Source organism: Lactuca saligna, chromosome 2, assembly GCF_052625555.1.
Source record: "Lactuca saligna cultivar CGN05327 chromosome 2, ASM5262555v1, whole genome shotgun sequence".
NCBI lineage: Eukaryota > Viridiplantae > Streptophyta > Magnoliopsida > Asterales > Asteraceae > Lactuca > Lactuca saligna.
The window spans coordinates 150,581,213-150,653,301 of NC_136418.1; the positions used below are offsets into that span (position 1 = coordinate 150,581,213).

Genomic DNA, 72,089 nt, shown 5'->3' on the forward strand with positions numbered 1-72,089 from the left:
AACCAGCAAATGAAGGAGGGATCAACATTCACACTCTCCCTGTCTCCTTAAATGATATCAGCCAAGAAATACCCTCAAGAGTTCAATGCGATCATCCAATCGAAAACGTCATCGAGCAGCTAGAGGATGGGGTTAAAACTAGAAGCCAAAGTGGAGACATTAATACATGTCTGTATTCTTGTTTCATCTCACAAATTAAGCCCAAGAATGTAGAAATGGCTCTAAATGAACCTAGCTGGGTGGATACAATGCATGAGGAATTGCATCAATTTGAAAAACTCGGTGTTTGGAAGTTAGTTGAGTTACCAAAGGGCAAAAAGTCTCTTGACACACGGTGGATCTATCGTAATAAGCAGGACGATTCAGGGGTTATTGTGCAAAATAAAGCTAGACTGGTAGTTCGTGGGTTTCGACAAGTCGAGGGTCTTGACTACACTAAAGTATATGCTCCCGTAGCTCGCGTGGAAGCAATATGTATCTTCCTAGCATATGCTTCATATATGAACTTCACTATTTTTCAAATGGATGTCAAGACTGCCTTCTTGTATGACAAGGTGAAGGAATAAATCTACGTTAATCAACCTCCAGGGTTTGTCGACCCGAAGCTTCCCAATCATGTTTACAAGTTGGACAAAGCGTTGTATGGGCTGCATCAAGCTCCTAGAGCATGGTATGCAACTCTAACAAAGCATTTGCTCGAACATGGTTACACTCGCGGTACTATCGATCAAACATTGTTCATAAAGCATGTCGACAAGGACCAGATACTTGTTCAAATATACGCCGATGACATAATCTTTGGATCAACTAGCCAACAGCTTTGCAAGGAGTTCGAAAGTGTAATGAAGAAAAGATTTGAAATGATTTCTTTGGGAGAAATGACCAAGTTTTTGGGGCTTCATGTTAAACAAAATTCAACCGGAATTCTACTACATCAGGCCAAATATGTGGAGGATATTCTTGACAAGTTAGCACTTCATGATGCTAAATCTGCTTCTACACCGATGGCTGAACGACCTCTCCTGACTCTAGATCCAGAAGGCGAACCCGTAGATCAAACTCTCTATCGTTCGATGATCGGATCCCTGATGTATCTTACTGCAAGTCGACCAGACATTATGTTTGTAGTTTGTCAATGCGCACGTTATCAGGCTAATCCTAAACTCTCTCATCTTATTGCTGTTAAAAGAATTTTTCGGTATATCAAAGGAAGCCCTAAATTGGGTCTTTGGTATCCGAAGAATTCTGAATTTGATCTTTATGACTTTACTGACAGCAATTATGGAGGTTGTGAGCTTGACAGGAAATCAATTTCAGGAGGATGTCAATACCTAGGTGACAGATTAGTTTCATGGCAATGCAAGAAGCACCACACTGTCTCGACTTCGACAGCAGAGGCGGAATATGTAGCTGCATCAGCTTGCTGTTCTCAAGTTATCTGGATCCAACATCAGCTGTTGGACTACGGTTTGAATTATTTAGAAACCCCTATCTATTGTGATAATGAAGCTGTCATACAAATTGCTAAGAACCCAGTCCAACATTCTAAAACCAAGCACATCGATATTAAAATTCACTTTATCAGAGATTGTTATGAACGTTCCTTAATTCGAATAGAACAGGTCCACACTGATAAGAATGTAGCGGAAATGTTCACAATACCTTTTAACAAAGCTCGCTTCGATGTGCTTGTGGGATTTCTGAAAATGATGCGTTTTGAGGATTAACATTTTATTTTATTTTTAACTTTATTTTTTTTGGTTTCATTAGTCTATTTTTTGTTAGGTTAGTTTAAATTTGTGCATTGTTTTATTTCGTATTCTCACCAATGCACAAATTTAGGGGGAGAAATAAAAAAAATTTAAAAATTGATAAATCCAAAAATAGTGTCATTTTTGTTTAGCATTTCAGTTGACAACTTCGGTTGTAAGTATTGTGATTGGAAATGAAATTAACAAGTGATAACGGGCAACCTGAATCGGCGTAACGTACCTAAGTTAAATCATCTATGATCTGTACTCGATGTGCTGGTAGGCATGAAAGTTCTTAAATGAACTTGACTAGGAAAAGTTGAACCTAAATGAATTGAAGGACTTGACAAACTTTGACCTAGTTAGATCCATTTAACCTAATGTCACGACGCTCGGATAGGTTGAGCAGGGAGATATACATGAGAATCTATCGGTCACACTAAATAACCGTACTTGGAACCGTGGCTTAACTTTTCCTCGATGTGCGGATTCTGTCCTTAATTCCGGTTGGATGGGGCGACTGGTAAATTCCAATAAATTAGGTCTGTAGAATATCATTTTCTTTCTTTCCGTCTGTTAGTCATATGTTGCACCCTTTGCGTGATTGGAAGAGATCCGAGCTGGATTGAAACATATGCAACTCTATTTCTCTGCAAGTTATATATATGAAATTCTTCTTATCTGTTAGCCCTATGCTATCTCCTTTGCGTGACTTCTAATCCGACCTGGTACACAGCATATGCAACTTTCTACTTCTCAACCCCTATAAAGTGATAAGTTATTAAATTCTGAATCTATCTTCTCTCTGAATGGTTGTCTGCTCACCCGATGTAAGGAGTACTCTGGAAGTTCTTGATGGCTGGGGCATATCAGGAAGCGGAAAACACGTTCTAGTACACTTAAAATTGAACACATACAGATTGTCTGTAGATCTCGCTGCTCAATTTAGGTGGACAACAATATCACTGGTTGTAGTCAGTTAAATGGTCATGAGGTGAATTTATTTAAGATTTAGGGGGTATCATAATTACAAAATTTTACAATTAGATATATGTCTAAATCACGTCGTTGGTAAAATGTTCAAAATTGTCACAAATCTTTCGTGTTTAAGTGGACCACAATACTGGCAATCGGTTAGACGAAGATGTGAAGATAAGGGTACCGACAAGTGGAATAAGATTGTCCAATAACTTTGATCCAAGCATCACAAAAGAAATAGTAGTTAAATATTCTCTTAAGAAAATTTTATTTTTATTTTTATTTTTTTTTATTTTTGTGCAACTTAAAATTTATTTTATTTTTATTTTTTTGCTGGTTTGTTTTTAACTTAGTTTTATTATATTTTATTTTGCTTTGTTTTTATTTTTCTAGCGTTTAAACTGTGGTGTGTTAGTTTTATTTTTTGTTGTTTTGTTTTATTTTATTTTCGAAATTAAATTAATCCTCAAAAGTTTTTTTTAATTAATTTAATTGGTGGAAGTTGGAGATACTGGGTACTTATCAGGTAAAAAGGTAAGGGAATGTAAATAAGGTAAAAAGGGAGTTCACTGCCGGAAACTCCTCATTCACGAGTTTCCGGACGCAAACTCACTCTAAGAATTCTCTGGAATTTTTTTTCGATTTTCGGAAAAAGCGAATACATCATCTTAAAGGTAATATCTTGTAGATCACAAATACGTATTTTGTTTCACATTTCACCGTATCATTGTGTGTTAAAAATTAAAAAATTGATTCGGTGGTGTTTACGGCCGTAAGCATTGGCCGTAAACTCCGAAACATGAAGTTTTCGACTCGATTTTATTTTATTGTGGTGCTACTTGTCTTTACGTTCACGAATATGTAAATATTAGTTGTTAACTCAAAGCAAATAGTCAGTTTTTGGGAATTAATTGTAACCTATATTCATAGACCGTAAACTCCATGTTTACAGCCCATGAATTCACGTTTTTAGTGACCACGTGTGATTAAAATAATTCGGGAATCATCGTGTATAAGTTTTTTTTTAAGGATCCTTAGGCCATAAACTAGAGTTTACGGCCCAAGAACCGATTTTGATTTGTTTTCCTAAAAATTAAATATTGAGTCACGTTTTTTTTGGTTTGATTGCAGTAAATTCTCAAAGTGCTGACAAATAAATTTTTATTTTGATTATATTTTTATTATAATATTTTTTGGGTCAAAATAAATTTTAATTTTGGTGTTGGTTTCTTACATTTGTGTTTGAGTGCAGACAATGGCGAATCTCAAATTTGCAGAAATGCACAACTTGGCGATTGCTCTTGCGGATCCACCGGTCATACATTCAGACATGCGGTCAATGATTCACAGACTACGTGAATGTTGTATAGCATCAACAATAACCGTCAATCCGGTGATCTATCAGAATCATATACGTGCATTTTGGGCGACTTCTAGGTCGCATATGGATAACGACAGCAATTTCACAGTTACGGCAAATGTGCAAGGTCGAGACATTGTGATTAATGAAAGCTTTGTTCGTGAGGCATTATTAATTGACGATCAACCTAACTATCCGACGGAAATTGGTATTGAAGATGTTCAAAGGATACTACGAAGGAGGAGTTACGAGGGAACATATCCACCGACTTTGAAAAAGCTGCTCCATCCATATTGGAGATTTCTAGCTCATGTATTCGTAAGCTGCGTCTCAGGTAGAAGATCTGGAGCAGATGAAATTTCTCAACGCACAACTGGTGCGTTGGTATTTCTGGCTGCAGGATTTCATTTCAATTTCTCGAAGTTTATTCTTGAGGAATTCGTAATAAACATTAGAGCCTCTACAAGGGATACTTTTCTACAATATCCCCGTTTCATACAGATGTTCATCAACATACAGTTTCTGGAGGTGAGAAAGACGGGTGATACACTGGATATGAAGTCTTTGGGTCCACACACCATGGGACTCATAAAACAAAACAGAAGAGGAAAATTTACTTTTCAAGGGCTTTATCCATTGGAAAAGTTTGGCAAGTTTACGGAATTAGATGAGACGCCAGTGTCGTATGAATCGTATGAACAGACTTCTTCTGAGAAGACATCTACTGAAGGGTCAACTCCAGCAAATATTATAATAGATGTGTCTGAAGACGAAGAAACAGAAGAGGAAGATTCACCGACTCCAAAAGCCCAAGATGCTTCTGATCGTGAACAAGAGTTGAGTGAGAGACAAGCTGGAGGTGAAATGGTTACTGGTGATGAGAGAAATGATTCTTTTGAGGATCTTGACCTGACAGGTTTTGATAATGATGATATAGCGGCTTCCTTGGCCAGTAGTTCCAACATTGTGTCTAATGAAAATCTTGACACAATATTTCAAAATGTCGATGTTGTTGTTTTGCCAACAACTGAGACAGGGAAGTCAAGCGAAAATCTTGAGACGCAAACTCCAACTTCTGAACAGATGGTGTCAACTTCAATTCCTATGGAGATAGTTGTGGGATGTTCCCCTCCCGTGTCTATTTCTCCTACTACAGAACCATTTGTAAGTATGTTTCCTCCACAAGCTGACCAACCTTTGTCAAAAAGATGAAGACTTGAAACAAGACAGTCCGAACAAATTGCGAGTTTGGTTAGTGGTCTTCCTACCCCGCCAATTACTGCTACCACTACGCGACTTTCTGCCACAAAGATGTTTTCAACTGGACCTAGTTCAGTTTTCGATGTCGCCGGTCCTTCAGCACCGCCTGGTTTTTCAGTTCCACGATTTAATATGGATGCTGCTTCTGAGAGGCTGGCCTTACACATGGCAGAAGAACAACTCTTTTCACCCAGTCCTCAAGGAAAGGGCATTTCTATGGATGAAGGGGGTGCTCAAGATGAAAATCCTTCGCTTGCTAGTTTACAAAAGGAGGTTTCAGTGCTCAGCCAGAAGAATATCAAACTTGATATACAAGTAGCAGAGCTCCGTGCTCAGAATATTGGTCTTCGTATTCAAGTGTCCAAGCTTCAATCTGATAAAACTTATCTTGGTGGACAACTGGCAGAATTCAAAAGGGATAAGAAATTGAAGAGTAAGCAGATTTCAGATTTACAGGAACATTTCAATCTGTTGACTTCTAGTTACTTTGAATTGAAAAAGAAATTGGAAGCGGATTTTGGTGATAAATATAAGGCAACTGCAGAAGAACAGAGAATTAATTTACACATGCAGGCATTTCCATTAGACGTATCGATCGGTCAGTCTTCTGGCACTGCTGAACGTATCACAGTTAATCCTCCAGTGCCTCCTCATATTCAGGAAATAATTCGAAAAGGTCAAGAAGATGATATGGAAAGGGGACAATTGTTGTTCAAAAGGAATGATACTTGGAGTGCTTCTAAGGGTGGATCTATGGTAACTATAACTGATCTTGAGCTTGTTCGATTTCGAGACACGTTTGGGGATCGATCTGGTGTGGCTGCTTGGGGATTTGACGATGTACTACGACTTTGGATTATCATTCGTAAAAGTGGTAATTCAGAGTTATATAAAGATATTCATGCCTTTAGTTCATTGACGAAAGTTGATCTTGCGGAGTTATTACATGCTCCGTTTATAAATCTTCTGAATAATTCTCAAGTTTCACAGTTCAAGTTCTTTTTGGATGAACAAGTCAAGAAGGGTTTTCCAACAATGCCAACCGCTGAATCAATTATCTTGGAGCATCCTGATGTTTTCGAAGCGTCTTCTGATAAACCTCTGCAGGTAGTCATGTAGCCACCCACGAAGCAATTGAAACAATTTCCTATTGCTCAAAGTTATCAAGATGGATCGCTCTGTTCTCTGGAGTGTTGGGTTTATGACGAGAATACTTCTGGTGCAGTCATTAAACTTAAGAATGGATGTATCCGATTGTATGATCGTAGAGACCTATTGCAATTCCGAAAGTGGGATATTCATTATCTAAGCAACTTTCAAATCAAAGTTGTTGAAGATGTTTATGAGGAGGGAGCTAAGGCATATACAAGGATGGTTGCTGAGATTTTGAGCAAGAAGATGTGGAACGGCGCGATGGGCCAGATGGATGTCATGCTGGTGAAGAAAGAAATGGGTCCGAGCTAGTCCAAACCAAGGGGGAGATTGAAAGACCTTGAATAATGGGTTGGTCTAGGCATAGTAGTTAGTGGTAGTGGGTGTGTAGGATAATCGTATTTGTTTTAAGTTTACGGTCGGTGTGTGTTTACGGTCGTAAACACTTTGCGGCTGTAAATTCGAGTCTTTAAATAGGGGTTGTGTCAGACTTTAAAGGTTGTTGATGCCTTCGTATTTTCCCAAGTTGTATCTAACGTTTTATTGCTTTAAAGTGTAGGCAAGCTTGGTTTCATTCGATTTTGCTTATTGATTCGCATTGTGCATCTTTTATTCGTCTTGATCATTGGTAGATCCGTTTTCGGGCTTTACATTTAGCCTCTTTGCAATCCATTGAGAAACCCTAATTCGTGTGGTGTTCATCCTTGTGTGTCTTAAGTTTTAGAAAGAATTTTTGGAAAGGAAGAGCTTGGAGGACAAGAGATTAGGAGCAAGGAAGGTGTGGGAATTAGAAATCTACCTCAGTTGGCATCATTTGAAGGTATCAAGTCGCCACTTTTAATTCATTTTCCTCCTAGACCTCATTTGGTTGAGATTTAGGGCTTTTATGGCATGTTTGAGATAATAATGTGGGATATGAGCTAGATCTGAAGTTATAACTTCAAATCTGGACACTTCTTGGGTTTTAGAGTCAGAAAGCTATGAACCTAGTCATGTATGACACCTTGCTTAAGTATGAAACCCCATTGTAAGCTTGGATTTGACATTTAGAGCCTTTGTAGCCATGCATGCACGTAAAGTTTTCAACTTTACGTGAAATGCATGCCTTAGAAGCTTGGATCTGTAATTTGGAGCCACTGCATGGCTTAAAGAGAGTTTGTATGGCTTATGGACTGAAGGAACTCGGCGAGTCATATGAAGGTAGGATTGGACTCGACGAGTTGGATGAACAGCTCAACGAGTCCGATAAAGATTGCCAAGGAACTCGACGAGTGGTATGAACTACTCGGCGAGTCAAATGAGTTTTCCCCAATTTAGTTATGTGTGTGTAACCGTCGAGTTGCAAGAAAGAAACCCGACGAGTGGTCTTACATTTCAATCGTAAACCAAAGGAACTCAATAAGTCACTCCGTGACTCGTCGAGTGGGCAAGTACTTCAAGGAACTCGGCGAGTAGCTGAGGGTACTCGACGAGTTAGGGTCAACATGGATTGTTGACCTTGACTGATGACTTTGATTTTGAACAGGCTTTGGTTAGTGGCTTTTGGGTTACCTTGAAAGGTTAGGAACTTATGGGTATAATTATATGATGGTAATAGTTGGTGGAGTTTTGTCGGTGATCCAAGATTTGGAGTTCATCTACCGAGTTGACATCTACAAGGTGAGTTATCCTCACTGTATCAGTAGGGTCTACGGCACCAAGGCCAGACCTTAAGTTGTTATTGTTATGATGTGCTACATATGGTTATGATCTGTTAGATCGAAATCAGGATAGACAGTATATTATGCTTTTATGATCTGTAAGGATTGGTATGTTAGTGACCTTCTAGGTCGGTACTCTAGTTACGAGAGATTTCTATGATTGATGAATAGTGAGATAGATGATTGTATATGCCAGTATATGATATTTACGCGCACATGGTTATTTGCATGTTGGTTGGGTTGAGGCGGTCCTGCTTTGTGCTGAAAGCGAACATACCTTATGAGTTGTCTGAGGAGACTGTAGGCCAACGAGGCGGTCCAGTCATGTTGAAGGCTCGGGATAGGATCAGATAGACTTAAGGCCCCGCAGGACGGTCCATTCAGGCCGATGGCAAAGTATGCATGTTATTGATTGTTTGTTACTGATACGGTATTATCAGCGTGATAATGGTATTTTGGGGGTAGCTCACCAAGCTCTCAGTCTTACAGTTTTTAGTTTATTCTTTCAGGTACTTCAGGAGATCATGGCAAGGCACAGACATGACTGTACCGCTCCTCATCCTTCCAATCTAGTTATTGGGACACTCTAATGAATAATGATTTGAAAACATTTTGTAAACAAATACTATTTGGTTTTATTAATGATTGAAAATGTTTAAATTTGGCATGATATTTTTGGATGTGACACAAACCATCTCGATACTACAGATTTTAGAATGAGTAATGTGATCATAATGCAAGGAATTCGCTTATCTTCGGGTTTTAGAACCCGGAGAGGGATAGTTTTTGTTGCCTTGGAAAGGTTAGGTTATGATCGGGATTATGGCCATGTCATTCAAGTTGTCTGGCATGTAAGGAATGATAAGGTTTGATTTCGAGAATGAAATTCAATTTAAGTAGGGGAGAGTTGTAACACCCCGTTTAATTAAAAATAAATAAATTAATAAATGTAATTTGTGGACTATTTTGTGAAGAATTTTGATAGTTGAGGGTTGTTTAGTAAACTACGGAGTTGATTTGAGAAGAATTTTACAAGCGGGGGTGTGTTTGGTAATTATTAGGACATATTATGAAAGGACTTTTGGAGTCAGGGCTAAAGGGGTAAATTCCGGAGTTAAATTGAAAAAGATTATGGGAGGAAGGACTAGTATTGTCAAAATGGTCTAATGTTTGAATGAGACCCGAGTTAAGACCCGGTGCTCATTTTTCCTGCTTCATGAAAAGAAGCCGAGTAACCCTAACCCTAAGGACACGTTTCAGTAGCCTCCATCCTCATGAGAGGTTCACAGCCTCCACCTCCTTCTCGTTCATTTTCCAATCAGATGAGGCCACCAAGCGGCTATCTTGCTAGTGGAACGCCACCCCAACAACCCTGTTGTTACCGACGATGTGTGCAGCCTTGGAGCCGTTGAAGACCGGTGGGTGAATCCGTGAACAGGGTCGCACGGCAGGTGTGCAAGCGGGAGACTCTCTGTAATATCAGTCGCACCTCACACTCTCGATCCTTTCCTAAGGGTGTGGCGTCAGGTAAGTCCTTGCTATCGCAGATGGTTCTTTCTTGGCCGCTGTTTTCACTTCCCCGACGACGTCAACCGCTTAGAAGGTGGCTAGACATTTGCATGCTTAAGTATTTATGCTAGTTAATGTATCCTTGGGGTTGGATGAGCAATATTTTGGACGGAAAGCAACTGCCACCACCGTGACGTGGTGGCTGCCATCTCTTTTTCCACCACCAGCCACCGTGGGAGGGTGGCTGTGTACGTGATTTAGTGTGTGTGTAGGCCTAGTTCGTGATTTAATATTGTATTGATATTCTTGGACAGGAAAAATGAAGAAAACTCATCACCACTACCTTCTGCCGCCATTCCACCACCGTTAGCCACCATCTCTGGTGGTTGTGGGCTTTCGAGTACGTTTAGATTGAAGATTGAAGTGTTTTGGGTGTTGCGTTGGTCCAAGATCATAACCACCACCACTGGCCAACACTTTAGTGGCTATGTTTGTGGTTAGCTTAGGTGTTGTTTGATTTTCTGAAGCAAAAATTCATGAAGTCTGCAGACCACCTCTGCAACCCTCTGCAGTAGAAGAGGTGGACCAAATGGCTGCAGACTATAATAAGAAGCGTGTTTGTTTTTTTAACATCTGCATACTGCTGCAGATATTAAAAAATTAAAATAAACTAATTTTATAAACCGAAAATAGCTTTTTAATACGTAAAATTTAATAATGTATAACATTTCTGTAAAAATTAAAGATATTTCAGTAAAAAGGAATGATATTTCAACAAAAAATAAAGATATTTTAGTAAAAAATAATGATATTTCATCAAGAAATTATCATTATTGAATATAAAAAAAAATGAAAAATAAATTCAATAAGAAAAAACGAAAAAAAAAAACTGTGAAATAAAATTTCAATAACATATAATCAAAATTTCAGCAATAAAAAAAGAAGAAGAAGATGTTGGAAGAGGCAGTACAAGTGTTGCGCCAAACAGAGCACGCGCAAAGGTTTTTGACTCAGAAGACTTCTAAAAAACAAACAGCTGCGAGATCAAAAGTGTTGCGCGTGTGTTGCGCAGCGCAGCAGTAAGAGGTTTGAAGAGGTTTTTTTTTCCAAAAAACAAACAACACCTTAGTGTGTGTGTGTATGTTTAGCTTAGTGTGGTGTGTGTTATTTAAGATTAAGCATTGTAATTGTAATTAGCAAAAAGAATAATGAAAAGAACCATAACCACCACCGTGAGGTGGTGGCTGCCGTCGTGAACCGCCGATGACCACCACTGGTGGTAGTGGGTGGTGCCTGACTAGCAAAACCCTAATGGGCCTGAAGACCTAGTTTTGGGCCTAATGGACTATGATTGGGTGGAAACCCTAATTAGGGTTTAGAAAACCCTAATTTTGGAATCATGGGCTTGGACTTATTAGGACCCACATTTTGGGCCATTAGAATTGGACTATGTATTAAGCCCGATTACACCATATGATTTATCTAGTAGAGTAGTGGACTTAATGGATTAAGTCCTTAATTGGTTAAGTGAGAAACACTTAACCCTAATTGTCTTTTTATGTGAAACCCTAATTTCACTTGGGCCTTAAGTTGGGCCTTTATATTGGGATTTGGTGATTAGGCTGATAATGGGCCATTTAAGGACAATCAAAAGGACTAGAAAATCTAATGGGCTTAAGGGTAAGGCCCATGTAAGGGTTTTGGGCCTAACTTGGAAAATTAGGCCTTAGTTTGGGCATTGATGATTATGAGATATTGGACCATCAGAATGTCAAGTATTGGACCAAGAATAAGTGGTTGGGCCTTAAGGCAAGACCATGTAGAGACTTGGGCCCAATTGGGAAAATTGGGCCATAGATGAACCATAGTTGGGCCTTGGTTCATTATTAGACTTTTGGGCCTTTTATTGGGCCTTGAGCTTGAATGGGGTAAAGCAGTCTTTTACCCAAAGCATGGACTTATAGGTATAAGTGTTGGAACCCAATTATTAATTGGGTGTAATTTTGATGACTGATAGATTCGGGAATCTGTCATCCAGCAGCTAGGGTTTTGTTAGCAGGACTTCAACAGTGAGAGGTGAGTTTTCCTCCAGTAGGAACCGATCTAAGGCACCAATACGCGCCTGTTTAAGTAGTAGAGTATGTCGAGGTGAGCCTGATGCCTGGGTTAGCCCGATGCAGTTTATATATTTCCGGACTTTGGTCCGATGCTGAGGAAGTCCCGAGAAGTAGTTATGTATGTTTGATGTCTTTGTGATTCATGCATGATTATGTGTTATGTGTTATATGTTCCGGACTCCGGTCTGATGCCGGGTAAGCCCGATGCAATATATGTGATTATGTTATATGTTATGTGTTAAGTGTTCCGGGGTAAGCCCGATGTATGTTAGTCATTATGTCATGTATTGTGTATTTCGGGGCAAGTCCGATGTATGTTAGTTTATGTGTTATATGTTATTTGTTCCGGGATGCGGTCCGATGTCGGGGCAAGCCCAATGAAGATTATGTGATTATGTTATGTATATGTCGGGGTAAGCCCGATGCCAGGGTGAGCCTGATGCCTAATGCAGTCGGATGTCGGGGTGAGCCCGATGCCGGACAGGAGTCTGATGTCCGGTAACTCGATGTCGGGATTTGTCCCGATGCAGTGGGAGTAGTCACAGAGTTATGTTATTTGTTATATGTGCTTTGTATGGTATGTGGTAGTTTGGGGGATCTCATTAAGCTTCGTGCTTATGGTTTCAGGTACTTCTACTAGCAAAAGGAAGGGTTCGGGATGATCACATGACACACACCACAACTTTCAGCTTGGGATTGATTGAGACTCTCATATATTTTCTCATTTGTTTTGATACAGTATTTGATATAAGATTTTGAGATACATGACACTTGGTTTTCTTATTGATTATGGATGATTATAGTTTTTTTAATATTTTCAAAACGAAATTTTTGGTTTGTATTTTTGGGATGTTTCAATCATATGTACACTATTCAAGAAAACATATTGATATCTTTAAAATTATATTTATAATTTTAAAATTGTATGAATATATATTTATTTTTGTTATTATATGCATTTATTATTGTTATTATATATATATATATATATATATATATATATATATATATATATATATATATATATAAACATATTTATGCATTTAAAAAATAAATTTGTTTTTATACGTATAAAATATATAAAAAACATATAAAAATGCTATACATTAGAATATTTAAAAACGAATAAAAATGTTATATATGTATTTTATCATTTGAATATATATTTTGTCAAATATAAATGTTATAAGAATAAAAAACGTTATTTATATTTATAAAGAGAACATACTAAAATGTATACATATATAGAAATACATATTATATGTATAAATACATATAAATACATTTTTAAAATATATAAGTACATAAAAATGCATATAAATATGTGTACATTTTTATAAAAATTAATCAATATGTTCACTTATATTTATATACTTTTACAAACTTATTTATACATTATGAAGCATCTTTATATATTTTAATGGTATAAATACGATTTAAAGATATAAATAAATAAATAAATAAATAAATAAATAATATATATATATATATATATATATATATATATATATATATATATATATATATATATATATATTATTTAATTTTTCCAAAATAATACATATAATGTAAAAAAAATTTAGGCTTTAAGACACCTATATTTAATGTTTTAAAACCCGGGTTTTTAGTTGACTCGGTGTGATGATCGGTTCACGGGTCAACCGGTCGAACCGCCGGGTCAACCCGGTTTATGGTCTTTTTCTATTTTTATATCTTTTTACTTTCCACTATAATGCATAAACATATAGAACCAATAATTTTATGTTCACAAAGTTTAAATATTGAAAATCATTGAAGAAACCGTAAACAACTCGTTGTTTTGGTGTTCGCTACTTGTATCTAACTATCCAAACTCTATCAAAACGGGTCAATCCGGTTTTAACCGGTTCAACATAAGCGGTCCAACCGCGGTTCAGGGGAAACCCGACCGGTTCAATCCGGTCCGTTTTTTTTTTACAGAAAACCGTTCTCAATTGACCCGCCTTCTACCCCGGGTCACGGTCCAACCGGTTGAACCGGCCGGGTCGACCCGGGTTTTAAAACATTGCCTAAATTAGTTTAGTTTAGTTGTTAATGCTTTGTATTGGAGAATTAAAGGTCCCGCGTTCAAAACCCACCAACCCCCTTTCTTCTCCTTATTGTTGTATTTTTGCTAATATATAAGATATGGTGCAACAGTCTATACACAAGTAAATGTCGATCATCGTGGATTCAATTCTCCCAACCTACTTCTCTTTCCATTTGATGTTTCTTTTTAGTAAAGAAGGAATGTTGTCATGACAGCTAAGTCAATACGAAGACCCAATTGTAGTGGCGACCTACTGTAGGAGGTTAAATGATAAAAATGAACACGTTTTTTTAAATATTAGACATTAACACATCTAAAATTATTGTAGGGATAAAAACGACTGAGTGTGGTTGAACTTTTTCCTTAACAACAAGTCTATATTTTACATTTTCTACCTTGACATTTCTTATTTATAACATTACAGTGTAAATCAAAGAACCAATGTAAATAGATTTGGGAAAATGACACATACGCCCTATGAAGTTTCTAGGGTTTACTTTTTTAGTCGCTTAACTTTTTAAGGGAACAAATTTGGTTTTGTCGGGTCCAATATGTCCTTTTTGAGAAAACGAAGGGGTAACCCGGTTACCCCTACGCCAACTCACTTATTTTTATATTTTAATAGATTAAACAAATTAAAAGGTCCCACAACATCTAAATCTCTCTCTCTCTCTCTCTCTCTCTCTCTCTCTCTCTCTCTTTTTATATATTCTTATTTTAACCAAAAAACCAAATTGAGTTCTCGGTCACTTTCTCATCCCTCGCCACCGCTCTTTGCCAAAGAAACCAATTTCCGGTGAATTTCAAGCGACTTTGATCGGTTTAAGAACACTCAAAAGTGAGTTAGTGGTGATTTCCTAGTACCCTATGATAATCAAACACATTCTACCTATACCATTTTCAAGAAACCCATTTATTAAATGGCTACACGAAGAAGAACTGATCCTAAATCAAATCACTCTCAAAGAAACCCAGATCAATGTTGTTCAAAAGGAAATCACTAACATCTACTGTTTCATCTTCTCGTTTCACTCGATTTCATAACGCTTCTCTTCAACAACTTATCTTCGTCTTCATCTGGATCCTGCAACCAATCATGTATCCATTCTCCATGTTTGTTCCTCTGTCTCTGGGAATAATCTGGGTCGTTCGTTCCAAGACAAACACAAAATTGTATATGGAGAAATTAGAAATTACTAGAAAGGGAGAATGAAGATGGGAAGTTATTGGGGAAGTCTGTGGAAGAGTTAAAGAAGAAAGGTTTGGAGTTTGATTTGTTAAAGGAAGTTGATGCACATCGAAGGGCTAAAAGTTTGAAGGTTGAAGGTACAGCTGTGAAGAAATTACTCTGTTTTTCCCCATTGTTTCTTATTTGGTTCTTGCACTTACTAGGGTCATTCTCTGCAATTGATCTGAAAATGGTGATATGGGTTTTAATTTTTTTGATTACTTATGGGGATTTGGGTTCCTTTTCAGTAAATAGGGGATTATAGATGTTTGATTTTTTAATGGTGGTGCAAACGGAAACTTTTGGTTTCTGGTTTGACAGTGCATAATTCTCTATGAATCGCAAAACACTAAAGATCGGATTTAGGCATAATAATAATGTAATGTTTTGATTTTAGATGTTTTTGTAGTCCAAGTTTAATTGTGTTGATTTCAGGAAGAGATTGTTTGGACGTTTGTTACTATGTTTTCAAAATGATTGATACTTTTCAAGAATCCAAATAAAGATTTCTAGTTTTGACCAATATGTTCTTTTGAGAGAGAGAGAGAGAGAGAGAGAGAGAGAGAGGTTCCAAGTTTTGTCTAATGTCCCTAAAACCGGTTAAAACAAGTAAAGGGGGCTAAAATAACAAGTTGCTCACAACTTGATTCCTCGTAAAGCTACGAAAAAACTTAATTGACTAAAAGGTCAACCCTAAAAAATTCGTAGGCTATACATGCCATTTTCCTTCTATCTTGGAATAATGTAACACTCTAAAATCCAAATAATGGACCAACACCTTCGATAAAAACATTAAGGGATAATGACTTGAAAGGGTAACGAACTTTTGACTTTTGTCACATTTAGTCACTAAACTTTTTTTCGTTATCTATTTGCCATTGAACTATTGAAACTGTTCACATTTTACCCTTATGACCGGCTGTTACCGGTCATAAGGGTAAAATATGAACAGTTTCAATAGTTTAGTGGCAAATAGATAATGAAAAAAAGCTTAGTGACTAAATGTGAACAAAATCGAAAGTTCGTTTCCGTCTAAAAAGTTCAATGACTAAATGTGAACAAACTTCCTATTGTATTATGTTTTAGCAAAATTATTTATTTTTGTTTAATTGTAGCAACATTTGTTGATGAAGAAATGTAGGAAAATAAAAAAACAAAATGTAACATCCGGATTTCCAGGTATCATAATTTAAGTATTTTTCTTTTGAGTTAAGAAGAGAGACTCGACAAGTTGACGCCTCAACTCGTCGAGTAAGGTCGCGACTGATGACTCGGATTAATGAATGGACTCGACGAGTCGGTGAGGCGACTCGACGAGTCCGCGCTGTTGGCAGAAACCCTAAATCTTTGGGCCCAAGCCATATTTAAAGGCACTTATGGCCTTCAATTGCGACTACCTTTCCCATAAGTAAGAACCCTAGCAAGCTTGAGTGTGTAGAGTGAGAGGAAGAGCTATCTTGAGCTTTTTGGTGTGATACATCTGGACCCTTCTAGGTCTAGAGAGCCGAGAATATTAAGTTTTAGTAGAGTAAACCTTGGGGTTCGAAGTTAGGAAGCATTTATTGGATTTTTATGGTATATATAGTTAATTTCATCTTACACATAGATATGAAGTATTTTATATAAATTACGTGCTACGTGTGCATATTATTTGAATACTTGTTGTCTATGCTGGATGAACGATTTTATACATGTTTTAAAAGATTTAAACCGTATATTTATTTTATATCTACAAATATGTTGCGAATGAAACATGGGTAGATGAAATAGTTGGTGTGTGATGAAATAAAATGATGAGAGATAGGTGATGATAGAAAGGTGATGATAATTCGGTAAATAGATGATGATGAATATGTGATGTAGGATGAAAGAAGATACCATAACCTTAACCAGCAATGTGGCGATGTAGTCATCTACCAGAGTATAGATGGCGACCACGTACCATTCTAGACAACCCAGTGGAAACACCAACAGACCCATAACCTGTAGGTGATGAATTACGAGTTCAAGCGATGTTGTAACTACGTATTCATGCGATGATACTCTAACCCCTTACTATGAATTACGAGTTCAGACGATGTTGTAACTACATATTCATAGGATGTCACAAATTTCGCATGCCAAACCAATGGTCATAATTCACATTAGTGAGAATGGTTCATTTTTTTGTAAAACCAAAATCAGATTGGAAATTTTGATTTTTTATTTTGGAAAACGTCAAACCATTGGTTTTTTATTTCGGTTTTGTTTTTTTTAAATATATTTTCAGGGTTTTGTTTTTTTTTTTCATAGATTTCTTCATCAACAAATGTTGCTACAATTTAACAAAAATAAATAATTTGCTAAAACATAATACAAGAGGAAGTTTGTTCACATTTAGTCATTGAACTTTATAGAGGGAAACGAACTTTCGATTTTGTTCATATTTAGTCACTAAACTTTTTTTCGTTATCTATTTGTCATTGAACTATTGAAACTGTTCACATTTTACCCTTATGACCGACAACAGCCGGTCATAAGGGTAAAATGTGAACAGTTTCAATAGTTCAATGGCAAATAGATAACGAAAAAAAGTTTAATGACTAAATGTGACAAATATCGAAAGTTCGTTACCCTTTCAAGTCATTATCCCAAACATTAATTAAACTATCATAGACGGGATAGGTTTTGCGTGGGGGTATGTTGGGCCATTCCTATTTAATCAAAACATATAAACTAAAATAGAAGATAAAACCATTTCGCATCGTTTACTCAAAATTACATATATGATGTTGGGTTCGGGCATTTACACCCCTAGATGCGACAACCCAACCCACCATCCAAAATTCGGGCTTGGTTTCTTTTCGAAACCAATACAAAACGTTGTACAGAGAGTACAGACTACAGGGTCTTTCTTCTCTGATCTAGACACCATCGGTTTGGCCGAGATTGCAATACGAAATCATGAGATTGACGAGAGGCCATTTTCAAGCTTTCATTGGCTGTAGCGAACGAGCTATATCCACTTCTTCTGAAACCTTTTTGAAAACCCCTAATCTTGAAAAAACTTTCTTCAAATCCCAAAACAGTGAAGATAATCTCGTTAAAAGACTATGCCGAGAAAACAAACATGAAGAAGCTATAATTAATCTATGTGAACGACACCGTTTAACAGAAGCAATTCAAGTACTTGATCATATGAAACCTCCTTCTCCATTAGTGTATTCTAACCTTCTTAAGCTTTGTCTTCAACAGAGAGCCGTCGAAGCCACCAAAAGAGTCTACTCCCACATAAAAAGATCCGGTTTTTTCCCGGGGGCATCGAATTTAAATCGAATTATAGACTGCTACTGTAAATGTGGTAGTCTTGTGGATGCACGTATAGTGTTCGACGAAATGCAAGAGAAGGATGTGTGTTCTTGGAATACTATGGTATCAGGGTATGCAAAAGCTGGACGGCTAAAAGATGCTCGTAACCTGTTCGATGAAATGCCTGAAAGAGACAATTTTTCTTGGAATGCAATAATTTCAGGATATGTTCGCCATGATCTTCCCAACGATGCATTACAGCTGTGTAGAACAATGCTGCAAGACTATAATGTCAAGCTCAACAAGTTCACAGTTTGTAGTGCGCTTGCAGCTTCGTCAGCAACTCAAAGCTTAATCATTGGAAAGGAAATCCATGGTCATATTATGCGTACAGGTATAGATTCTGATGCAGCTGTTTGGAGTGCTTTATCAGATATGTATGGGAATTGTGGGAGTTTGGATGAAGCTAGACACATATTTGACAAAACTTCAGATAGAGACGTTGTTACATGGACATCAATGATTGATCGGTATTTCAAACATGGGAAAAGGGAACAAGGGTTCCTCTTGTTTTCAGATTTGTTAAAATCTGGGAACAAACCTAACGACTTCACATTTGCAGGGATATTAGATGCTTGTGCACATCATAACACAGAAAGTTTAGGCAAACAAATACATGGGTATATGACACGCATTGGTTTTAACCAATCTTCTTTTGCAGCAAGTGCCCTTGTTCATATGTACTGCAAATGTGGGAACATGGAGGTTGCAGATAAGGTCTTTAAGTGGATACCAAAACCAGATTTAGCTTCATGGACTTCTTTGATCAACGGGTATGCCCAAAATGGGAAACCTCAAGAAGCTTTGAAGCTATTCGATTCATTACTTGATACTGGAATTAAACCTGATCACATCACCTTTGTTGGGGTTCTTTCGGCTTGTACGCATTCAGGTTTGGTTGATAAAGGGGTTGAATACTTTAATTCCATAAAACAAAAACATGGGTTGGATTATACCATTGATCATTATGCTTGTGTTGTTGATTTGCTTAGTCGATCTGGGAGGTTTATAGAAGCTGAAGAGATAATCAAGAAAATGCCCATGAAACCGGATAAGTTTTTATGGGGTTCTGTTCTTGCTGGATGTGGGATTCATGGGAATCTTGATTTGGCTAAACAAGCAGCAAAAGTATTGTTCAAAATAGAGCCTGAAAATGCAGCCACTTATGTCACACTCTCCAACATCTATGCTGCTGCTGGAAAATGGGGTGAAGTTGCAGAAATTAGAAAGATGATGGATGTAAATCGGGTTGTGAAGAAACCTGGAAGAAGTTGGACTGAAATTAAGAGAAAGGTGTATACTTTTTTGATGGGAGATACATCAAATCCAAGATTGAAGGAGATTCATGGGTTGTTAGGGGAGTTGCAGAAGAAGATGAGGGAAGAAGGATATGTTCCTAAGATAGATCATGTGCTTCATGATGTAGAAGAGGAACAAAAGGAGGAAAATTTATCGTATCATAGTGAGAAATTGGCTATTGCATTTGCGATTCTTGTTACTCCACCAGGAACAATGATAAAAGTGTTTAAGAATTTGAGGACTTGTGTTGATTGTCATACTGCTATTCAATACATCTCTAAAATTGAAAGTAGGAAAATTGTTGTTAGGGATTCGAGTAGATTTCATTGTTTTGAGGGTGGGAGTTGTTCATGTAAAGACTATTGGTGACTGGTGATGTCACTTAATTTATCTTATTGTGTCATGGATGTGTCATATGGGAGAATATGATCCGAGGCTCGGAAATTTTTTATGCTAAAAGAACATCATCCGCCAAACTATGTCTTAAAACATTCAAGAACCTGCGTTTTCTTTGGTTGTTGAATACTTGAATAGGAAACAAAGGCTAAAAGCTAATGGATCTTGGATCTAAACAGATTTATATTCCAGAGATGTTCCACATGGGTCTACAAAGATAAAACTCGATCATGTCTTGTTGCTAGAGGATTTAGCTAGGTTTATAGAATCGACTATGAGGAGACTTTTGTTGTGGTTTCTTGTATTACTTTGATTCATAGTTTACTATCTATTGTTGTTGCTCATTGTTGGTCCTTGTATCAAATGGACTTCAAAATGTTTTTCTCAACAGGAGTCTTCCTAAGAAAATTTACATGCGATCTCCAAAAGAGTTGATCATCCATTGAAAAGCCATGTATGGTCTTAAAAAGGCTGCTCAAGGTTATTTGAAAAATTATTATCTCTCAGGAGGTTTCATCTAGTCCCAACGAGTTGCAATTCTTCAATCGATCATAAAATTTTGTACTATACTCATTCTACCGTATGAATAGTCTGTAAACGAACTGAACAAACACGAACAAGAGTTTTTTCATGTTCGTTCGTTTAAGTTAAAACCAAACAAACAAAAGAACACAAACAACTAAAAAACGAATTCTCTTGTCCTTTCGTTCGTTTAACAAATAACGTTTTTTGTATTCATTTTTTTATGTTCGTTAACATACTAAACGGACATATATGAACATAAATGAATATAAATGAACATAAACATCTAAATCAAACCCTCAAACTCTGACAGACTCAAAATATTGTTAGTGTTTTGCATTTGACCACCTACGTTGACCTTAGGACAGGTTGATATGGGCCATCAGATGGTGCGGATTACAGTTTTTTTAAGTCAGTCTTGGAAACTCTAATTTCACTCCCATCATTTTAATAATGTTATATGTAAGACAATATAATAACTGAACATAAATGAATGTAGATGAACGAACTTAAACGATCGGACATAAACGAACGAGTAGTAACGAACGTAAATGAACAAATGAGACCATTGTTCGTGTTCATTTGTTTAATTAAACAAATAAAAAATATTGGTCACTTTAATAAATAAATAAACATAAATAAATGAAAGTGATTCGTACACAACAATTTTTTCCTTACACAACTATTTATGTTTTATAGAGTTGTACAGTATAACACTTTAATGCACAAATGTTGTGTATGAAAAAAAAATGGTGTGTATAAATAAGCTCCCATAAACAAACTTTTTGTTTAACGATTCGCTAAACATTTGGTTATAGCCTTAATGCTCTGCTTCCGAGTTCACCAAAGAAAGAAAAAACGAGAGAAAAGAAAAGAAAGATAATGAACTTCCTTTCCTATCTCTCTGATTCCTCCCGATTTGGGAGGACAATTTCTATGGAAGATTAGTATAAATCTTATTATCATTCCAATTATTAGACATAATTACAGTAATATAGACTAGAGGGTACTAATATGTAATTGTTAGTATTATATATAGATGTCAATGTAACCCTAATACATTTGATCAACACAATATTAAATTCTCGGCTCTTTATGGTATCAGAGTCGAAGGTATCTTGCTCCCCATTCAATCCAAAAAAAGTTAGGTTTTTGCTTCTACAGCTAGGGTTAGCATCGATCTTCTTCAACATCCTTCTCAGCGATCATGGCTCTCACTTCCTTCTCAGCCGATGAAAATAAATCCCACTACTCCCACAAGTTTGCCTTCAACCTCACACCAACCAACTATGTCTACTGGAAGAATATGATACATCGTTTTCTTCTTGCACACAAGTTGTTCGATTATGTGGATGGCACAATTCCATGCCCACCCAAACAACTCCTACATGTTGTTGCCACTGCTACTAATCCCAATCTCGAACAACGAGACAATCCAAATTACTCGATTTGGATCACCAATGATGCACACATCCGCATGCTGATTATCACTACCATATCTGAATCAACCTTCCGTCAAGTACAAGGTGACACTTCTTATGATCTGAGGCCCTCTCTAGAACGTGCCTTTACACCACATTCATCTTCTAGAGAATACACTTTAAAAAGTCAACTCTTGCGGATTGAGATGAAAGGAGATGAGACTCCTGATGCCTACCTTAACCGAGCACAAGAATATGTTGAAACCCTAACCGCCATTGGTGAACCAATCAAGGATAAAGACCTTGTCATGCTTGCAGTTTCTGGTCTTCGAGATGAATACAACGGTCTCGAGTCCGCCATCACCGCCCGCCAATATCCCACTACCTTCACTGAACTTCATGCATTATTAAGTGATCATGACTTTATGATTGCAAAATTTTGGCACCCTTCTATTCAATCCTTTCATGCCATTCAAGCACCAACCAAACACACCAATGATTTGATGGCTTCTCTCACTGCTTACTAGTATCTATAGCTTATGCTCTTGGTCTCCAAATTAACCAATATCACCCTCAAGCACACTATCAGCCACCTCTCAAGCTTTATATGGTTCTCGAACCCCCCTACAACCGTGGAAACAACCGAGGGAGATGTAGCTCTTACCGTGGCAACAACAACAGTCGTAGTAACAACAATTTTGGTGATAGTACTCACTCCTTTAGCTGGGCCTCCAACCAGAATACTGTTTTTGGCACATGCAACCGTTGTGGTATTGGTCACTTACCATCTCAGTGCCCCAACCGTGATCCCTCCACAATCCTCAACAAGCCCACAACCAACTTTGTTGAAAGCTCCGCCTTCATACCATCCACATCATCCACTTGGTATCCCGACACCGGTGCCAACAACCATATCACACCGAATCTAGCAAGCATGGATGACAATCACACATATCATGGCCATGACAACCTTCATGTTGGTGATGGTAAAGGACTCCTTATTCTTCATATTGGTTCATCACACTTTCACTCACCAAATAAAACGTTTCATCTCTCAAAAATTCTTCATGTACCCAACATCACAAAGCATCTAATTTTTGTCCAACAATTTTTCATTGACAATAATATTTTCTTTGAATTTCACTCTACTTTTTTTGTTGTTAAGTACGGGCTTACACACACTATACTTCTAATAGGCCCCAGTGAGGAAGGTCTCCATACCCTCCGTCTGATACAACTTCAATCCACTCCTCACCAAGTTTTCTCTGCAACTCGTGCATCTTCCACAACTTGGCATAGACAACTTGGGAATCCACACCAACGTCTCTTTCATTTATGCTTTCTATTTTTCGCTTCCTGTTACAAATAAAATTTACCAAGTTTTTTTTCTTCATGTCAACTAGGCAAATCATCAAATTGTCTTTAAATGTCTCTTCTTTTCGAAGCAATAACATATTAGATCTTGTTTATTGTGATGTTTGGGGTCCTTCTCCCGTTCTTTCATCAGATGGCCATCGTTACTTTTTATTGTGCGTTGGTCATCATACTAGATATATGATGCTTATGATGTTTACAGTCTTTTCAAAACATTTGTCACCACAGCTGAACGGTAATTTTCTACAAAATTAAAGAAAGTTCAAACTGATTGGGGTGCTGAATTTCGCAACACCTCATCTTTCCTTGCGTCACTCGACAGTGTTCATCAACGATCATGCCCCCATACTAGTGCTCAAAATGGCTTTGTTAAGCGACGACACTGACATGTCTTCGAGATAGGTCTTACATTAATGTCACAATCCAACATTCCTCAACGCTTTTGGCATTTTTCCTTTGAAACAACCGTTTACCTCATCAATCGGATGCCTTCCCTCACCTCCCACAACGAGTCTCCATTCCAACATGTTGTTAAACGCCCACCTTATTACTCGATCCTTCGAGTCTTTGGTTGTGTAACATCCATAAAATTCAAGCCAATTTAAAACTTTTTAAAACATTAAAAACCATTACACTAGTACAATTTGTTTTTAAAATAGTTTAAGCATCAGAGTATCCCCATAATCAATTCATGAAAATATGAGGAGGTGCACGATCATGCATTCGCCTTCCCACGATCATCAGAAGTACCAAAAACATAATCAATAACTCTAAGCCCGAAGCTTAGTGAGTTCCCCAAAATACTAACGTCATACAAATATAACCATATCATATAACAAATACAGAACAACATGTATACTGAGCCTTCAGCCTGACCGGACCGCCTCACAGGGCCTACAACCTATATGTATCGCTCCCGAGCCTTCGGCATGACTGGACCACCTCACAGGGCCTACAATCTATCCGGACCGCTCGTCGGGTATGTTGGCCTACATCACAAAGAAGGACCGCCTCAACCCAACCCCCAATCAAACAAAAATGTGAACATAATATCATACGCTAGCTCATATCATGTTACAGTCAAATCGATCTAATAGATCACTAATCATAGCAACATCCCAAAAATCGAGATACATACCTTACCGGTCACTAGCATAACATCATCCTATAACCAGGACATTGACCTAACCAGGTCACTAAGCATAAACATATCACCATCCCAACTACCAGGAAGTAATCAATAAACATATCATGCCATAACCAGATACAATCCATAAGGGTCAGCCTTGGTGCCTTAGACCCTATTGATATAGTGAGGATAACTCACCTCAAAATACTAAAGTCCCGTAGTCACACTCCCAACTGTTGGATGTCAGATTCCCGAACTATCAATATCAAAACATCACCCAATTAATAATTGGTTCCCAACACATAACCACAAATTCTTGGAGTAAGAGGCTACATTACCCCATCTTGGCTTGATTCAAGCATAAGGCCCAATCCAAAGAACCAAAAGTCAAACTAGGAATCAAAGCCCAACATATGGCCCAATTTTCCCATTTGGGCCCAAATCTTTACATGGTCATAATCAAAGGCCCAACTACTTAGTCTAGTCCAAACATTTGGCATTTCCAATGGCCCAATATCATATAATCACTAAAGCCAAAACCTATGGCCCATCCACAACCCAATTTTCCAAATTGGGCCCACACTCTCATATGGACCTTACCCTAAGTTGATCAACATATTCTAGTCCATATGATTATTCTTGGATGACCCATTAATAATCCAATTACCAAAGCCCAAAGGAAAGGCCCAACTCAAGGCCCAAGTGAAATAGGGTTTTCACATGAAATGACGATTAGGGTTAAGTGTTCCTCACTTAACCCATTAAGGACTTAATCCATTTAGTCCATTACTCTACTAGATAAATCATAAGGTGTGATTGGGTGTAATTCACAATTCCATTCTAATGGCCCAAATGTGGGTTTCTTTCATGAAATGATGATTAGGGTTAAGTGCCACTACTTAACCCATTAAGGACTTAATTCATTAATTCCAATATTGCTTTAGGTTAATTTCAAATGATTATTAATTAACATTTTAAGTTTATAAAATAATTCTCGTGTGTGTCCCGATTAAGTCCCAAAATTAGGGTTTCATGGCATTAGGGTTTTCCAAACCCTTTTTAGGGTTTCCAACCCAATACTAGCCTATTAGTCAACTGGTTGGACTTTTAGGTCAATTGGGCTTCATTAGGCCCATTACGGTTTCATTGGGGCTAACACGGCGGTCGGTGGTGGTTTGAGCTTTTCTTTTCATTATTCCTACTCTATTACAGTTTTACAATGCAATATCAATTACACACACACAAAGCTACACACATGCAACAATAAATTACACGTACACACACAACCACCCTTGTGGTGGCCGGTGGTGGTATATGGCGGCAGCCACCACCTCACGGTGGTGGCAACGACTTTTTTGTGAACTCCGTCCAAACAGTACACCATACACGACCAGCACAAAAGCTGAAGAGCCTTACACTTAAGTCTTGCTCGAAAAGCGAACCCATACCCTCCTGTGGTGGGCGGCGATGTGGTAAGTGAAACAACCAACAACAGTATCAACTAATGGCGGTAATGGCTAGATCCTCCTCACTCTCGACGTCCCACTGTCGATCTTCCTCATCAGCCACAACAAAAGTAGCGACAATCGATGGCAGCGGCGACTTCTTTTGGTTCCTGGTCCAGCGGCCACGATAGGAAGGGCAACGGCGCATCCCGATGGTGTTTTGATGGCAGAATAGTGACACAACGGCGAACTTCCTATGGTCACTTCAGTCCATTCACTGATCAGAACAAGGTGTAGTTGGGTGACGATGGTGTCGGAGATGAACGGGGTATAAGGTGATGGCCGCTGGACGTGTTTAAGGTTAGGGTTTGAGGGTGATGGGAATAGCACAGTTATATACCCCGAGCCCCAAATAAATGTATCCCATAATGATCAAAATGGCCCCTCCTTCCCATACTTTTAAAATAAATCCAATATTTACCATTTAACCCCTCCTTCAGAAAATCCTCACAATTCAAGTCCAAAATGTTACCAATCAGCCCTTCCTCTACAAAATCTTCTCATCTTAGGTCCAGAACTTACTCTTTAGTCCCTGCTTCCATAAATCCTTACATATTAAGTCCAAATAATACCAAACACCCCTTGCCTTATGAAAATCTTTACAAATTGACTCCCAAAGTTACACTTTAACCCCTAGAGATTCAAATATTGTCATTTGGTTTCCCGAAACCAACTCCCAGCTAATTGGTATTTGATTTTGGGCTATAATAACATATAATAATAATAATAATTGCTTCTCAGGTTCCAAGTTTATTATTTAATTAGCTTATTTTAATCAGGATGTTACAACTCTCCCCTACTTAAATTTGATTTCGTTCTCGAAATCGCTTCTTATCATTCCTTACACGCCAAACAGTCTTGAACTACGTGGTCACAATCTCGTGCATAACCTCAGCCTTCCCAAGGCAAACAAACTAACCCTAACAGGGTTTTAAGACCCGAAAATAGATGAATTCCTCGTATTATGATCACATTACACAATTTGAAATTTGTAGTCTCGGGATGGTCTGGCTCCCGGGAAGACTGATCATACCAAATCATTATTGTTGAGCCCAATCTGCTTGTATCTCATCTAACTATTCAACTTCTGAAAGATGGGGGTTCCATTATCTAGATACTTTTCATACACCTGAAGACCCAATTTGTCAATACCGCCCTAAACACGGAAACTAGGGCTGTAAACGAACCAAACGAACACGAACAAGGTCTTGTTCATGTTCGTTCGTTTAAGTTAGCCGAACAACAAACGAACACGAACGAATAAACGAACGAGATTTTCTTGTTCATGTTCATTCATTTATGTTCGCGAACATGCTAAACGAACATAAACGAACAAACATAAAAAAACACAATTGAACATATATGAACATAAACGAACATATAATATAGCAATATAATAAAAAATAATTGAATATAGATGAATATAAATAAACTTAAACGAACGAACATAAACGAACGTAAACGAACATCATAAACGAACGTGCACGAACATAAATGAACGAACGAGACCATTGTTCATGTTCGTTCATTTAACTAAACGAACGATAATTTTTGTTCATGTTCGTTCATTTATTAAATAAACGAACATAAACAAACTTCCCGCCGAACAATTCACGAACGGTTCGCCGAACGTTCAGTTCGTTTACAGCCCTAACGGAAACTGTCTGAACACTGATTTGCCTGAAGTAGTATGCTGCCACATGGTGGCTTTCCAAGATCTACTAAGACCTCCCTGGTCTCAATTCATTCACTAATCATATAACATACCGGGTTCCGACTTGGTCGTGGAGCTAAAGGACTCCCACATAGTTGCCTCACACGACTTCCGAACGAAATCCTTCCCTGGAATTAGTTGCCACTAGTTATCATGCCACTGCGACTCTAACAACCTCCTTATCCAACCGATCGGATCCATGCATCGAATCCGGTCGTTACCAAATCCACGGCTAAAAATGATTGTGACCTGACCAATGGTAGCCTTATATCACAAGCAATCTTAAGCAATCAATTGCTTCCTTGATCTCATAACTCTAGTGACGTTCCTACGGTCTTATCACTGGCTTAACCAGGTCTAATCCCTCTGGGGAAACCCATAAACCAATCCGTAGATTTTCATATCCTCACTGCTACACCTGAGCTGGTGGTTACTACTGTCCCTTCCGCGTCCTAGTAACACGCTCATACTATCTACCAACCTAGCGAATGATGTAGCTACACCCACAGACTTACATCACTCTAGAACTATTTGCTAACCTTGTGAATGATACGACTACCCCCGCAGTCTTACAACACTTTCCATACTACCTGATCGCTAGTGAATGCTACGACTACCCCCGTAGTCTTACAACACTTCCCAAACTAACTGATCGCTAGTGAATGCTATGGCTACCCCCGCAGCCTTACAAGACTTTCCATACTAACTGATCGCTAGTGAATCCTACGGCTACCCCCACAGTCTTACAACACTTCCATACTAACTGATCGCTACTGAATGCTACAACTACCCTCGCAGTCTTACAACACTTTCCATACTAACTAATCGCTAGTGAATGTTATGGCTACCCACACAGTCTTACGACACTTCCATACTAACTGATCGCTAGTCAATGCTACGGCTACCTCCGCAGTCTTACAAAACTTTCCATACTAGTCAAACACACGCTCGACCTAACACACCACTGAACTCAATTCATGGCTAGAATTCCCACCTGATTTCCGTAAGTTCTACTATCAAGCGCTGAGAAGATGCGATTCACATGCTGGGGAGTTTTACCAAACTCCCAACTCACACAACAATCAAACCAAGCAGCCACTAGGGTTGTCTTCCTTCCTGAAAACAAATCGAAACTTATCCAGTTTCAAAACAGATCTCACTTCTGCATTCCGGAATGATTCTCCCCCACTTAAATTCAACTAAGTCTTCACAATACATGAAAATTTGAGAATTCCCAGTCCTTCTTACTTTCCAACGATCGATTTGATGACAACAAGACCTTTCCAATTAGTACTCCTTTACTAGCCAACCCCAAATGATCACACACTTCTAATAACCAAATGAACAATTCCTGAATCCCCTGGAAACCAACAGTCCCTAAATCTCGAATGATCCCACTCCCAAATCTTGAAGTCCAAAAATAGATGCTCTAACTAATGTCTCAACAACGAGCTACTTCCCTTGGCGCTTTCCCCCGCCAGTAAATAACAGTTACTAAAACCACTGAATCCTGACAATGTTGAATAACCATCCTGTGGGACCCTGTCCACAGACCTCCCATATAATACCCTTCTTCCCAAAATGCTCCAACAAATCTCACGCTCTCATCTCTAGAAATCATATCATTCAGTGTCTCGCACCCTGACTCACTCACCAGCTCGATCATTCGTAGATGAACTACAATATTTGAAACAATCTCTGCCCTAAACCGAGCTACAATCCCAAAGTGCAATAGATCGTACAATCAATCCTTACCACCCGATATAAGAGATCCAATGTGAACTGGACCTCCAAAATACCTATGCCACATCGACCCACCCGTGCTTACCAGCGCTAAACTATTGTTGCCAATCCCAGAAACCAACTAACCCCGAGCTAGAATACAACCCGATCCTTGGGTCACAAGCTTGCTCAATCCTTCGAGCTCGTAAAATGAAAAGGCACATTCCTTGCCCTAGAAAACAACATTCCAATCATATCATTTAACCATTCTAATTCCAGCTGCATAACACCAGCTGAACATAATCATTACTCCTTTTGGAGTCTCCGCAGCTCACATTCTAGCCTCAAGCAAAACTTCTGAAGCCTCAAATCTAGAAACACATGTGTTATACTCTCTCGCTTAACCCGTGGAATGTAACAAGTACATAACATCTTCTTGATCCCAAGTAACTGCATCCCTCTGCTCATCAAAATATTTCCCAGTAACAAGTCCCAATACTAGAAAGCTCGGCCAACTCCTCCCCCTGTCGTTGTTACAACTATTATAGCTGCCACGACAACCGTCTCGGCAATAGCTGCATAGCGCTCATTGAAATACTCAACCATGGAAGTCTTACTATCCCCGGACAATCTCGATCACCTACTCTAGGATGATCTCACTGATACGATCCTCTGAAAATGATGGCCTATCATGGTTGCCAGCTCCCGATCCTAACCCGGATCTGGTCTCAAGACGTCTCATAACCACCATTCTGGTGATACACCAGAAAGATCTCTGATAATCCATATAATGATAGAGAACCAACTCCCAACTAAACCCTAAAGTTTGTGACTTCCTTGATACGCGTATAGGTCCTGTTCTTTCAGTAGTACGGGCCCATACTACCTTCCACACCTGCCATATTTGTGTCAGGTATCACCACAACACCCTAACAATATACATAAACATAGCGAGCGATCGATCCTCACTCCTAGAGGAATGCTAAATATCTCGTAATCAGCCTACCATCCTTACACAACCCACCTATCCATGAAATTCCCACCAACCCTGTAGCACTAATGTATGCTAGCCATACATAACGCTGGACCCTATAGACTTTCGAATATCCAATCCTACCCTAAGCCCTAATCAATAAGAACAGAACATAAGGCCAAATCAAACATTCCCAGGCTATAAGATTTTAATTATATACAGGCGTGATGCATACATAAGCAACTACAGTAATGATGTCAATCTCATATAAGGAAAACCCTAGGCTAGCAGACATCATGTAATCAGGCAATTCTATTATGCAATTCTTGAAGATCCCTAGCCTAGTACTAGCATGTTGTTCTAACATATCGCATAATCAAATAATTGCATGATATTTTGGGGTCTACTTACTGGCTCCGGCTGATTGTACACTTCGCATCATCTTTTACTTATTTTGAAAACCGTTTAAATTTATTTTGAAAATCTTTCCTTGATTTGAGACTAGATTCACACGAGTGTTCCTCCAATTCACTCAAACCAAGGCTCTTATACCAACATGTAACACCCATAAAATTCAAGCCAATTTATAACTTTTTAAAACATTTAAAACCATTAAGTTAGTACAATTTGTTTTCAAAATAGTTTAAGCATCAGATTAAACCCAAAATCAATTCATGAAAATATGAGGAGGTGCACGATCATGCCTTTGCCTTCCCCAAAATACCAACGCCATACAAATATAACCATATCATATAAAAAATACAGAACAACATGCATACTAAGCCTTCAGCCTGACTGGACTGCCTCGTAAGGCCTACCGCCTATCTGGACTGCCTCGCAAGGCCTACAGCCTATCCAGACCGCTCGTCGGGTATGTTGGCCTACAACACAAAGCAGGACCGCCTCAACCCAATCCCCAATAAAACAAACAGTGCACATAATATCATACGCTAGCTCATATCATATAACAGTCAAATCGATCTAACAGATCACTAATCATAACAACATCCCAAAAATCTTGATACAGACCCTACCGATCACTAGCATAACATCATCCTATAACCATGACACTGACCAAACCAGGTCACTAAGCATAAGCATATCACTATCCCAACTACCAGGATGTAATCAATAAACATATCATACCATAACCAAATACAATCCATAAGGGCCGGCCTTGGTGCCTTAGACCCTAATTATATAATGAGGATAATTCACCTCAAAATGCTGAAGTCCCATAGACACAATCCCATCTGCTGGAAGACAGATTTCCAAACTATCAATATCAAAACATCACCCAATTAATAATTAGGTCCCAACACAAAACCACAAATACTTGGAGTAACAAGCTACATTACCCCCATCTTGGCTTGATTTATGCCCAAGGCCCAATCCAAAGACCCAAAAGTCAAACTAGGAATCAAAGCCCAACATATGGCCCAATTTTCGTAATTAGGCCCAAAACTTTACATGGTCATAATCAAAGGCCCAACTACTTAGTCTAGTCCAAACATTTGGGATTTCCAATGGCCCAATATCATATAATCACTAAAGCCCAAACCTATGGCCCATCCACAACCCAATTTTCCAAATTGGGCCCACACTCTCATATGGGCCTTACCCTAAGCCCATCAACATATTCTAGTCCATATGATTATTCTTGGATGGCCTTTTAATAATTCAATTACCAAAGCCCAAGGGAAAGGCCCAACTCAAGGCCCAAGTGAAATAGAATTTTCACATGAAATGACGATTAAGGTTAAGTCTTTCTCACTTAAACCATTAAGGACTTAATCCATTAAGTCCATTACTCTACTAGATATATCATATGGTGTGATTGGGTGTAATTCACAATTCCATTCTAATGGCCCAAATGTGGGTTTCTTTCATGAAATGATGATTAGGGTTAAGTGTCCCTACTTAACCCATTAAGGACTTATTTCATTAATTCCAATATTGCCTTAGATTAATTGCAAATGATTATTAATTAACATTTTAAGTTTATAAAATAATTCTCGTGTGTGTGTCCCAATCAAGTCCCAAAATACACGCACACACACACATAACCACCTTTGTGGTGGCTGGTGGTGGTATATGGTGGCAGCGGATTTTCACTAAACTATGGCCAAACAGTACAATATAAATGACCATCACAAAATCCAAATAGCCTTACACTTGTGTCTTGCTCAAAAAGCGAACCCATACCTTCCTGTGGTAGGCGGCGATTGCGGTGAGTGAAACAGCCGGCAACAACATCAGCTAACGGCGTCAATGGCTAGCCCCTCCTCATTCTCGAAATCCGACTGACGATCTTCCTCATCTGCCACGACAAAAGCAAATATGATCGATGTCAGCGGCGGCTTCTTTCGGTTCCTAGTCGAGCGGCCACGATAGGAAGGGCGACAGTGCATCCCGATGGAGTTTTGGTGGCAGAATAGCGACACAACGGTGCTACCGGCGGTGATTGATCTCAACAAAGCAGCTGGAGAAAGAGAAAGAGAAGAAGGCGACCTTCCTGTGGTCGCTTGAGGCAGCTCGCTGATCGGAACAAGGTGGAGTTGGGTGACGAAGGTACCGGAGACGAAGGGGTTATAAGGTGGTGGCGGGTGGATGTGTTTAAGGTTAGGGTTTGAGGGTGACAGGAATAGCATAGTTAAATACCCCGAGCCCCAAACGAATGTATCCCATAATGACCAAAATGTCCCTTCCCATAGTTCTTTCAAAATAAATCCAATATTTACCATTTAACCCCTCCTTCAGAAAAAAATTTACAATTCAAGTCCGAAATGTTATCAACCAGCCCTTCCTCTACAAAATCTTCTCATCTTAGGTCCAAAACATACTCTTTAGTCCAAATAATACCAAACACCCCTTGCCTTATGAAAATCTTTACAAATTGAGTCCCAAAGTAGCACTTTAACCCGTAGAGATTCAAATCTTGTCATTTAGTTTCCCAAAACCAACTCCCAACTAATTGTTATTTGATTTTGGGCTATAATAACATATAATAATAATAATAATAATAATAATACAAATTGCTTCTCAGGTTCCAAGTTTATTATTTAATTAACTTATTTTAAACGGGATGTTACAGGTTGTTTGTGCTTTCCTTACCTACAGCCCTATAATCCTCACAAAATGGATTTTCGCTCTACTCCCTGTCTCTTTCTTGGCTATAGCCCATTTTTTCATGGCTACAGATGCCTTGACTTATCTTTCGATCGGATTTACATAGCTCGCCATGCACGCTTTGATGAATATTCTTTTCCTCTTGCAAAGAATCATATTAAACCTTACCCATCCAACACCCAACCCTTGAGTTCACCCCATCCATCCACGATCCCTATCTCCCAACTATCGCTACCTTCACCCTCACCATCACCTACACCCATAACTAAACCTATATCAACACCTACACCCCACACTTGTCCCTCCCACCTTGCCTAAACCCGAAAAAAAAAGGTTCCAATTCAACCAAGTTCTCATCATGCCACCACCTCCATTATTGAGCCAACATCCTTCTCTATTGCCAATAAATCTCCTGAATGGCGTAAAGCCATGGAAGAAGAGTACTCCACATTACAAATAAAACAACACCTGGTCACTGGTACCTCCGGTACCCAATACTAACATTTTTATTGCAAGTGGGTTTACAGGTTAAAGTGAGACAAGGATGGATATGTTACTCGCTACAAAGCAAGATTTGTTGCAAAAGGTTTTTTCCAACAACCGGGCATAGATTATCATGAGACTTTCAGCCTTATGGTCAAATCTATAGCATTTGAGTGGTACTCTCTCTTGCCATTACCCAAAAATGGTCCCTTAGATAGCTTGATGTTCAGAATGCCTTCATGCATGGAACACTCACTGAAACTGTGTACAGGAAGCAACCACTAGGCTTCATTGACGCATATCATCCGAACCATCTATGCCTGCTTCACAAATTGGTATATGGTCTTAATCAGGCTCCTAAAGCTTGGTTTCAATGAATTACACAAGTTCTTCACCTTCTCAGATTCAAAGGCTCCAAAATTGTTCCCTCTTTGTTCATTTACTCCCACACCCCAACAATATTGACATGTCAATTTATGTTGATGATATCATCATCACAGGTAACAACAATGGTGTCATCAACAAAATTATTACACAACTCAGTGCCACATTTTCCATTAAAGACCTCAGCAATCTCTCATATTTTTAGGCATTAAAATTTTTCCCAGGGGTTCTGACATCATCCTCTCTCAACGTAAATACGTTCTGAAACTACTACAAAAAGTTGGTCTGTTAGAGTCAAAACCAACTCCATATCCGATGACTACCTCCATTCCCTTGGCGACTTATGATAATCCTCTCTACTCTGACCCTGTACGGTATCACCACATCGTCGGAGCCCTTCAATATGTTACATTGTCGATGCTCGATATCACATCTGCAGTAAACAAATTGTGTCGGTTCATGCATGCTCCAATCGATAATCATTGGTCAGTGGTTAAGAGTATTCTTTACTATCTTCATGGCATTGTTGCTTATAGCATGTTAATTTGCCAAACCTCTAACACACAATTATAGGATTTTACTGACTCTCAGTGGTAGGGAACTGACAATCTGACTGCTTTTTCGAATGCTGATTGGGTTGGTGACTCAGATGACTGTCGGTCCACGGGGGATTTTCTATATATCTTGGTTCCAACCTTGTCTCTTGGACTGGATGAAAACAACATACTGTTTCTACATCTTCCACAGAATCTGAATATAAATCCCTAGCTGACACAGTTGCTGAGCTTACCTGGATTCAAGCTCTTCTACATGAACTTAGTGTTAATAGTCCCTCAGCTCCCGTCTTGTGGTGTGACAATCGAAGCGCAACCTACCTTTCTGCTAATCTGGTCTTTTATGCTCATATGAAACATGTGGAGGTTGATTTTCACTTTGTTAGAGAAAAGGTAACTAAAGGAGAACTACGAGTTCAACACATATCAACGCATGATCAAATAGTTGATATCTTCACAAAGCCGCTGCCAACTCTAAGATTTGTATCTCTTTGATCCTAGTTGAAGGTCGTTCCCTGTCCTTAGCTTGTGGGGCGTATTAGACATAATTACAATAATATAGACTAAAGGGTACTAATATGTAATTGTTAGTATTATATATAGATGTCAATGTAACCCTAATACGTTTGATCAATACAATATATAGTTCTCAGCTCTTTACCAATAAATAAACTCAGGAGCAATGTATGGGACTATATAAGTGATCTTGATTTGCTCAACTTTTATTTTTTTAAAAATGAAAAACCTAGGAAATTGCATTATTTTCTCGCACTTGAAGTTCTCTCTAATTTTTCCTAGGTCTATTTATGCCAAGAATAATATGTATGGGGCTATTTAAGCGATCATTGTGATACTACTCATTACCATCAGTTAATTAGTTAATTACTTTATCTCACAGTTAGTTAGTTAACTACTTTATCTCATAATCACACCCTGACCTGACATGTGTCATTCACATGGATAGCCGGTTACGACCACCCCTTGCTTTGATTATTATGTTAGCATCCTCAGGTCTTTTTCATTACATCAAGGTTTCTATGTTCCATTGGCTTCATTTTTAGTCTAACTCATCTCTCCTTCTTCCATACAGACTTGGATTTGGATGATAACCTAAAGCCTAAACCCTAAAAGATCTACCATTGGTAATTGTTTATTTTGGGGGGATTCTCTTATATCCCGGAGAAGTGACAAACAATCTCTTACAAGTGGCTTGAGTATTGAAGATGAGTAGCTTGCTCTAGTTGATACAACTCTACAATTCGTTTGGATTCATTGTCTTTGAGCTGACATGGGGTTCTTCCGACTCTTCCTATATCACTATGTTATTCATATTGCTCACAATGATGTATTCCATAAGCTTTTGAGGCATATTGAGACTCTCACTTTATCAATGAATATGAAGTTGATAACATTTAGTTCATTCTAATTAGTTATTAAGCCTCGTAATTGTATTATTTGTAATTTTATGGATACGTCAATGGTTTAATGCTTCCATTAAGATCCCAACCTAAGTTCTTGATCAAATCACATGAATACTAACATAAATCGTAAGAAATAAAAGATATTTGTAGAGTCCAAAATTATCTTTCCAAAAGAGTCCTTATATAGAGATAGAAGACTAATATATATATATATATATATATATATATATATATATATATATATATATATATATATATATATATATATATATATATATATATATATATATATATATATATATATATATATATATATATATATATATAAAAGACTTTATCGCACAAATGTGAGATACACCAACGACCAATTATTTAGTTGGGAGATTGAAAGCCACACCATTTAAGTTAGTTTCTTGTTTGAGTTACGTATAAAAAGAGTAGCAAGTTATGTAAAGGCAAATTTGACGTTAATAAAATACTAGAAATTCTCTTTCTTCATATGTTCTTTAGTGAATTTCAAAGTTAATCATCCTAAATGTTACAGATGTTAGGTTATATGTAGATTAAATTGCAGATGGACTGCAATTCATTTTGTGAACGTGGGTGAAATTTTTGTTTTTATACCCAAAAACTCATAATCTACATACGTAAAACCCTCAATGTACTCCACGCTTTAAAAGCTTGTACATTCACAAGTCACAAAGTAAAATTATAGATGGTCCTGATCCATATGCAATTTTAGTGACTAAAATTATAATCTTGTTTGTTTGTTTTTTGTTCTACAAATTAATTATCAAAAATGATTATTTTTGTAATTTTTTCTCAAATAAAATATTTAAATGAGGTAATTAGTAAAAACAAAGCCATAGAACTCATCAAATACATAGGTTGATAAAAAGCCATAGAACTCAATAACATATCTCTTACCATGGTAAAAAAAAAAATAGTTCAAGTTATAATCTAATATTAATAATGAAAAAGAGGTTAACAATGACCAATAATTTTTTTTATTTAAATCTATTTTTTTCATTTTCAGGTAATAATTTTTTCTAAAATCATCTTCTATTATCCATACAAATAAGTTTTGTTTATTTCTAATTAATGAACTTTTCAAAATCATCTAATTTCAATCATTTTAACAGGTTATAACTATTATCTAATTACGTGATTAAAATAAAACAGTCTTAAAAGGCTTATTATCTAAAAATGGATAATTTACAAACCATTAAGCGACTAAAATATACGATTTTGAAAAATCCATTACCTAAAAATGGGAGTGACGAAAAATAGACAAACATAATAGTTCATTGATCATTTTTTAACCTTTTCTCTATTAATAATCTAAAAAACATTTTTCAATGGTGTTGCTCTTATGTGAAATAAGGAAAAAAAATACTAAAAAACTTTCTAATTAGCAAATACATAGTTTCTTGAGTGCACAAGTCAACAAATCGTTTAAGTTTAAAATAAGTTCATATCATCCCAACGATATAAAAAGCTTTGCATTGGTGTTGTTTTTAATTATGTTCAACTTAAGAATACAGTTATATTGTAACATTCATAAAATTCAAGCCAATTTAAAACTTTTTCAACAAATTAAAAATCATTAATAATTACAAAGTGTTTTCAAAATAGTTTCATGTCAGAGTATCCTAGAAATCAAAATCATAAAAATGTGAAGAGTTGTACGATCACGTCTTCGCCTTCCCGCGATTATATGAAGCACCTGAAACCAAAATTGAAACTGTAAACCCAAAGTTTAGTGAGTTCCCTCAAAATACTGATACATAATAAATAATACACAAAATAACAACATGTAATGGGTCCACAACTCTACAGACTTTATTACCCATGGGCCCATAGTGTGAGTCCGACTTGCCTTTCGGGCCCACAGCTCACATCTGGTTTGCCTCCGAGCCCACAACATAAGTCTGGTTTGCTTTCGAGCCCACAACTTATGACTAGCTTGCCCTCTTCAGACCTAAGACCGAAATATAATTGATCAACCCTTAGTATGAGTCTGGCATGCTCTCTTAGCCCTCATCTCGCAACTGGAATGCTCCAAGACCCTTAAGCCCTCAGTACGAGTCTGGCATACCACTTGGTCCTCATCTCATATCTGGTATGCTAATGAGTCCTCAGTATGAGTCTGGTTTGCTCTCCCGACCCTCAGCTCATATATGACATACTCCAGGGTTTGTTGGTCACCGCACAAAGCAGTGCAACATCAACCGAACCCACACAACATGTCTACATATACAACTAATTGCACATATATATAATCAAACAATAACATAGGTAATCCTACAGATCTACCAAACTGGCATAGCAAAATAGCATGTATCACTATCCCATACTCAACATATCATTAACTACTAGGATATCAAATCTAATGGGCCGGTATTGGTGCCTTTGAGCTCTTAGTATAGTGAGGATAACTCATCTCGCACTGCTGAAGTCATGCGGGCAAAACCCTAGCTGCTGGATGACATATTCCCGAACTGTCAACATGAAAACCACACCCAATTAATAATTAGGTTCTAATACATAACCATAAGTCCATGTTTGGTTTAGGGTTAGGGTTTCGGGAGGGTTAGATATCCGACTCCCATGAAACATCACCCCATAATGACAACAATAGCCCCTCCTTTTCCCTTTTCTTTCAAAATAGATCAATAACTTACCATTTAAACCCTGCCTCTTGAAATCATTTACAAATTATGTCCGAATTTTACCAAGCAGCCCCTCCCTCTACAAATCCTTTTCAATTTAGGTCCAAAATTTACACTTTAGCCCCTGCTTCCATAAATCCTTTCATATTAGGTCTAAATGATACAAACCACCCCCTGTCTTCTGAAAATCTTTACAAAATAAATCCCGAAACTTACACATTTAACCTTAAGTTCTAAAATTGTGACAATTAACTCCTCGAGACCAACCCTTGCTATATAATTATTGATTTTAGGGCTACTATTCGTTCATTAATTTGTTTATTTATTTATTCAATAAACGGGGTGTTACATATATCATCCCAACAATATAGAATGTTAGCAAGACTTCAAAACCACAAACAATTGTCCATATATATCTTATACGACATGTATTTAAATTTTAAAAGTCCCAAAGCATTTGTTAGAACATGAGAACATAAAACGATGGTCACAGGTCTCTTTAGTTACGAATATAAAATAATAAAATATCACAATTAATAGATATTAATTATAACTTTTAATGTCTTTGAATTACAACATAATTCCCAAACATTAAGTAAAGTTAACTATGGCTAATATATAAACCTATAAACTTCAAATTTTTTGCTATGATGTTATAAACATTTAGAATACTTAAAGATCATTTAATTAGAGTAAAACACCAAAACTTAATCAAAATGTTTAGGTCGCTGTTCGGCCCAATGGGCTGGCCTATGTAGTAGGCTATAGTCTGCACAAGTCTTGTTCAGTTTGTTCATGCGATGATGAGACAACCCACCGTCCAAAATTCAGGTCGTGTTTGAGTTGAGTGAAGCCTACAGGTTTAACCATAACCGACCTAATCACAATAAATATTAAGTTTGTGAAATTAGTAGATGTTTATGATTTTGGATGTAGTAATTTTATGTTACATTTTGGTAACTATAATAGAAAATTTATGAATAACCGGACATTTACTCCGTTTCAAACGGAAAGTATCTATGACTTATATGGTTTAATGATGTCACTAAATGAACTCAAGTACAATAGATATATATCAAGTTAGCATTTAATAGTTATTTAACGGATTTGGTGGAAGTCATTATTTTTTTTTTAATATCATCTGCTTAATATATATATATATATATATATATATATATATATATATATATATATATATATATATATATATATATATATATATATATATATATTCCACAATCATGTGATTAATTCAAAAGAAAATTAATACAATTTATCATTTTTTTTGTTTGCAACAATACTATTATATTAAATGGTGAAAATTGAATTAAAATATTATTAATTTCATTAAATGTGATATATATTAACATTTGACTTAGGTAAAAGATGAATAGGAAAAAAAATATAAAAGGATATTTAATTTCTAAAAAAAATCTTCCTATAATTTCTTGTTACCATTCTCCTACTCATTTGAAATTATTACATGTTAATAATATTCTAATCTATATGTCAATATTTAACGTGAATAGGAAGATAAATAGAAGGAAATTATGGAAGGATATTTAATTTAAAAAAAAAAAAAAAGATTGAGCCATACCAAAATACATATATAATTTAAGTAGATGATATTAAAAAAATTAATGATTTCTACCAAATCCATTAAATAAGTTAGATGTATAATTATATATCCATTGTGGTTGAGTTTAGTTATTGCCATCATTAAACAATATAATTTTTCATTTTTTTGAAAAGGAGGAAATATTAAAAACTAATTTGATAGATATTCATTGTACTTGAGTTCATTTATTGACATCATCAAATCAAATAAGAATTAGATACTTCCTATATGAAATGAAATATAGAAACGGAAGAAATGCACGATTATTCATAAAATTTCTATTATAATTACAAAATAAGAGGTTATGAGTAGGATAGTTTGACATCAATTTTTTTTTACCAAAACGTAACATAAGATTACTGCATCAAAAATCATATTCGTCTATTTATTTCACAAACTTAGTATTTATTGTGATTACATTCTGTCGCATTAACATAATTCCACTAATTTAACATTATAAAGCGATATATCTGATTATTCAAAAAATATCATAAAAGCAAATAGATTTTGATTTGTTACAAACAAACAATGCAGAAGTTGGTATGCATAGCACAAGTTATATGATCCGTATGAAGAATGAACTAAAATCCCCCAAAAATGTTGGAGGAATAGTGAAATAAGCCAAAACTAGAGTCCAATAGTGTCGGGTTTGAATAGAATAATTCATGTTATATGAAGCTATCATTTGATACAATTATAATGATATGTCAAAATCATCGCGATTGGCTCCAAACGAGCCGGAAACATCCATACAGGCATACATGCACAATGAAACTGAACTGTAGATCTAAAGGTATCAAACTCAATACACAATGAAATTGAATTCATACAAAATACGTAGATCTAGAGGTATCAAACTCAATAAATAAATTAAAAAAAAAAAAAAAAAGTTGTAGATTTAGAGGTATCAAACTCAATAAAAAAAAAACGTAACGATACGCAACAGACTATCATTAATCTCTTAACCTAAATTTGGAAAAAAGCAGAGTATGATTTACCGCCGGCGAATAAAAGTGCGGCGGCTTGCGGTGGCATACATTCAGACATCAAATGAAACTTGGAGGTTGTATGCATGTGGTGGTGAAATAGAAGACAGGCTGGAGGAGAAGGTGGAGGATCATGAAGAAAGCGCATGATACAGAGATGAACGCCACAACGTATACAAGTCGGAGAGCCATGGATGACGGCGGATCGTAGATTTCAGATCTCGGTGACGGAGAGAGAATGCTATTTGTTTGAAATTGAAAATTGAAAATGTGAGGCAAGAGTGGGGCGAGTGGTTGCTTTTTGTTTAGGTCGGTTTGCTTAAAATCCTACACGTGTCAATGTGTCATGCAGTTGGCAAAACGTTGTCGAGAGTGCAGCCTACAGGGTCTTTCTTCTCCGGTCTACACACCATCGGTTTGACCGACGTTTCAATACGAAATCATGAGATTGACGAGAGGCCATTTTCAAGCTTTCATTGGCTGTAGTGAACGACCTATATCCACTTCTTCTGAAACCTTTTTGAAAACTCCTAATCTTGAAAAAACTTTCTTCAAATCCCAAAACAGTGAAGATAATCTCGTAAAAAGACTATGCCGAGAAAACAAACATGAAGAAGCTATAATTAATCTATGCGAACGAGACCGTTTAACAGAAGCAATTCAAGTACTTGATCATATGCAACGTCCTTCTCCATTAGTGTATTCTAATCTTCTTAAGCTTTGTCTTCAACAGAAAGCCGTCGAAGCCACCAAAAGAGTCCACACCCACATAAAAAGATCCGGTTTTTTCCCGAGGGCATCGAGTTTAAATCAAATTATAGACTGCTACTGTAAATGTGGTAGTCTTGTGGATGCACGAATAGTGTTCGACGAAATGCAAGAGAAGGATGTGTGTTCTTGGAATACTATGGTATCAGGGTATGCAAAAGCTGGACGGCTAAAAGATGCTCCTAACCTGTTCGATGAAATGCCTGAAAGAGACAATTTTTCTTGGACTGCAATAATTTCAGGATACGTCCACCATGATCTTCCCAATGATGCATTACAGTTGTGTAGAACAATGCTAAAAGACTATAATGTTAAGCTCAACAAGTTCACAGTTTGTAGTGCGCTATCAGCTTCTTCAGCAACTCAAAGCTTAATCATTGGAAAGGAAATCCATGGTCATATTATGCGTACAGGTATAGATTCTGATGCAGCTGTTTAGAGTGCTTTATCAGATATGTATGGGAATTGTGGGAGTTTGGATGAAGCTAGACACATATTTGACAAAACTTCAGATAAAGACGTAGTTACATGGACATCAATGATTGATCTGTATTTCAAACATGGGAAAAGGGAACAAGGGTTCCTCTTCATAACGAATTCACATTTGCAGGGATATTAGATGCTTGTGCACATCATAACACAGAAAGTTTAGGCAAACAAATACATGGGTATATGACACGCATTGGGTTTAACCAATCTTCTTTTACAGCAAGTGCCCTTGTTCATATGTACTGCAAATGTGGGAACATGGAGGTTGCAGATAAGGTCTTTAAGTGGATACCAAAACCAGATTTAGCTTCATGGACTTCTTTGATCAACGGGTATGCCCAAAATGGGAAACCTCAAGAAGCTTTGAAGCTATTCGATTCATTACTTGATACTGGAATTAAACCTGATCACATCACCTTTGTTGGGGTTCTTTCGGCTTGTACGCATTCAGGTTTGGTTGATAAAGGGGTTGAATACTTTAATTCCATAAAACAAAAACATGGGTTGGATTATACCATTGATCATTATGCTTGTGTTGTTGATTTGCTTAGTCGATCTGGGAGGTTTATAGAAGCTGAAGAGATAATCAAGAAAATGCCCATGAAACCGGATAAGTTTTTATGGGGTTCTGTTCTTGCTGGATGTGGGATTCATGGGAATCTTGATTTGGCTAAACAAGCAGCAAAAGTATTGTTCAAAATAGAGCCTGAAAATGCAGCCACTTATGTCACACTCTCCAACATCTATGCTGCTGCTGGAAAATGGGGTGAAGTTGCAGAAATTAGAAAGATGATGGATGTAAATCGGGTTGTGAAGAAACCTGGAAGAAGTTGGACTGAAATTAAGAGAAAGGTGTATACTTTTTTGATGGGAGATACATCAAATCCAAGATTGAAGGAGATTCATGGGTTGTTAGGGGAGTTGCAGAAGAAGATGAGGGAAGAAGGATATGTTCCTAAGATAGATCATGTGCTTCATGATGTAGAAGAGGAACAAAAGGAGGAAAATTTATCGTATCATAGTGAGAAATTGGCTATTGCATTTGCGATTCTTGTTACTCCACCAGGAACAATGATAAAAGTGTTTAAGAATTTGAGGACTTGTGTTGATTGTCATACTGCTATTCAATACATCTCTAAAATTGAAAGTAGGAAAATTGTTGTTAGGGATTCGAGTAGATTTCATTGTTTTGAGGGTGGGAGTTGTTCATGTAAAGACTATTGGTGACTGGTGAGTTCACTCAATTAGCTGCATGATTTTCTTTATTAATAAAAATGGGAAATTTCAATCAAGAATATTCATTCATACTTTGAGTTATTCCTAAAATCGATCGATTCTTATTTAACTTTACTTTTCAAATGTATCAGAGTTATCGGTTTTTAGTATTACCTATTAATCAAAATAACCAATGTATAAGATTTTTTTAATAAAAACTAATTATAATTTTAGAAATCGTAAGTTTATTGATTTCGAATGAATAATACCAAGTAAATAAGTTATTTTTTCCTTTATATGTACATACTTTATCAAATTATCTAAGTCACACACCGACCCTTTAGTGGATATGGCTTCCATTAGATAAATCTACACAAATTGATAACAGAATGGTCCGATGTTTAACAATTTCACATCCATCTCCAAAGATCTTACCTACATTGAAAAACATAAACATTCACAATTTCGATAACTATAGCAATTTTGACTATAATAGCGTGATTGAAGAAAGTCTGATTCTATCTCCAACTTGATTTTTGTGAAACCATAAACCTATAGAAAGTTGACTCCTGTCTTCAGCCACTCAAAGAAAACAAATCGCAACCTAAAAAATTCAACCCATGAAGCTTCAAATTGAAGCCCACAAAGGTGAAGATTTGGTTTACGTATACACTAGCGTACACTAGTACGGAGTGCCAAGCTTGAAGCCACTCAAGAAGAATCACGGTTTTAATGTTTTAACAGAAACGTCTTTCTTTTCTTTGAATGCATATAATGTATCTAATTGCAAATGGTAATCTTAAAATTAGCCTTCATTTGATTGCAAATTGCAAATGGCCATCTTAAAAAAGAAACAACTTCCTTTTCTTTAGTTGATCATAATAATGTTGATTATTGATTGTGTGCAAGGTAAATGTTTAGTGTATGATTTGTTGGCAATCTTAATAATGTTCATATGATTTCATCACCATAACCGAACGAAAAGCTAAAAGGCAAATGAGAAATTGTGTATATATAAATATTTATTTCTCTCAAGAACATAAACCTGAGACCACCGATTCATTTTTTTGATATTTCTTCGGTTGATTAAAGCAGCGACACTTGATTACAAAGAAATTTCAGGGCTATAAATTGGAAAAAAAAAAAAAAAATTAAAGGTATAATGTAAGTAGAATGTTTTAACTGCTTATTTGAAAGTAACATGTTATAACCTTTTGAGTTCCTCCCTAAGTACTTGGTCATTGAAATCGAATTCTACATTTTTTTAACATACTGAAACATTTGCACTAAATATTTGAATAAAATTACTTGGTTGTTTATGAAAGTACAGAAAGCGTTTTCTATAGAAATTTGAAAAAATTATGAAATATAAAAATAAACATTAGTAAAATGTTAAACATATAAGTGATACCCAATATATATATAATAGGTTTTTTTCCGGATTAAACCTCAAGTTTTACTTTTTTTAAAAAGACTTCGCATTTTCTTTCCTATTTGGCCCTTGTAGAAGGGTTAGTATTAATTTTCTGGTTTTAAACAAAAACAAGTTTCAGAAAAGCCATCAACATTATTTCCCGAAAAAACCTTCACATTTGAAAACTAACTTTCAGTTGATTGCAAAATGACCACTTTAAAACAGAAACAACTTCATTTTATTTAGTTGCTCCAAATAATCTTGATTGATTGCAAATGAAGTGTGCAAGGTGTTTGTTGACTTCACGGCTATTTAGCTCAATCCTGTCAAAAATACAATACAACACAATAAACCTTTGTTCCTAATTTTCTAGGATTTAACTTGAAAAAAATGTTATCATGTTTTATTCATATATATATATATATATATATATATATATATATATATATATATATATATATAGAGAGAGAGAGAGAGAGAGAGAGATAGGTTCATGTATTTCTTATATTTATTGTGTACTAGATTGCACCAATAGAAATGTAGTTAAATTAAATAATTATTTAATTAAATAAATATAGATATTAAATGATTTTCATAATTGTATGTATATTAAATGATATTCATAATTACAATTCTCTTTCTTATGGAAACTAATTAAATTCGTCATTAATGTCAGCAACAACATTCTTTCAAAATGAATTCACATATAGGTTTTCATGTATGGGTTCATGTTTTATTTATAGACTCACTTACTTAAAATACAACAAAGTTGCATGGAATATGAAAAACGAGGGTGTATTTAGTGTATTCTACTAGAATACACTCTCATTCTACTAAAATATATTCTCATTCTTCTAGAATAAACTCTCATTCTACTAGAATACACTCGCGTTCTACATGTTCCAGACAACTTTGTTGTATTTTGAGTGAGTAGGGTCATGAAACAAAATATGAACTCATACATTAAAAACTAGATGTGAATTCATTCTGAAAGAATATTATTGCTGATATTAATGACGAACTTCACTAGTTTCCATAAAAAATGTATTATAATTTTGGATATCATTTAATATACATATAATTATGGGAATCATTTAATATATATCCATTTGATTGAATAATAATTTAATTTTCACTAAATTTTTATTGGTGCATTATAGCACACAATAGATGTGAGAAAAAATTGAACATAGCTATATATATATATATATATATATATATATATATATATATATATATATATATATATACACACACACACACACATACACACACTCAAACAAGTTACTTTTTTGCATAATCGTATTATTATATATTCTACCTTCTAAATTAGATTAACCTCATAAAAAACAGGCAACTCCACCGCTTGGCTTTGGTTTGTTTTAAACGCATTTAATTATGATATATGAATCAACTCTAACCATCTCCATACCAATTAATAAAACAAGACTAATTACTAATGCACAACTTAAAATTGGGACTTAAATTATTCCTTACTTATTAGAGAGGAGAGGTGGTACTAAAGATATACTTTAGTTTATTCCTTACGTACGTATTAAACTAAAAAGGAACAAAACATGAAACCAGATCTAGATTAATCTAAAATTGGGACTTATTCCTTACGTACTATGAGAAACCAGTTTTGAAAAATCTCACCGATTTGATTTCTTCTCTGGAATAACAAATTAGAAAAAGCAAAAGATAAAAAAACATAGATAAAATAAAAATGAGTCCCGCTAAGTTTTGTGAATTTGGCACACGTATATGTTCTTTCTTTTCTATAAATAAGATATAACATGATCATTATGATAAAGAGACATATGATTAGCATGAAGGTACGTGAACACTCACATCCACCAAAGCTCATTGATTTGTAGCTACAATATGAAGAAGAAGAGGAGGATGAAGAAGAAGATGAGGGTGGTTATCCGATTACAAAAAAGTGGGCATTGGAGGTGTCACATGTTGGACGTGTAGGGAAGAAATCCATATGTACCACAGGTACTACTACAAATGTATTATGGCTATTGGAGATTCATCATCATCATCATCAACATCATGTAATTATTTCTCACATCACAAATTCTGTGGTGAGCTCCCATCAAGGTTAGAACACCCATCACACCCATCACATACTCTTCACCTGCTACGACTTCCATATTCACTTGCAGATTCATATCGTTGGGTATGCAATTTTTGTAAGAGAAATAACAAGCCTAGAGAACTATTATACCAATGTGTTATATGTGATTTCCACATTGATCTCAAGTGTGCTGTGGAAGTAGGAAAAAATGTGATCCATCATCCATGCCACCCTTACTCGCTCATGTGTACAATCACTGAACCCATTTTGTGTTGCTGCAAGGCTTGTGGGAAAAGACATGAAGGGATCTTCTTTCAATGTACCATTTGTACTAACTTCACAATACACAGTGAATGTGCTTTCCTACCAAAAAATTTGTTCATCCAAGAAAGAACACCAAATCATTCTATTTATCATATCCATTGCCTCACCATTTCATATTCCTTCCCCTTGAAAGATCAAAAAGCTAAACATTTTCCCAGATGCAGAGTATGTGGTGGTGATTTTGTAGGTAAGGATGATCTTTAGATTTACAAATGCGATAAATGTCTCTACTATGCCCATCTAGATTACGTAAGAATGCCCCCTCCAACTGTCGCTAATTAAATCATTTTTACTTTTACAATTCCTTTCCTTATATATATATATATATATATATATATATATATATATATATATATATATATATATATATATATATAGTATGTAGCTAATTCCCAATTTATGAGGCTCGGGTTTTGGCAAAACCATTAAAAATTATGAAGATGTTAACCATCCTGGTCATCTCCATCTCCCATTCCCTGATGAAACATACAGCCTACCAAAACACTACTTGTTTTTCCAACAAACCACTACTGATCATCATCGTCATCATCATCATCATCATTGATGTGTGTAAAACCAACTAGTTTTAATCCTACTAACTTAGACACAAAATAAACACACAAAAGGCAGTGTACCTATCAATTAGTAATATAGTTCAAGCAAGTAGGGTATCGAACACAGGGAACGGTAAACAATTAAAATAAATGCTAATATTATCTAAATAAAACAAATAACAAAAAGGGGGTTTTCTCTAGTTTTACAAGACTAGAAACTTAAACAATTAACTAAAACTTAAACGAAGAAACTAAGAGCTAAGCAAATAAAAATCAACTAAATTCAATAATAAAGAGGACTTCTGTTTAGGTTCGACTCATTTGTTCTCATGGATGATTTCGATGTATCGGATTAATTCTTCATTGGCTACCGACTAAGATGATTAGTTTCACGTTTGCTATTACTAATCCTTAGGAAACAAATTAACTCAAGCAGTGGCCAGTTGTCTAAATTAACGAATTTCCTAGTTATTGATTCGGGTTAAATAAGACTTGTAATGGTTAATTAAATTGGCCCTTCAATTAACCTCTTGCTGATGTTCATCAAACAATCTCACACATTAACTTACCTATCTTCTAGTTAATTCTAGTTTCACATTCGTTATTCCTAGACATACAACTATGTGGTCACAATAAATCATATGAAATTAATAACTAAGAGATGTTCATACAACTTAATTACTGATTTATTAACAGAAGAATAGTTATTGTTAACACATAAGGTTCTTTAACAAGCTTAATAAAACATAATCACCAATTAAAATTAATCCTACTCAAATAATTAATCCATGTTCACAAAATTGTCTACCCAAACAGAAGTTATGAGTTTTTAGCTCATGATTACAGCAGAAACAAGCACAAAAACGAAATCAATTGGTAAAAACATAGTTCAAACAAGAGATTAGGTAAGAGTAAACTTGATTTTGACTTGATTCTCCTTAAAATTGAATGTAGGGTTGATTCCCTTGCTTCCCACGCTCCAACAGCACCTTTAGTCGACAATTGGCCTCCAAGGGTTCATCCCTATCCTCGGGTATCGATCTGAAAGTCCCTTTATATAGATTTTCACAAAACAGGGGCTACTCGGCGAGTCCAGTGACCTACTCGGCGAGTACGTCACTTAAAACCCGTGTACGGCAAGTCAGCGCGTCCAGAATCGCGAAACTTCAGACCAACTCGGCGAGTAATCGAACCTACTCGCCGAGTACGTTTGGAATCAGCATTTTCTCAAAACACAAAAGTCATCCGAAATTGTGTCTAGTTTTCAGAACATTTTGAATCTCATCAATCGGAGTTACGGTTCATGAGATATGGCCAAAACACTGACGAGGGGTCAAGCTGTCCAGCAACGTCCTTCTTTCTTCAAAATCCATGATCCAAGCGTCCAATCGCTAGTTCCGCTTCATTTTCCTTTCGAGCATGTATTTGTTGCTGAAAATGAAATATTTAATCTAATTAAGCACCTTTTATTCATTAAATGAGACAAAATCAACATAAAGTATTAAGACAATGCATGAATTTTATAACTAAATATGCCCATATCAAAATACCCCACACTTGACTTTTGCTTGCCCCCAAGCAAAACTGAATTTTAGTACACTAATATTACATAAGACAATCCCAATCAAACCCAGCCATTATGCCAAGACCGCAACGCATGCATTTGTGTCTAAAATTTTTCCTAAAGAACCCCCCATACTCCAAATACTCACAATCCTCATAAACATTCGCCCACTTTTTCCGAACAATGCTCATTTTATGCATCCCTCCGAATCCATCCTCAGAAAACCTCTTAACCTCAAGGTATTTTTGGTTGAGCAACCCAAGCATACATAATCTAGACAATTACAATTTGTGATACCACATTGGAGCTCTTTGGAATTCTTCACTTCTTTGACATTTGATCTTTAATTTCTTTGAATTCACCACCTTGTTGTTTGATTTTTGGTATCTTCAACTTTTTGAAGTTCTTCGGAATTTTCGATCTTCTAATTTCATACTTCGGAATTTTGTGAAATTTGTGAGGAGGATTTGAATCCTCATGTGTCTTTCTATCATTTTCAAGATTGTGCTCAGTCTGTACATACCGCTTGTGCTTCGTCAATACTTCAATGCGAGACAAAGACCTATACCAATCGCAATGCCCGGTTGCTATATCAGGAGGAGTTTATGATTTCATGAATATAAAGTTTGGAGGCATTTATAACGCTAACGGTCACCCACGCCCTCTCTCCTTTGCTCAAGGTATTATGTTTGATGGCCATTGTAGTAAATGTGGTTGGAGATTACAATATAAAATGATATTTAAGTGTCTCGAGTGTAGATTTGCAATTGATAATGAATGTTGTAAGAGTTTAAACCGCATATGAAGGTTCCAGTTTCTCTTCCACATGCATGGATGCTTTGAAAACACAATATGATGTGTAATTGTCATTACTCTTTCTTTCTTGTAGATCTCCTTTTATGTGTAAGATGGTGATACAATAAATAATTTGAATCAAACGTTTTCATAATATTTGTGTTAAACTCTTGCAATCCTTTTGTTCATCTCTAGTAACTCAGATATCTACTAGTATTTATTTATTTATAACTTAATCACACTAGGTTACCATTCATACTATTAATGACACCAGTTTACCGTTCGTATACTTTATTGTTATTGCTTTCGTTGTGTTATTTAATATTTTTAGTGGAAAAACATACAAACACCTATAAATGTGGCATTGTAATACACAGCTAGACCCGTGGAATGTTGTGAGACACAAATTGTTGTTGGAAAAACTTAAGGCGATGTAGTGTCTCTTTAATGGGTTTATATTTTTTTTCATCTATTTATCTTAGTAGGATTCTTAGATGTTTTCAATTAACTTCTGGGTTAAAAGTAAACTTCTCAAAAAACAAGGCGTAAGATATTGGAGTCAAACCAACAGGCTCTCACTTTGAAACCATTTTGGGATTTCAATTCCAGGAAGGAGAACACTAGTCTGGTGCTTCATAACATTGTATCCCCGTTGATAATGAAATTAAATTTTATTAATATTTTAAAAAGTTATAAACACAGATTCTGATAAAAAAAATAGAAACTTGAAGTGCTTTATGTAGCATTGTATGTTGATCTTCCAATCTCCTGCAACCAAGAAATGACACCTATCGCAAGGTTAATGAGAGACTAGTTATGGTCCTTACAGATTTACAATTGTTGGAAAAAAGTAGGGCAAGCATAGGTGGAAGCTCGGGCAGTTTGACACATCTAGCCTTTTGAGGACAGAGTGTTGGGAGATGCTAAAGGGTAATTTAGTAAATTGGTTGTCACATCAGATTAAGTACTCTAGTGATGACATAGTGCCAATATCAACTGGTAGAGTCATTCTTTCATGTAAATTACAGATCCCTAATTCTTTCAAGGAAGTCAAACTCGATAAAGAAGGTGAAAACTGATACAATGAGTGTCTAGACATATTACTATGTTTTTTTGAGTTTTTCTGTTCAAAGAACCAATCAAGGAATCCTTTTTTATGAGGAATGGAAGATGGTGGTTCTACAGCAGAGAAGGTTTTGAGGTTTTTTAAGGTTGATGATGGAAGATAGTAGTTGACTAACGGTGGACCCAAATAACTCCCATCTGTTGTTCGATTATGTTGATGGCACAATTCCATGCCCACCCAAATAACTCCCACCTGTTGCTGCCACTGCTGCTGATCCCAATCTTGAACCACGAGACAATCCAAATTACTTGATTTGGATCACCAATGATGCACACATTCACATGTTGATTATATCTACCATATCTGAATCAACCTTCCGTCATGTACAAGGTGACACTTCTTATGATTTGTGGTCCTCTCTAGAATGTGCCTTTGCACCACATTCATCTTCTAGAGAATACACTTTAAAAACTCAAATCTTGATGCCTACCTTAACCGAGCATAAGAATATGTTGATGCCCTAGCTGTCATTGGTGAACCAGTCAAGGATAAAGACCTTGTCATGCTTGCTGTTTCTGGTCTTCGAGATGAATACAATGGTCTCAAGCCCACCATCACCGCCCACCAATGTCCCACCACCTTCGCTGAACTTCATGCATTGTTAAGTGATCATGACTTTATGATTGCAAAATCCTGGCAGCCTTCTATTCAAGCCTTTCACGCCACTCATGAACCCACCAAACACACCAATGATTTGATGGCTTCTCTCACTGCTCATCTAGGATCGATAGCTTCTGCTCTTGGTCTCCAACTTCAACCAATCTCGCCCTCAAGCACACTACCAGCCACATCGCAAGCTTTATATGATTCTCGACAGCCCCCACCTACAACCGTGGAAACAACCGAGGGCGACATGGCTCTTACCATAGCAACAACAACAGTTGTAGTAACAACAATCGTGGTGATAGTACTCGCTCCTTTAGCTGGGCCTCCAACCAGAATATTGTTTTTCGCACATGAAACCATTGTGGTATTGGTCACTAACCATCTCAATGCCCTAACCGTGATCCCTCCACAATCTGCAATAGGCCCACAACCAACTTTGTTGACAGCTCCGCCTCCATACCATCCACAACAACCACTTGGTATCCCGACATCGGTGCCAACAGCCATGTCATGTTGGATCTAGCAAGAATGGATGACAATCGTGCATATAATAGCCTTGACAACCTTAATGTCAGTGATGGTAAGGGACTCCCTATTCTTCCTATTGGTTCATCTCGCTTTCACTCACTAAATAAAACGTTTCATCTCTCAAAAATTCATCATGTACCCAACATCACAAAACATCCACTTTCTGTCCAACAATTTTGCATTGACAATAATGGCTTCTTTGAATTTCACTCTACTTGTTTGTTGTTAAGGACTAGCTTGCACGCACTATACTTATCACGGGCCCCAGTAATCAAGGTCTCTATTCCCTTCGTCTGCCACAACTTCGATCCACTCCTTACTAAGTTTTCTCTACAACTCGTACATCTTCCACAACTTGGCATAGACAACTTGCACATCCACACCAACATCTCTTTCAATATATGCTTTCTAGTTTTTCGCAACCTATTACAAATAAAACTTTACAAAGTTTATGTTCTTCATGTCAACTAGGCAAATCATCAAAACTATCTTTACATGTCTCTTCTTTTCGAAGTAATAATATATTAGATCTTGTTTATTGTGATGTTTGGGGTCACGCTCCTGTTCTTTCATTAGATGGCCATCATTACTTTTTATTGTGTGTTGATCATCATACTAGATATATTTGGCTCTTTCCAATGTCTCAAAAATCTAATGTTTACAATCTTTTCAAAACCTTTGTCACCACAGTTAAACGACGATTTTCTACAAAATTAAAGAAAGTTCAAACTGATTGGGGTGGTGAATTTTGCAACACCTCTTCTTTCCTTACATCACTCGACATTGTTCATCAACGATCACGCCCCCATACTAGTGCTCAAAATGGCTTTGTTGAGCGACGACACCGACATGTTGTCGAGACAAGTCTTACATTAGTGGCACGATCCAACACTCCTCAACATTTTTGGCATTTTTCCTTTGAAACAAATGTTTACCTCATCAATTGGATGCCTTCTCGCACCTCCCACAATGAGTCTCCATTCCAACATGTTTTTAAACGCCCACCTGATTACTCGTTCCTTAGAGTCTTCGATTGTTTGTGCTTTCCTTACCTACGACCCTATAATCCTCACAAAATGAATTTTCGCTCTACTCCCTGTCTCTTTCTTGGATATAGCCCATTTCATCATGGCTACAGATGCCTTGAATTATATTCCTATCGGATTTATATAGCTCGTCATGTACGCTTTGATGAATCTTATTTGCCTCGTGCGAAGAATCATATTAAACCTTACTCACCCGACACCCAATCCTCGAGTTCACCTCATCCATCCATGATCCCTATCTCCCAACTGTCACCACTTTCACCCTCACCATCACCTACACCCATACCTAAACCTATATCAGCACTTACACCTTGTACTCGTTCCTCCCACCTTCGCCAAAACCCAAAACAAAAGGTTCCATTTCGACCGAGTGCTCATCACACCACCACCTCCATTACTAAACCGACATCCTTCTCTGTTGCCAATAAATATCCTGAATGGCGCAAAGCCATGGAAGACGAGTACTCCACATTACAAAAAAATGGCACTTGGTCACTGGTACCTCCAGTACCCAATATTAACATTATTTATTGCAGGTGGTTTTACAGGTTAAAGCGGACAAGGATGGAGTTGTTACTCGCTACAAAACAAGATTTGTTGCAAAAGGTTTTCGCCAACAACTAGGCATAGATTATCATGAGATTTTTAGCCATGTGGTCAAATCTATAACCATTCAAGTGGTAATCTCTCTTGTCATTACCTAAAAATGGTCCCTTCGACATCTTGATGTTCAGAGTACCTTCCTGCATGGCACACTCACTGAAACTGTGTACATGAAGCATCCGCCAGGCTTCATTGACCCAAAGCATCTGAACCATGTATGTCTGCTTCACAAATCGATATATGGTCTTAAGCAAGCTTCTAGAGCTTGGTTTCAACGACTTACACAAGCTCTTGACCTTCTCGGATTCAAAGGCTCCAACACCGATCCGTCTTTGTTCATTTACTCCCACACCGGCATCATTATTTACATGTTAGTTTATGTTGATGATATCATCATCACGGGTAACAAAAATGTTGTCATCAACAAAATTATTACATAGCTTAGTGCCACATTTTCTGTTAAAGATCTCAGCAATCTCTCATATTTTTTGGGCATTGAAATTGTTCCCAGGGGTTCTGACATCATCCTCTCTCAACGAAAATACATTTTGGAACTACTACAAAAGCTGGCATGTTAGAGTGAAAACCAACTCCATCTCCGATGACTACCTCCATTCCCTTGGCGACTAATGAGAACCCTATCTACTCTGACCATGTATGGTATCACCAGGTCATCAGAGCCCTTCAATATGTTACATTTTCCAGGCCTGATATCACAATTACGGTAAACAAAATGTGTTCGTTCATGCATGCTCCAACCGATAATCATTAGTCCCCGGTTAAGTGCATTCTTCGCTATCTTCATGGCACTGTTGCTTATGACATTTTAATTTTCCAAACCTCCAATACCCAATTATAGGCTTTTACTGACTCTCACTGGCAAGGAACTGGCAATCTGACTGCTTTAGTATCTGGTATGGTGACCCAGATGACCGTCGATCCACGGGGGATTTGTTATATATCTTGGTTCCAACCTAGTCTCTTGGACCGCACGAAAACAACATATTGTTTCTATATCTTCCACATAATCTGAATACAAAGCCCTTGCTAACACAGTTGCTTAGCTTACCTAGCTTCAAGATCTTCTTCGTGAACCTAGTGTTAATAGCCCCTCGGCTCCCGTCTTGTGGTGTGACAATCTTGGCGCAACCTATGTTTCTGCTAATCTAGTCTTTCATGCTCATATGAAATAGGTGGAGGTTGATTTTCACTTTGTTAGAGAAAATGTTACTAAAGGAGAACTATGAGTTCAACACATATCAACGCATGATCAAATAGCTGATATTTTCACAAAGTCGCTGCCAACTCCAAGATTTGTATCTCTTTTATCCAAGTTGCAGGTTGTTCCCCGTCCTTAGCTTGTAGGGGCGTATTAGACATAATTACAATAATATAGACTAGAGGGTAGTAATATGTAATTGTTAGTATTATATATAGATGTCAATGTAACCCTAATACGTTTGATCAATACAATATACAATTCTCGGCTCTTTACTAATAAATAAACTAAGGAGCAATGTTCTTTTCTCAATCCTCCCATTTTTTTTTCATTTATCTCCTTAAATGAAATTATGGAGCAATGCATAATTTTATATGGATGATATAATTATTATTGAAAGCGACAATGCATTTATTACAAGCCTTGAGTCACTCAACTTTTATTTTATTTTTTTAAATGAAAAACCTAGGAAACTGCATTATTTTCTCACACTTAAGTTCTCTCTAATTTTTCCAAGGTCTATTTATGCCAAGCAAAATATGTATAGAACTATTTAAGCAATCTTAATGATCCTACTAATTACCATCAGTTAATTAGTTAACTACTTTATGTCACAGTTAGTTAGTTAACTGCTTTATCTCATAATCACACCCTGACCTTACATATGTCATTCACACGGTTGGCTGGTTATGGCCGCTCCTTGCTCTGAATCCTCAGGATTTTTCATTACATCAAGGTTTCTATGTTCCACGGGCTTCATTTTTAGTCTAACTCATCTCTCCTTCTTCCATATAGACTTGGATTTGGATGATGACCTAAAGCCTAAACCCTAAAAGATCTACCATTGGCAATTGTTTCTTTTGGGGGGTTCCCTTATATCCCGGAGAAGTGAGAAACAATCTCTTACAAGTGGCTTGAGTATTGAAGCTGAATAGCTTGCTCTAGTTGATACAATTCTATAATTCGTTTGGATTCATTGGCTTTGAGTCGACATGGGGTTCTTCCGGCTCTTCCTATATCACTATGTTATTTATATTGCTCACAATGATGTATTCCATGAGCTTATGAGGCATATTGAGATTGACTCTCACTTTATCAATCAATATGTAGTTGACAATATTTACTTCATTCTAATTAGTTATTAAGCCTCGTAATTGTATTATTTGTAATTTTATGGATACGTCAATGGTTTAATGCCTCCATCAAGATCCCAACCTAAGTTCTTGATCAAATCACACGAATACTAACATATACCGTAAGACATAAAAGATATATGTAGAGTCCAAAATTATCTCTCCAAAAGAGTCCTTATAGAGAGATAGAAGACTCTAACATATCTCGCCATTTATAAAACTTTATCGTATAAATATAGGATAATTCAACATAAATGACCAGTTATTTAGTTGGGAGACCGAAAGCCACACCATTTAAGTTAGTTTCTTGTTTGAGTTGCGTATAAAAAAAGAGTAGCAAGTTATGTAAAGGCGAATTTGACGTTAATAAAAGGGAAGTAGGTTACTTCCACCTTACCCCCTTCATAATTTTAATCAAGAATACTCATTCCTACTTTGATCAATGATCTACCTGATCTATAACATTCATGCTTCTCATTCCATGACAACCTATCAAATGTTGCATCTCCATCACTGACATATTTTACTCCAGGCTGCAAACTGTAAGTTACACCATCAAATTCCATCTCTTTAAAACATCTTAAAAACTTTGATTCTTTCTTCATAACACAACTATCCACACTACTCGTTTCTTCCAAACTAACATCTTTGTAAACAAAACGGACCCCACATATCTTTACACCACTAGTCTCTGTTGAAACAGTCAAGATAAGGCCTGGAGTGGTTGTAATCCAATCATTCTGGAGAATCCCCTCATATGAGCATTGAAGAAGATCAAGTGACACATACTCCATCCACAAATGTAATCTATCGGAATGACACATTCCATTCCTGTTTGTGAATGGAATCCGCTTTGTTGACAAAGTCAAACTGATATGCCTAGTTAGCCCCATCAAGTCTGCAACAGCACATACTGAAATCCCTGTGATTACATTGTTCCAATTCCCAGGTAACTCAATTACTGTCTTCCCAATTCCAGTCCTCTCACTTTGAAACCAATTTGGGATTTCAATTCCAGGAAGGAGAACACTAGTCTGGTGCTTCATAACATTGTATCCCTGTTGATAAAGAAATTAAACTTTATTAATGTTTGAAAAAATTATAAACACAGATTCTGATAATAAAAATAGCAACCTGAAGTACTTTACGTAGCACTGTATGTTAATCTTCCAATCTCCTGCAACCAAGAAATGACACCTATCGCAAGGTTGATGAGAGACTGGTTATAGTCCTTAAAGATTTACAATTGTTGGCAAAAAGTAGGGCAAGAGTAGGTGGAAGCTCGGGCAGTTCTTCAAGCCTCGGGCAGTTTGATACATCTAGCCTTTTGAGGACAGAGAGTTGGGAGATTCTAAAGGGTAATTTAGTAAATTGGTTGTCACATAATATTAAGTACTCTAGTGATGACAGAGTGCCAATATCAACTGGTAGAGTCATTCCTTCATGTAAATTACAGAGCCCTAATTCTTTCAAGGAAGTCAAACTCGATAAAGAAGGTAAAACCTGATACAATGAGTCTCTAGACAGATTACTATTCTTTTTTGAGTTTTTATGTTCAAAGAACCAATCAAGGAATCCTTTTTTTATGAGGAATGGAAGATGGTGGTTCTACAACAGAGAAGGTTTTGAGGTTTTTAAGGTTGATGATGGAAGATGGTAGTTGAGTAACAGTGGAAACAAGAAGATGCTCTAAAGAAGCTATGTTTCCAAGATCTTTGGGTAATGTTGCAAGTTTTATGCAACGTCTGACATCAAGATATGTCAGGCTTTGTAACATGGAAATAGTATTTGGAAGACTTGTTAGGTTGATACATCCAAGAAGACTAAGAACAGATAGATTTGTTATGTTCAGAATTGAGTCTGGAAGTTGTTCTATTGTTGTATGGTGTAAATAGATATGTGATAATCTATCCATCTTTCCTTGGATTTTTGGGAATTTTCTTAAGTAATTACAGTGTCTGAGACTGATAGTTTCAAGGGATTTCATCATGATATAAGAAGGGCAAGATTTAAGTTCATAGCAATTACTAAGATCCAGACTTTTTAGCTTTTCTAGACACCCGGTTGACTCATGAACCTTTACCAAACTGCTACAACCTGAAAGCTCTAATCTTTCAAGATTTGGGATCCCTGTGAAGTTTGGTGTTTTGGTAAGTTTCTTTGATTCTTGGCAATCAATGAACTTCAGGTTGTGTAGATGCTGTTAAAAACAAAAAAGTGCAATGATATACCAATTACCATTATAGACATAGATAAGGGTATTTTAGTCATTGTACCTTCACTCCTTTCCATAGTTCTACCAGACTGCTGGAATACATGTGAATTCCAACAAGATTCCCTGATCCAAAACTTGATGGAAGTGGATTTGCTGTGTATTTTTTCCAATTAAGATATTGCAATGAATTTGGAAGATATTCAGGTCCTATGAAATGCATTCCTTTGGTATCCAAATGAAGCAGTCTAAGATTCGTCATGTTCTTGAATGCAAGAGTAAAATTTAAAGATTCTACACTATGAAAACCCTCCACTACTATGGATTGAATTTCTTCGGTTCCCTGTTAAGTAATTGTATTTTCAGCATTCAGTTTAATATATGATTATTGTTATTATTATGACATAAATGATTATATACCTTATTTGATACAAGTACATCCAAAACTTGTTGAGGTTTCCACAATCGGCTATGCTTTTAGGGGTCTTTATAACTCTTTCCATGAACAATATGTTGTCCCATTTCTTGTATCATATCATGCATATCCAACCTTTCACTTGAAATACTTACAAGAGCTCTTTGTACTAAATCACTTACCCATTTTTCTTTATTGAATCCACAACAATCAAGTATTTTGTATACTTCCACACTATGCCACCCTTTAAAGAAACAATCAATATCCAAAAAGATTTCCTTTTGGATATCTTCAAGCGCATCAAAACTTACTTTCAATGTTTCTAAACTTTCTGCTTTTGGGATTTCTTTAAGTCTATCCATTGTTGTTATCCATTTCTTCATGTCTTTACCACGTAAAGAATTACCCAAAACTTTAAGGGTCAAAGGATGGCCCGCAGCATATTGTACAACAAGATGTGCATGTTGTCATAGTCTTTTGTGGGAGTATTCATTCTGAATGCATAAAGACTAAAGAGTTGAAGAGCTTCATCAGTATTCAACAAGTCAACATTATATATATCCTCATTGATTCCATGTGCCAATAACAATCTCTCATTTCTTGTTGTTATAATAATCCGACTCCCTTCACCAAACCAGGTGCAATCTCCTGCTAATGCATCTAGTTGGCTTAATTCATCTATATCATCAAGAGCAATTAGAATTTTTTGGCGGGAAAACGTTTTTCTTATAGTTTGGGTTGCTTGATGCATATCCAGGTTTCTGTCCATTGATAAGAGAAAATCTTGTTGTACAGAATGCAAACCAGATTTTTCTGCAATTTCTCTAACATTTTATACAAATCTTGTGTTGTCAAAGTGATGTGAGAGTTCCCTAAATACATATCTGGCGATTGTAGTCTTACCTGAACCACCCATTCCCCATATGCCTATCATGTGGACTTCCCCCAATTCCATTCTTAGTAATGAGTTCACCTTCTCCACTCGAGGTATGATTCCTATTAGTTTCTCTTCAAGAGTGGAGTATTTGTGATACAAGGAGCCTTGTATGTGTTTTATAATTGCTTTTACACATTCTGCTTCATGGCTGCAAATTGGAAACTACAATCAACATGATTGGAGAATGGGGATGTGTTTAACGATTCATGAAACTAAAGCATGGTTAATTTTGAATTTGCGATGATTATCAATGGTTTTTAGGGCATGAAAAGAAGTTTACCCATTGTCTATCGCCTTCGTGTCCCATCCAGATAAATTGGCTGCTTCCACTAGAGCGTCTCTCCACACTTCCACCTTTCCCCCTTTGTGTATCGCGAACCCTTCCCCAAACAACCCTTCCTGCTTACGCACCTCTGATGGATCAACGCCATAGAACACTAGATAAATGATTTGATTTGTTTCCTTGTGTTGTTTTATAATCTCCACAAGCTCATCCAAGCACCAATATGAAGAAGCGTAGTTTTTCGAGAACACGATGATGGCAATGGATGATTCTCTAATGGCTTTTAAGAGTTCTGGACGGATTGATTTTCCTCTCTCGAGTTTCTCGCCATCCTGAAAAGTTACAATCCCTTTTTGGTGCAGGGCGTAGTAGATATGATCAACAAAAGTATTGCGGGTGTCTTTACCCCTGAAGCTCAAGAAAACATCGTACTTCCTGAGGCTCAATTTGCAGGAGGACTAAGACGAAGACGAAGACGCCATAACTATTTCGAAAACATGGTCAACGAGCGTTCCATCGATTTATACGCAGAGATGAAGCCTTGGGTCAACTTAGGCATTTCCAAATCCCAATGGTGCGTGAGCTTGAGCTATCAAAATCTAGGATGTGTCGCAAGTAACAACATATGACACTATCCACACTTATATTTGGCTTTCAATAAAATCAGCCAAATATATTAATTTTTTTTAAATAGTCAAAAATTAGCAATTTTCGTAAAATAGCTAACAAAATTTTAGTTATTAAACCTCACCCTACTTGTGATTTGGATAGGCTCATTTGCGATTTGGCATTTTCATTTGTGATTTGACTCATCTGCTGTTTTGGTATACGAGTGTATAAAATTTAAATTTTTTCAAACCTTCATTTTTTGGTTTTCACGTAGAAATTCTCTTAATCTTATGGATGAAAATATGTACTCTCCTGAAAACATGATAAAGATCCATGCTTATTTATTGTTTTAATCATCATTTATTAGCTTTTACATAATTTATAATATGTTTATTTATGATTTATTTGCAGAAAACGAAAATATATTACTTTTTGTTAGAGAAAATCTTAGACCTACTGGCATTGAGAGTATTTCATAGCTAGTTACACAATTTTGAGAGCATTTCATAGTTGGGATGGCAAACGAATCACAAATCCCCGGCCGTAAAAGTATCTGATGCGTAAATCATGCATCATGGCTTGTACATTCACAAATATATGTTCAGATGAGAATGTACAAGTTGTTTATGCAGAAGTCGTGCATCGTTTGGTTGTATGTTTGTAGATATACCTTCATCTCATAATGTACAAGTTGTTGATGCATAATTTCCTACGATTTGTGGATCAGAAGCTTATACCTTCGATTTTTTTTGTTAAATATTTATTGTTAGTTTTTTTCGGCCTTCATTACAATTTACAACTTATAGCGTTTTGTTTTTATATTTTCGGCATAATTTGTATTTATTTTACGAGTTTTCAAGTGAATTTTTTGTCAAATAATTTATATACCCGTTTAACGACTTGTTTTATTTTAGCACGCCGATCAAAATTTTAAAGTGGTTATTAATATCAAAGCATTAGACAATAAACTATAGGAAGTGATCGATAGATTGAATGATGTCTGGCGTGAAATATTTCAGATGACAATTTTTGGTCATTTATTGGATGTTCAATCACTGCAAAGGGACGGGTTGCTAATCTATAAGATGTTTCTTTATCATATAATATCTTTAAATTGCTAAAGCGGATTACATTTTAAAGTTGGAGATAACAAAATGTATTAGGGAGCTGAATGGTTTTGTTTGATTACCGGATTTAATTTTAGTTGTATCCAAAAATAGAAAAATAATTGTTGATTATGTTGATCAATAATCTAACATCAATGTCATCAACTATGATTATGTAATGATACAGTTCATAATGAAAGCAAAAACTAATTTTATATTTATCTAATAAACTAGTTTTCATTTTCAGTAAATATAAAAAATCATTAAAACTAATATACTTTGAAAATATCAACGCGAATTCAAAAATCCTTCCTATGGGCAAACATACTATAGATTTTTAATAAGTATCTTTTATCTCCTACTAGTTACAATGCAAACCAAATATTCATTAAAACTCACTTTAGTACAAACATAAAAAAATGAGAATTCAAAAGAAATAACTGATAATCTAAGATTTTTCTAGCTAATTTTTATATATAATTTACTAATTTGAGCTAATTTTATATATAATTTAGTAATTGGTACGAATTCATAGTTAACACTGCCAGATTTCGTAGTCAACTTTAACAAATTCATCGTCAAAGCTAAGTATTTTTTTGGAAAAAAAAATTCACATCCAAGTCGTAGATAAATGCCGAACAAATCACAGGTGGGGCAAACCTATCTACAATTTGGTTAAAAATTTCTAAAAAATGTTTTTATATAAGGGAGCAAACGGCAGATGGAAGAAACCAGATAGCATAGTGAAAGGACCAAATCGTGGATGAAAGGGACCAAATAGCAAATGGAATGACCAAAACGTAGATGAGGCCTAGCCGTCTGTGATTTGGTTGGCTATTTTGTGAAAATTCCTTTTTTTTTTGTCTATTTTTCTAAAAAGTCATTAAAGTTTTTTTTTGGCTAAATCTAATATTTTTCTCTAATATCATATATAGTTTTTATAAATATTTTAGGAAAAAAATATAAAAATACTTAAGTGTTTTACAAAAATTGTGTAAAACATACATGATTCTTCGAAAACCCATACATTTCGTAGGGGCATTGCACAATGGGATCTCATTGTGAAATGCTCAAAATACCATTCTATTAGCATTTCACACCTCACCTTTGAAATCTCTTCATTTCACTGTGAAATTTGTCTTCGTACTTTAAAACCTAACCACCGACCTATTGTGAAATTTGACCTTTTTACTGCAAAATTTGACATATATACTGCGAAATCTAAGTTATGTACTAAGAATGATCCCTATCGAAACTTTTATGTGAAATTCTATAAACTGATCTTTTTAGGGATACATTTAATCAGTTGTCAACATTTTTTTTCTTCTCACAACAATGAGTTTATTGAACGACGTTGTTTGTAAGAAGGTTGTGTGGGATAATAAAGGGTTAAACTCAATATTAAGACACATATTAAAGACCTGTGATGCATAATTGTTTGTATATGTAAACATTGCTAAGTTGTTACATTTTGGTTTAATAAATATAGGTTTGGAAGATAGTTCTAGTATTAGTTTGTCTTTTAAACATCTTGATTTGCGTTATGTCATAAAGATATTTAATAAGAGTGATGTCAAACACGTGGTAAATGTTATTCACAGTAAAAAAGTGATGTACATCAACATTTGGTAGATGGTGGTAGAAGGGGGACTAGTAGAAGTCTATCACTTTTCAGAAGCAAAAATTAAGAAGGTATTTTTTTTTTTATCTCTTATACGTTTCCTAAACAAACTATATATGAAAGACGAATAGATCTTATTCCATATGATTCTCCATAAATTTGTAAGTATGCAGATAATGGTGATGCTACTATATGTAAGGATAATAATTACCACAACCTATTTCCTATTGTTAATGATATGAATCTATCTCCTCATGGGTAACTGATAGAATATTTTCTTGGGTTATCTAACATTGAAAAAAGTAATTCCAATGTTGGTTGGTTGTTGGATGAATATATTTGTCATAAAACAAAAAAAAAAAAAATTACATATGTATTCATCATCCAGTGCCATGTTTATGCCACACCAGGACATAGTCAAAAGCCAACAACAAAAATAAAACTCTACAAACAATTCAAAATCAAATAAGGACTTCAACTAGCTTTGGGATTGAAAAGTATTTAAGAGGATTTTCAGTACATAACAAAATGACGGAATGTCTAATTTGCACAAAAAAATCTCTACCCTTTAAATCTGAATATTTAGTTTCATCAATGCTCAACTAAATGACATTTTTATGTCTTTTTATCATAATATACTTCATTTGATTTACGTTTCTTTAACCTTCTGCTAATTTTCGGTAGAAAAAAAAACAACAATTTTCTCAAACTTTAAGACTTGTTCTTCAGATTTCAAAGTATGTTTTTTGTCTGAGTCCAAAATGTACTATTTTGTTAGAAAAAACATGTTTGATATAACTTAAAGTTAGTCATACATATGTATGAAATAAAGCCTTTCGAACACGGTGGTTGCTTTTGCAAATCACTCAAAAGTTGGTTATAAAAAGATAAACTCACAATAATAAAGGAATATCGTTTATCTTATGATATTTAAAATTAAGAGTAGAATAATCTTAATATTTTATCTTAGTTGTTAAATGTGGATTGATCATTTGGAGTATTGTCATTGAACAACTGAGTTCAATGAAGCACTTGGAACTTATTTGGAGCAACTTAGAGTGGAATGGAGCAAGATATTGTGCCATGCTTGAAGAAGTTGCACCACTATGGTAGAAGTTGCATCAAATGGAAGGTTTTGAGACAATCTGGTAGAAGTTGTGCCACATTGGAAGGAAGTTGTGCTAAGTTGTAACATCCCAAATACCACGGCCAAAAATTTCATTTTTAATAAAACATTTTATAAAACCATAAGTTAATCAAACATTGTTTTCAAATAAAATCCAAAGAAAATCAGAGTATCAACAATCTATCAAAACACAAACTAATAGGAGGATGTGTTCAATGACGCCTTCGTCTTGCCTTGATCATCAAAAATACCTTAAAACATTGAAACCAACAACTGTAATCCAAATCTTAGCGAGTTCCTCCAAATACCCCACACAACAATACATATACAATGCATGCACATCGGGCCTACAACACAAGACTGGACCACCTCCCGAGCATACAACATAAAGCTGGACCGCTCCCAAGCTTGTAAAAAAAAGTTGGACCGCTCTCGGGTTTGTTGGACTACAACACAAAGCAGTACCGCCTCAACCCAACCTTACCATGTCGACATATGCAAATAATAATCAATAACCTATAAGTACATGTAATCATACAGATCTACCAAATATAACAAATCATTACCGTGTACCAACATCCCACACACAAGGACACATACTACAATGCAAAGTATAGTGAGAAAACTTACCTTACATGCTAGCAGACAAACAACACAACTCTAACCGATCCAAACAGGTACTACTGGTCACCTATATAATGATCAAGAACCAGACTCTTAAACTACAATCCAATATTCACTAATTAACTTAGAGTCAAATTTGGTCAAAAGCCAACGATCAACCTTCAACTAACCTACGTTTAACATAGCATGTAGCTCTACACTTAGCGTAAAGCTCAAGGTGGCAAAAAGGATAAATTCAGAGCTATGCTCAACATAGAGCAAATTACACCCAACATCGCCACATGATGTCCAACTTAACTGTTAAGTTCTTAAAATAGAAGATTAGCCCCCCCAAACTTTCATATCTATATCAAATGGATGCCTTAATGGATAACGTCTCTGACCTTATCTATATGCATGGCCTCAAAGAGCACGAAACCAAAACCTAGATCCATGAAGCCACTCATAGCTTAATAGCTCATGCATGGGTGAAGGAGAGTGACCAAGCTCTCATTTTAAATGACTTAAAGACCCTAAAAACATCTGGAAATGATACTCAAATGGTTTGGAGTAGCTCATACTCATATAAACCAAGGTTATGGGGATAAAAGCGTGGAAATCTCAAGAGTAACTAGATCTAACATAAAACATCATCAAGGTAGAATGTTTATACCTTCTGGAAGAGGATTACAAGATACAAATTCTAGATCTACAAGCTTGGAGCTTCCCAAGTGCTTCCCAAAGAGGTTCTTCCTTTAACAATGCACAAAAAACCTTCTAAGTTCACAAAACTCTCACAAAATGGCTAGGGTTTCAAGGTGGTTGGTTAGAAGGGTGGAGGCTAAGAATAATAAGGGCCTCAAGGGGTTATAGCCTTTAAATAGGGATAATAACCTTAAAGATTAGGGTTTTGGTGTTGCGTACCTACGCTCGGCGTAGCTTAACCTACACTCAGCATAGGCCATGTAATGTCCAGTTCCCGGTACGTATTTTAATTTAAGTTTTTGCATTTTTACTTTGGGACTCGGCGAGTTGGAGGCCCAACTCGTCGAGTAGATGTGAGTTTTGGGACGCGGGTGGAAGAGTCTACTTGCCAAGTCGGAAGCCTCGACTCGATGAGTAGAGCTGTATCGATGAAACCCTAAATTTGAGGGTTTGCACCCTATTTAAACACATTAAGTGGCCTCCACTCCAGCCTCCATCACCCTCAGACCCCATTCTCTAAACCCTAATCAGTTGTGAGTGTTCTTGAGCTATTTTAGTGCCATTTTGTGATTTGAAGCTTGGATAAGGAAGGAAAGGCTTGTAGATTCAAGAAGAAGGTAGTAAATCCAGAGTCTTGGTTGCATTTCCATCTTGTTTGAGGTAAAAAGCTTCAACCTTGACTTCCCATTTGTTTGATCTTCTTTAGGGCTTGAATCTTGTCATTTTTGGGGCATTTCTAAGCCAACTTCGGGTTTAGAGTGTAATGTAGAGTGTTGAATTCAGATCTTGAACCTTGTAGGGTTCTCATGGCATAAAGGTGCTAACTTTATGGCCATGGGAGCCCCATACACCTTGTAGACTTCATTTTTGGGTCATTTGAGCTTGAAGACCCATGCATGGACGAAAAGTTTGTGACTTTACGTTTTATATCAACCCTAGGAGGTCAGATCTACCCTTTGGATGTCATGAGTTCAACAGATATCGAGTGTTTGGACATGGACTTTGGGGGAATCGCCGAGTTGTTCATAGGACTTAGCGAGTCGGGTATTAGATGAACCCTAAGGAATCTGGTTGAGTCTAGAGGGGGACTCAACAAGATGAACGTGATTATGGACTTGAGGATCAAAGGACTTGACGAGTTCAAGGATGAACTTGGCGAGTTCAAGGCAATGTCCCAACCGATATGAAAATGAACTCAACGAGTCAAGGAAGGACTCGACGAGATCAAATGGAAAGTCCTAATTCTACCATAAGGAGAAACTCAGCGAGTTGGAGGGAAACTCGACGAGTCAGATCGCGAAGTTGAGAATCTCTGAGTTATGGAACTCGACAAGTTGGTGGACCAACTCGGAAAGTTAAGTCAACCATAAGTTGACTTTGACTATGATGTTGACCTTGATCATTGACATGAGTTGACCCTTGATTAGGGTTAGGAGTATGTAATGGTAATTAAGGAAGGTTGTTATGTGTAGGAGTTGGGGAATTGAGATGAGTTGATCCTAGCTTCGAGGGCAGTTCAGATACTTCACGACATTGAGGTGAGTTACCTTCCAGTAGCAGTGGGTCTACGACCATAATGCTAACCCACTAGTAGGAGTTGTATGTTAGATGATTGTCTTTGTGATAATTATCTAGGTTGTTACTACCAGATATGTTTTTTGGGCTAGCATGATATGATGATATGTGATAGTAGCAGTAGGGGGAATAGTCCCCATGATACGGTCGTAAGGACCTGAGGGTAGGTCGGGCACCCTAAAATTTCCTGGCAAGATAGGTCAAACACCCTCGAACTGCTTGACATGGGTAGGTCGGGCACCCCAGAAATGTTTGGCAGGGTAGGTCAAGAACCCCATAATTGCCCGACAGTATGTATGTTGTATGGTATGTGGTATGATAGAGGAACTCACTAAGCTTAGTGCTTATAGTTTTCAGTTTTGTTTCAGGTACCTCTTCATCGAAGGGGAAGGAGCCGACACGGTAGCAGCGCATCGTACACATATGGTTTCCGCATTTTGAGATCCAGCGGATTGTACTCTAGCATTATTACTATTTTAATGATATCGTTTGGGACATGTGACTATGGTTTTATGAATAGAAGTAACTCGATGATGTTTTCTTATAAACTGTTTTTATAAACCATTATGTTAAAAACAAAATTGTTTGGTCTTGAAAATTCGGAGGTTACAGGCCACTAACTCCTTGCATCCAATCTCCCACCTACGCTCAACGTAGGGGACTATCCTATGCCTAATGTAGGGTAAAATTCTTGGATTAAAAATTTAAACATAATAATAAGAATACCTTCAAGGATCGGATGTTACATAAGTGGAAGGTGTTGCCCCATATTGGAAATATGTTGCGCCAAGTGAAGATGTTACGTCATATTGGGAGCATGTTGCACCAGATGAGAAGGAGTTGTGCCATCCTTTCGTGAGATGGGTCAACTTCATGCAAGATGTGCCATCTTGGTGCAGGGTGCGTTTTGATGAGCCACGTGTGCTATGAAGTCCACTATGATGCTCAAAAGTTGGTAATTCTCAAGGAATACACCATGTTGTGCCAACATGATGGATGTTGGGCCACTAGTGTTCATGATGTGCCACATATGTATCATGATGCTTCACTATGACTCATGGTGCTCCATCATGTGCGTTGATGTAACGCCCGCTGATTTGGGCTAGTCAGTTTAGAGACAATAAGCATCAAAATGACTTTTCGATGGAAGACAATGAGCACCAAGTTATAGTATATGTCACAAGGTTTCCGTACATATAAAGAACGTTGAAATCCGAGTTATAACGAAAAAGTTATGACTCGTCGAAGTTTTACGGCAAAACCGACAAGACACCTCATAATGTAAAAAGTGAATTTTTGATAAATTACTTTTTAGCCTTAGAGATCTAAATTAAAGTTGTAGTATACGTTAAACAGAGAGCGTGCATAAAAAGAACGTCAAAATCTAACTTCGTATAAGGAAATTATGATTTTTCTAAGATTTCGCATAATATTATACAACCCGGAATTCGAATTTCAGATCGAGCGATTTTTAGTTGACACAACCTGAATGAGAATTGAATATCTCATTAATAGCAGCTCAACGATAAAAATACAGTCGAAAACGGAGTCTAAATGTAAGAGTTATGAATTTTACACGGTAGTTAAATAATGTAATCTTCTCATACTGTTATATTAAAAATCGGTCGAGAATTAGCCGATGGAGTCTAAACAAAATTTTTAGAGTATGTCTACATGTGGATATAAAGAACGTCGATAACGGAGGTCTTATGCAAAAGTTATGAAATTTAGAAGTCGGAATGGTGCTGCTACGAAATGGGTAACGTGGCTTAATCTGGACCATTGTTTTCTCCCCAAGCCTTGCCACCAGAGGGTGACATGTGGCACCAACTCAACGAGTTAGAGGCCAAAACTCTACGAGTGGGTCCAAAATTCAGCTAATGCAAGAGTGCATTCATTTCTCACACCAAAACCCCTTCACTTCTCTCTCTCTCTCTAACTTCTCTAAGCCTCCCAAAACCCTCCCACAGCCTTAGTAACCTCAATGTGCTAGAGGAAAGCCTCGGAGCGCCCGGAGGCTTCAAGAAAAAGAGCTTTTTGGCTTGGAAGTTCTGCCCTACAGAGCCCGGTTCCTCGCCAAACCCCCTGTAATTTGAGTTATACTTACCGTACTTTAAGTATAACTTATGTTTAAGTTCATTATCGTTATTGTGAACCTATAAACAAGATTTATCAGTGATTCCAAGTCATTATACTGATTGATCTACTTACGGGGATGATGTCTAGGCTATGATTTAATGAGGTGTTTAAAGTGGGATTTCCAAACAGTATACTTTGTATACCAAACAGACCCTACCTCCGATATGATCCTACCTGGTTGTTTCTTACTTGATAGATCAGGAAAGTAGACTTTGAGTTAATGATGAATCTAAAATAATAATTAGTCGCAATAAAGATTAGACTGAAACTTAGCGATAATAATGCTAGGTTTCGTCGAAGGAAAATAGAATCGTTAGAAGCGAAGCGCTGCCCGAGTTTGGGATCATCACTTTAACAAGTGAGTTCATAGTTACTTTCATCTTACACATCGATATGAAGTATTTAATATAAATTACGTGCTATGTGTTCATATTATCTGTGTTCTTGATATCTATGTTGGATGAACCGAATATACATGTTCTATTTGATATAAACTATATATGTATTTATACCTGTAAAAATATTAGGTAAAGATGGGTAAAGGAATAATGAGGGATGAAAGTTGATATAGTTGAACATTGGTAGCTATGGACTTAGTGCCTTATAGTTAAACATTGGCAGTTGTGCCACAACCCGTAGATGTTTTTGAACTACAATGTACTCTAAACATCTTGGTAGCTGCGCCAAAAGGATAATATCGGCAACTATGCCAAATAGAGAACATCATAATCCTGGTAGTTGCGCCTAAAGGATAATATCGGCAGTTGAGCGTAATAGAGAATGTCATAATCCTAACAGTTGCGCCTAAAAGATAATATTGGAAGTTGTGCATAATAGATAACATTGACAATTGTGTCATTGGCAGCGATGGACTTCGTGCCTATTCCTTAGGACAATCCTTAAGAATGAATGAGTGAATGATAGATGATTCTTAGGGTGTATCCTTAAGAAATGAAGAATATAATGGGGATGAGTAATTGTGTTAATTGTTTGATGATAAAACATAATAACTTTATTATTGTGGATTGCAAACCCTATAAAACGGTGCTTCATAAAAGGATGCAAAAGTCTATTCAGTGGCAAGAAACAAAGATCGCGCCAGAGATCCCGTCTCCGCTCCAGTCCGACATTTATCGAGTTTTTGATTTAAAAAAAAACTTGTGTTGTTGATCTGAACCGGCATACATGTTCATGTGGGAAATGACGCAATCTGGGTATAGCGATGCAGTCATGCTATTACGGCATCACGTCATTCGAACATCCATGAATTATCTGATATGGTTCAGATATATTATCGGGCTGATGTGTTTCAGACTGCCCACCAAAAACAAATTGTGCACCCTCTTCCTCCTCCATCAGAATGGGAAATATCAGACCCTTTGATGTATGTTTTATTGCCAATGTAATTGCAATTAATTATGTTTGTAATTAATTTGCAGTGTGTAATGGAAAATATTATTATTTCCCTAATATTTGTTACATATTACAAAGATAGAAAAAACATAATTTATAAGTATC

General features: G+C 36.5%; 1 protein-coding gene and 3 pseudogenes across 2 annotated transcripts; 3 read left to right on the top strand and 1 right to left on the bottom strand.

Annotated features, from left to right (window-relative positions):
* Positions 1–14,762: 14,762 nt before the first annotated feature.
* Positions 14,763–15,306, top strand: LOC145030247 (uncharacterized; annotated as a pseudogene).
* Positions 15,307–17,906: 2,600 nt separating this feature from the next.
* Positions 17,907–20,554, top strand: LOC145032064 (pentatricopeptide repeat-containing protein At4g37170-like). Its single transcript, XM_078980735.1, has one exon. It carries the CDS (start codon positions 18,067–18,069, stop codon positions 20,137–20,139), a length of 2,073 nt encoding a protein of 690 aa, XP_078836861.1. The 5' UTR covers positions 17,907–18,066; the 3' UTR covers positions 20,140–20,554.
* Positions 20,555–41,748: 21,194 nt separating this feature from the next.
* LOC145032065 (pentatricopeptide repeat-containing protein At4g37170 pseudogene) lies at positions 41,749–44,325 on the top strand (annotated as a pseudogene).
* Positions 44,326–57,581: 13,256 nt separating this feature from the next.
* On the bottom strand, positions 57,582–61,690 carry LOC145030248 (TMV resistance protein N-like; annotated as a pseudogene). Its single transcript, XR_013676601.1, has 5 exons — positions 61,085–61,690; positions 59,933–60,952; positions 59,517–59,795; positions 58,375–59,440; positions 57,582–58,298 (listed from the first exon to the last, which is right to left on the bottom strand). The product of XR_013676601.1 is annotated as a TMV resistance protein N-like (transcript).
* Between the last annotated feature and the right edge of the window lie 10,399 nt (positions 61,691–72,089).

Coding starts and splice junctions, on each gene's coding strand:
- LOC145032064 (XM_078980735.1), top strand. CDS start 18,067: ATGAGATTGACGAGAGGCCATTTTCAAGCTTTCATTGGCTGTAGCGAA.